We start from the raw sequence: 60,948 nt of genomic DNA, 5'->3' as shown, positions 1-60,948 counted from the left end.
TAATTGCATCCGCGTAAATTGCGATGTATATGGTAAAATTCTAGAATCGAAGAGGGAGGACTTCTTTGAGAAAGATCGTGGGATAATCTTAAACATTCTTTAGAATAATCTATAGATAATTTGTATGACGCGTAAAAGTATATAATGTGATCTATCTGTTGGTTTAAATAAAAGAACTAAATACCCTCCTATAAAATATATATTATTAATAAATATACTCTCCTATAAAAGAGAAAAGGAATTTTCGGTTTTGAAATAAAGATAAAATAGGGACGAAATATCAAGATTAAGATGAAACATTAACTTAGGGATAAGATAAAAATAAGATAAATCGTATATCTATAATAAAGAATGAGAGAATTTTATCGGGATATAATACCTCCATCTTTAAGTCGTGCGTGATCCACTTAATGTGCGCCACGCATGATTATATATAAAATAACAGTACATATGTGTATAGAGAGTATGTCAATTATAGAAAAGAAATGCTTACAATTGTGAATATATTCTAACATCTTCTTATTCAATAGAGATCTCGGTACTTTCTTCTCGATTCGTGATGTTTTTGGGCAGATTTGGATTTTCTTCTGATGTAGTTAATTTTTCCGTTGCTTCCTCTTGAAATGCTTTCTTCTTCTTGGGTTTTTGGGAGAGATGTATGATTAAATTTGTAACTGAGTCCCAAAGGGCCCCTATCAGATGTAATGACCAGCCATAGATTGTATGTATAGCGTATCCATGTATTATAGTGTCTATAATTAGTTTCACGGTTCTGATGCAGAAATAGATTCCAATTATTGCAGCACTTGCGTTGCCGAAGGAAATAAAATTTCCCCAGATTTTTTTCCATGTATTCTCTGTAATTTTCTGGATTGAATTCTCATCTAAAAGATACGAAAGAGAGATTCCTTGGAAAACTATGGGTTCGCCTTTAGCTCCTCGTGCCATAGTATATAAAATTCCGTTTTTTCGGCTGGGAATATTATGTGATCCCGCAGGTTTTCGAAATCCTTGTCACTATATATGTCGCTTGCTGCTAGCGATCCAGGATTTGTATAATGCCATGTAGGTTTTGTTATGGGTTTTATAATTGTCGGAGGTAAAGAGTGTTCGGGAGTTGGTGTCATACGATACCATCCATCATTTAAAAAGAACATTGGAGGTATGACACGATTGCAGGAAATTTGCGTGCTTGTTTTAATTAATATGTGCGTTCATGGGGATAAAAAGTATGTCTCGTTACCTTTCTGAACTAGCAGTTCTGAGTAACATTCTTTAATATGTTGAATTTTGATATCTACTGGAGTGCATTTAATGATATGCACTACTTCTCCAGAAACGATGGTCATGAATCCGGCTCCTTTCATAATCTGGTATGCGAATTCGTCTGGTGAGTTTATAGCGAGGCTAAGTGCGCCTTTTAAAATTTGTTGCTTCAGATTACAACGTTGTTTGAGGACTCTATACAGAGTATTCATCTGAGAGCGTACATGTTTTTCCACAAATTTAGAGTTGATGTAGGTAAATATGTCTAGATTTTCGGCAGATATTCGCCGGTTTCTAGTAAAAGATTCTCCCTTTTTAGTTTCGAGAATTAACAGGATGTTCTGTTTTTATTAATGTATATCCACATAGAAGTTCTTCTCCTGTCCTGGCAAGTGCAAATGTTACATCTTGCGTTGATAGTGAATATACGAGTAGTATAATAGTGGCGGTTCTAACCCAGGTCCTCTGAGGGGGGCGCGGGGATACTCATAGGCGCGGGGGAGTAGGCGCGGGGAGTACTGGTAGACGCGGGGAAGGGAGGGGAGGCTCGGGAAGTCCCGGCGCTATCGATGTTTACTGATATGATGAGTCCCAGCACTATCAGTGTTTACTGATATGATGATACGTATCGCCATGTTGTGGTGTCACGTACTATTGGGACCGCATCCGCCGCAGACCCCGCATTCATCCTAAAGTGCTGTTGTGGTGTCACGTACTATTGGGACCGCCGCCGCCGCAGACCCCGCGTCTATCCTAAAGTGCGTTTCGGGCCATCACCGCAGACCTCGCGTCTATCCCAAAAATGCGTTTCAGGCAGTCACTGCGGAGTCCACTCCCTAAATGCGTAGCAATATTATAATGCGAACAAGAAATATTAAAGAAAAAAAGAAAGAAAAAAACCTATATAATAAAAAAAAAATTCTTACTTTCTCCACACTCTCTCCCTTTCCGTCCTCCTCCTCCTCTACAGCCTTATCGAGATTGTCAATGAGATGGTTGAACGCAATTCTATCTGCGTCGGCGTCATCGCCAGCGCTCCGCCGCCGCCGCAGACTCCGCGTCCATCCTAAAGTGTGTTTCGGGCCACCACCGTAGACCTCGCGTCTATCCTTAACAAAAAAATGCGTTTCAGACAGCCATTGCGGAGTCCACTCTCTAAATGCGTGATAATATTATAAGGCGAACAAAAAATATTAAAGAAAAAAGAAAGAAAAAAACTATATAATAAAAAAATATTCTTACCTTCTCCACATCCTCTTCCTCTCCGTCCTCCTCATCCTCCGCTGAATTCTTAGTCCTCTTCCTCTTCCTCTTGTTCTTCCTCCACCGTCTTCTCCTCCTTCTCTTCTTCCTCCACCGCCTTTTCCTCCTCCTCTTCTTCCTCCTCTTATTCCTCCTCCTCCTCTTCCTCCTCCTCCTCCTCATCTTCCGCTGAATTCTTATTCCTCTTCCTCTTCGTCCAAACCCTCATCGAAATTGTAGATGAGACAATTGAACGCAGTTCTATTAATGCTTACACGCTTGAGATCGTCCGTCTCATCGGCAGCCTCGATGAGACGATAGAACAGTCCTAATTTATCTACGCGTATTCGAGTGAGATCAATTATGATATTATCATGAATCTCCTCTAAGAAATAGGAGGAGACGCTCTCTTCTTCAGTTTCTTCTTCCTCTTCCACTTCCTCTTCCACTTCCACTTCCACTTCCTCTTCCTCTTCCACTTCCTCTTCTTCCACTTCCTCTTCTTCCACTTCCTCTTCTTCTTCTTCCACAGCCTCATCGAGATTGTCGAAGAGGTGTTTGAGCGCAATTTTATTAACGCGCACATGTCTGAGATCGTCCACCTCATCGGCAATCTCAATGATGCCATGGAACAGTTCTAATTGATGTACGTGTAATTGAGTGAGATCTATGATATCACTCTGACTCTCCTCTGAGAAAGAGGAGGAGGAAACGCTCTCCTCTTTAGTTTCTTCTTCCACTTCCTCTTTAGTTTCTTCTTCTACTTTCTCTTTCATTTCCTTTTCCATTTCCTCTTCCTTCACGGCCTTATCGAGATTGCCGATGAAGTTTGAACGCAACTTTATTGATGCAAACATGCCTGAGATCATTCTTCTTGGCAATGAGGCGATTGAAACTCCTAATTGATCTATATTTAATTCAGTGAGATCAACTGTGATATTATTCTCAATATCCTCTAAGAAAGAGGAGGAGGAAGAGGAGGAGGCAGTTTCCTCAACTTTTTGTTGTTGCTTTTGCATGTTATAACTGCACAATAAAAAATTATCATTTCACTTAATCACAGAAAATGTGCAACAATATTCTATCATTAACGCTAAAATAGTAGAATATTGTTGCACATTGGGGAAAAAAGAATATCACTCACGTCTTAACACGTCTTGCGCGCGGACAAAGCAGAACAAAGACTGACATTGAGAATCGATCTTCGCCGTTGAGAAGCGAGCCTGCCTAGGATTTATAGGGAGGCAGTTGTATATAAAACACTTTAGATCATAAGTGCCGTCACGAAAAGTTATCGCTATAGCGCGTCGAGATATAGGATGAATGGATGGATGGATGGATAGACGGATGGGAAGTAAAGAAAGTATTAGGTGTTGGAATTAATTCGTAGCGTTTTACAAGTGATGGGAAGTACTTTCATTAATGTATTTTTTAATGCTCATGTGAAATAAATAACATTCTTTCATTAAAAAACGCTACGAATTAATTCCAACACCTAATACATATATATATAATGATATGAACAAAAAAATTTTTTATTCACATATTATTACATCATTTCTTTTTTTTTACGTATTAAAAACTAAAGCCAATAGCTCACAATCGATGAGCTGATGTTTGTTAAAGATATCACTATCGCGTATAGAGTTTTGGACGCGATGTTGGAGAATCGCGTATACTTGACATCAACCGTATCGACGAGTCGAGTTAATCGTTCGAACGTTACATCGATACATTCGTCAAACTCAAACATACATCGTTTCGGTCATCATCATGCGTACGGACGAAGAATTGAAACGTACGAGCGTAGCATCGTTCAGCATGCAAACGCTGACAGTTAGCGGTCCAACACTTATAAAATTGTCCTCGTATTTGTTTCGCAGCATCTTGTAAACATTCCATCGCTGCTCGTAGAGACCCTTCCACGTTTCCAGAGACAGCAGCAGTTCATATCCGCGATGATCTCCCAGGGCGATCTCCACGTAACTCGGTGGTCCAACGTTGATTCCAATTTTCAAAAATTTGTAGCTCGTAGTCGTCAGATCGTAACGTCTGTCCAATAAACGCATTTGCGATGCTCCATGCTGTGTATATACATAATGTTAAAAACTTCTTTCTTTTGTGTATAGAATGTTAAAAACTTACATGTTATTGCAGTTCTTCTTCGTTTCGTACGATGTGTTGCTGTCTTCAGCGAAGTACATTTTTTTTTCAACTGTTCGTACAAGCGAGTATCGCAAGACTAATTGCACCCGCGTAAATTGCGATATATATAAAACTTCTAGAATCGAAGAGGGGATAATTCTCCCCTCTTTTTCTAAGAATTGCGAACCTGTCGCAACACGTTTTATCGAGTCTTTCTATGTTTTTTATTTTTATTTTTGTTCGCGAGTTTATCAATGCTTATACTTTATGATTTATTTCGATGGCATGGATGACGTTGGTGATGAGTACGTTGGCGATTTTGACGCCTTTTCTCCAGGATATTCCCAATATCTCGCTTTTTCCTTCGAAGGCGATGGACTTGGCGGACTTGGCGACAATGGACAGTACCCCTTTCGCTCGATTGATTTTCGACGTATATATTCTTTTATTCGATCCATGTCTTAACGATCGTAACTGAAGCTTACGATTGAATGAAAAAAGTCTAATATACTGCCTATGTACATTATATATGTACTGTCAGATGTACTGTCAGATCGGACATGTCGCGACACGTTTAACAAAAGCGTTGACGTTTTTGGATACATACATACATACATATGTGTTCATACATATATGTTCATACATACCGGGTGTCTCAGAGCACCCGTACCACCCTTTTAAAAGGTAGGGATGTATTTGTAGAAAAAAATGGTTCAGACAAAATTTGCAGGATTTCGGGAGATCTATCTGATGGTGACCTTGAATTTGACCTTGAGGTCGACCTTGGGCATAACTCAAGGTCAAAGTACCGTTTTACAAATGTAAACCCTTATTCATGACATCACAAATGAAAATAGCGGAAAATTTTACGTCCGAATACGTTATCAAGCCTAAGTCAAAATTACCCTTAGAGGTCATGTGGAGGTCAAGTTACTTTTAGAGCACCCGTACCTTCTAAAAGATATGGATGTGTTTGTACAAAAAATAGTTCAAACAATATTAGGTATTTACATAGCTATGATGCATCCATCTGCTGGTGAATTTGAATTCTACCTTTAGATTCATTTGTAGTCGTGTACATCGATTTTTAAAGATTCCTAATTATCAAGATCTTGAACAGTCGATGCCGCCTGTGTCAGCGTTACCCAAGATGTACCACGTGGAGGTCACAAGGTCGGACTTACACCTCGTCGGTGTGCTTTTTGCCATGCTTTTTGTCCAGCCCACACGTCTGTCATTGCTCGTCAACAACTGAACCGCATATTTCGCGGCCAATGGATAGGTAAATATGGTCCACATAACTGGCCACCACGATCATCGGATCTTACAATTTTGGATTTTTATTTGTGGGGAAGAATAAAAGACCTCGTATACCGCGAACGATCTACGACTTCAGAAGACATGAAGAACAGAATTCGAGAAGCCATTCAGTCTCTAGATCCTGTCGAAATTCGTCGGGTGACGGATGATTTTCAACGAAGAATAACAGCCTGCATACATGCACGTTGAGGACACTTGGAAAATCTAGACTGAACACATGCGTACAAACAAAGGTGACGGCAAGGGGAACCACCTTAAAAAAACACCCCGACGAGGTGTAAGTCCGACCTTGTGACCTCCACGTGGTACATCTTGGGTAACGCTGACACAGGCGGCATCGACTGTTCAAGATCTTGATAATTAGGAATCTTTAAAAATCGATGTACACGACTACAAATGAATCTAAAGGTAGAATTCAAATTCACCAGCAGATGGATGCATCATAGCTATGTAAATATCTAGTATTGTTTGAACTATTTTTTGCACAAACACATCCATATCTTTTAGAAGGTTGGCATGGGTGCTCTAAAAGTAACTTGACCTTCACATGACCTCTAAGGATAATTTTGACCTAGGCTTGATAACGTATTCGGACGTAAAATTTTCCGCTATTTTCATTTGTGATGTCATGAATAAGGGTTTACATTTGTAAAACGGTACTTTGACCTTGAGTTATGCCCAAGGTCGACCTCAAGGTCAAATTCAAGGTCAGCATCAGATAGATCTCCCGAAATCCTGCAAATTTTGTCTGAACCATTTTTTTGTACAAACACATCCCTACCTTTTAAAAGGGTGGTACGGGTGCTCTGAGACACCCGGTATTGTATTACAAAGGTATCCGCCAATGTCCCCATGGTAACGTCTCCGTCGAGTCCGGTACGACGTATCGTTTGTCGTCGTATGGACTCAGAGCGATCTTCGATTCGGATATCGTGTACACCTCATGTAATTTAGATCGTATACACGATTGACGGCGAGTCATTTCAATCTCTTCGTTCAAACACCACGTATAATCGTCGAACGTTATCGTTTGCGCTATGACGTTATTCTTTACGCCTTTCGCCTTTTTAATGTCCTTCTTGCCATCCACTCTCACCGCGTACATCTTCGCTCTAAGTCCAACAAATTCGGTCATTAATACACCGTTGTTCTCATCCTTCATCAGGCCGAGTACTTTTTTGTTCGCGAGAGGCATATCGTACGCATTGTCTGCCGGATAATCTCTCGTGTCGAATCTAGCGATATCGCGTTTCATAGTCTCGTAAACATTGTCGCATTCTATATAGTAAATGAAACTATCCGTGTCAGTGTACATGATCTTGCATTTGTCGCGATACATCGGTGACATGTACTCGTGATGAAATTCGTACAAACAGACTTTCGATATGTCGAGTATGCACATACCCACGTAAATCGGCTTGTTGAATTTCATCTCGAGTTGCGTATTTGGACGGCAATCAAATTTTCCGCAAAGACGCTGCGGCTGTGAAAATTCGGTTTCGCGATCATTGCCTCCGCGTCGTATCGTTCGTCCCATTTTGTTATTAATTTTACATCAACGTGGTTGCGCACATTCTCCATGGTCTTACCGAATACTACGTTGTTCATTAGCTTATACAAATTTTTTTCGAAATCGTTTTTCGCGAATGTTCTAAATTGTGTATTGAGTTCAATGTAATCGCAGAGCCATGGAGATTGAGCGAATTGTAGCACTCTATGGATTTTTATTACGCGAAGACCGTGACGAGTACATTGCTGCAGGTTGCGGTAATGGATGACGTAACGCTGCTTATCGTACAACGTCGCTAGAAGTTTATCTTCGCTTGCCAGGCGGTTTATCGCGCGTTGGACAGAAAGGTAGGTCAGTGTGTTGGTCGTGTAGATGCTGCGGATATTTGAGATCGACCTCGAGAATATAACCGGTAGGTGAATCCGGAGCGATCGCGCTCACGTCAAAGTTCGCAGCGTCTTCGACCCACCGAAATTCGGTGTATGGTAAAGGTTGACACATCGCCCATCCGTACAGATTATTCACATCGTAGTACATCAAGTACGACGACGATTTCGATGGATCGAACTAATACATGTACTTGTTATTAGCCTGCGCGTATCTGCCGGAGCATTGACTGAGGCCGCCGCGTATACCGCGCTCGATGAACATAACCATATCAATATCGGTGAGCAACTCGAATCTTATGCGTGTATATTTCAGCATGGCGTCCCACGTGAAACCTGGCAATGTATAAAAATGCGCGGGATCGAGACAGTAACTCGCGATGCAGCTATTGCGAAAATTTTCGAAAATGTCTGCTAATAACAAGACATCAGTAGATATACTAGGCGGGTTCTAAGCCATGGGGCTAGAGGGGAATGCGGGGTGCGGGGAAGTACTTGTAGGCGCGGGGAATACCTAACGCGGGGGAAAGAGGGGGAAAGGTCTAATCTCCTACACAATAGGGCTCCTACACAATAGAGCTCCTTTTTTTGTTATCAAAATTAGACCATGTTTTTCTTGAAAAATGCATTGATAATAAAGGTTTGAATTTGACCATGACATATTTTTCTTTTCTTTAAAAATGTATCGATAATAAAGGCTTGCATGTTAGAGAAAGATAGAGCGCGCGTGCTACGAGTGAAGAAAGGATGGAAGAATCAATAGAGTACGAGTTTCTTTTGTATGATACAGTTTTTCAATTTTTATGGTTTTTCCTGGCGCGTCGAGGTAAAGGATGGGAAGTAAAAGACAATACACATGAAATAAGGCGAACAAAAATGTTTTATTTACATCTTATTACATCGGTTTTAGTACTTATTAAAAACTAAAGCTAATAGTTCGCAATCGATGAAAGGCTTGCATGTTAGAGAAAGATAGAGCGCGCGTGCTACGAGTGAAGAAAGGATGGAAGAATTAATAGAGTATGAGTTTCTTTTGTATGATACAGTTTTTTCAATTTTTATGGTTTTTCCTGGCGCGTCGAGGCAAAGGATGGGAAGTAAAAGACAATACACATGAAATAAGGCGAACAAAAATGTTTTATTTACATCTTATTACATCGGTTTTCATACTTATTAAAAACTAAAGCTAATAGTTCGCAATCGATGAAAGGCTTGCATGTTAGAGAAAGATAGAGCGCGCGTGCTACGAGTGAAGAAAGGATGGAAGAATTAATAGAGTACGAGTTTCTTTTGTATGATACAGTTTTTCAATTTTTATGGTTTTTCCTGGCGCGTCGAGGCAAAGGATGGGAAGTAAAAGACAATACACATGAAATAAGGCGAATAAAAATGTTTTATTTACATCTTATTACATCGGTTTTCGTACTTATTAAAAACTAAAGCTAATAGTTCGCAATCGATGAAAGGCTTGCATGTTAGAGAAAGATAGAGCGCGCGTGCTACGAGTGAAGAAAGGATGGAAGAATTAATAGAGTATGAGTTTCTTTTGTATGATACAGTTTTTTCAATTTTTATGGTTTTTCCTGGCGCGTCAAGGCAAAGGATGGGAAGTAAAAGACAATACACATGAAATAAGGCGAACAAAAATGTTTTATTTACATCTTATTACATCGGTTTTCATACTTATTAAAAATTAAAGCTAATAGTTCGCAATCGATGAGCTGATGTCCATTGAAGATGTCGCTATTACATATAATGTTCTCAGATGCAATGTTGGAGAATCGCTTATAATAAAGGCTTGTATGTTAGAGAAAGATAGAGCGCGCGTGCTATGAGTGAAGAAAGGATGGAAGAATTAATAGAGTACGAGTTTCTTTTGTATGATACAGTTTTTTTCAATTTTTATGGTTTTTTCTGGCGCGTCGAGGCAAAGGATGGGAAGTAAAAGACAATACACATGAAATAAGGCTAACAAAAAATGTTTTATTTAGATCTTATTACATCGGTTTTCGTACTTATTAAAAACTAAAGCTAACAATTCACAATCAATGAGCTGCTGTCCATTGAAAATGTCGCTATCACATATAATGTTCTCAGATGCGATGTTGGAGAATCGCGTATACTTGGTATCTACCGTATCGATGAGTCGAGCTAATCGTTCGAATGTTACATCGACACACCCGTTAAAGTCAAACATACGGCGTAGCGTCGTTTCGGTCATCATAATGCGTACCGATGAAGAATCGAGACGTACGACCGTAGCATAGTTCAGCATGAAAACACTGATGATTAGCGGTCCAACGCTTATAAAATTATCCTTGTATTCATTTCGAAACAGCTTATAAATATTTCCTCGCTGCTCGTAGAGACTCTTCCATGTTTCGAGAGATAGCGATAATTCGTGTCCGCGATGATCTCCAAGGACGATCTCCACGTAACTCGGTGGGCCAACGTTGATTCCAATTTCTAAAAATTTGTAGCCCGTATTCGTCAGATCGTAACGTCTGCTCAGTAAACGCACTGCACGATGCTCCGTACTGTGTACATACATAATGTTAAAAAACGTTTCTTTTATGTATAGAACGTTGGAACTTACATGTTATATTCCTTCTTCACATCACACGATGCACTGTTCTCTTTAGCGTACATTTTTTTTTTTTTTTTTTTCGACCGTTCGTATAAGCGGGTATCGTAAGACTGACTGCATCCGTGTAAATGGTAATACTTCTGGAATCGATGAGAGAAGATAGGTTCTCCCCCTCTTTTCCAAAAATTTCGAACATGTTGCGACACGTTTTATCAAGTCTTTCTATTAGGTGTTGGAATTAATTCGTAGCGTTTTTTAATGAAAGAATGTTATTTATTTCACATGAGCATTAAAAAATACATTAATGAAAGTACTTCCCATCACTTGTAAAACGCTACGAATTAATTCCAACACCTAATACATATTTTCTTTATCACGAATTTATACATACGTTTATACATACATTTATACACACGTACATACATACATACGTTTATACATATGTTTATACATACGTTTATACATACGTTTATACATACGTTTATACATACATACATACATACATACGTTTATACATACGTTTATACACACATACGTTTATACATACGTACATATGTTTATACACACATACGTACGTTTATACATACGTTTATACATTACAAAGGAAGGGAAAAGAAATACATAATAAATATGTTAATGTATTTTTATTAAAAAAATTCTTTTGCAACCACCAGTTATATATTTTCAAAACATTTTGTAACGCGCAATTCTTAACATGTTGTCCACATCGTATAATATTAGTAACATCTAGATTAGATAAAGATTCCATGTCTTCGTAAACTGCATTCAGGGTCTCAATGTAAATACGTTCTCGCTCATCGTCCAAAAGCAAGTTCCACAGCCACGTTCGTTTTTCGCGTCCCTTAACGTACACGATAGCATCATCTTCAAATACAGCTGCTGTGATCAGACGTTTCGCCTCGTTGTACGGGATCGTCCCGTCTTCCCATTGCAATCCATGGTGATAAGCAATCAACCAGGAGGCGCAAAACCTGTCGGATCTTGTCAAAAATTTCCATGGCACAGGACTCGTAAAAATGTAATGCGTGAGAACGGTCCCCTGTTTCAGCACCGCCACTTCCTTCACGATAAATTTCTTATTAACGATGAATCCTTGCAGATCCACGAACGTTGGCATGAGCATGTTGTCGAGAAGACTGCAGTCGATTGTGGTCGTATCGTAGATCTTATCGTGTTAGAGGTGCACTTAGGTGATTTTGCGCACAACGTTGGTCAATGGATTATACTGAATCACGCGATCGTGTATGATGAGACAATAGGCTGTTGTATTTGCAGGTACATCCTCTTTACATTCAAAGTCTAATCGCACGTCCACGGTGCCACTCTTGATTGATTCGTTCTGTCGAGAGCAATCAATGATCACGAATGGACCATAACGTAAAAAAGTTGTAAAGGTGAGACTCGGCTCGAGATACTCGTATCCGTAGTAGCCCTTGCAGAAACGCGCGTACAATTCGTACAGAATCGCACATCTGTTTTTGTCAAAATCCAGATTCAAGTCATCGTACGGATAACATTCCGAATTCAGGTAAAGTTTCGCATTGGTTAATTTGCAGTCATCGAATCGACTTACATCCTCGGACATGATGTTTTTTCGACCTGTTTGCATAGCGAAAATAACGTAGCGCGGCTTCTCGAGCTGAGTAGCCGTCTTGATGGCCCACGAATGCTTGGTTGTGCTCTGCAAGAGTGGAAATTCGTACAAATCCCACGAGCGAAAAGCCATGCTCAGATATCGTCCGCTCTCCAAAGCGCGCAACATCGACAGCTTATTTATCTCGCTCAATAACACATGCGGCATTCGCCACTGTACTTTGAATAATTCGAGCGTTGGCTCTACCGCCGGATCTCCCGTCAGACAATTGTTGTCGTTGCGCGCTCGTATTAAAATCAACTCATGACGAGCGTTAATCACCACGCGTTTGTAATCTTCGCAAAATCCCAGCAGTACGTAGAGCGGTACACAGAAATTAAAATATCCGGTTGCAGTAGTCTGCGCATCCCAGCCGGCATTCCGTAGAATCACGCTTCTGTCGGATGACACTGTTACATAGTTTTTGAGCGTGCTAGTTATACCCACATTTCTATTACGATCAATCTCCACACCATTGAGTTCATATCGAATCTCATCGAATATGAACGCGACACAATTATTTGCCAATGCCACATGAGCATCTTGGACAGCTTTGTTCTTCGTCAGTTTTCCCTCGACATATAGAAAGCTTTCGTACGGCAGTGTGTACAGATCCTGTTGCTGTATAGGTATTCTTATTTCGTCACTGTACCCAAATGTTGTATTAGCGAACGGATTGTACGTGTGAGTCTCAATCTTGACGATGCGATCGTCAAAGATCGGCTCATCTTTAATGTTTAAGATATCAGTCATCTTAAAAGTTGCGCACCACGAATCCCAAAGATTGTAAAAATTTAACGTTCGACGCACTGAGCTTCTTCTTGCTGACGCAGTTGGATGAGCAAGCGTTATCGAGCGGTGATGTTACCAGCTTTGTAAAGAATGCGTTATCTCTCTGCGTGCGCTCCGCTCCGTTCAATACGAGCATCTCACGCTCGCTGTCGCTGTCGCACGTGCAATCTGACGGTGATCTCCTCTCTGCGAAAATCGAGCAATCGTCCGTTCTGGTCGACGACCAGACGCGTATCGTTAAATCCGTAATGCTCCGTACCGTGATCGGCAGGTAAATGATCTGCGTAGGCCTCTCCGATATCTTATATCCTGGTGGCACGCTCGGTGAAAATTCGTGTATCGTGTGCGCGCTTTTGCCGTTGCTGTACGCGCCCGCGGTCACGTTACACTCTACGCGGATAACGTTTACATTCATTATGTTGATCGACATGTTCGATTCGTGCCATCTTCGCGGTTGCAGCATACGCTTCGACGAGAATCCCAGCAGCGATCCAATGCTGTTGGGCTTGCCAAAGTTTATTCTGTATGCACATTTAATCTCGCATCTCATCGTGTTGTAGTTTGCGCGGAGCGTAATCGGGTATTCTCCACCCTCACAATTATCATCAGTGTCATTGTTGTTGATGCTGTTGTTGTTGCTGTTATTGTTGTTGTTGTTTTTGTTGTCATCATGCACTACGTCAATGGTTTCAAGTGCGTTGCGGTGCAAATGTCTCCGTAAAATCATACGTTTCAAAAATTCATTTATGTCTCGCACTTCGTACGAACCTTCGGGAATTGTAATTTTTGCATCGTCTTTGCCAAAATAAAATTTATTGTTCGATTCGTTTACATTCGGTATCGTGTGATAAGTCTCAAAAATCACCAGACCGAGCTCGTAATCGCCGTCACTCAAATCTATGGAGGGAAAGTAGTTCGCCGCGAGGACGGTGCTCTTCCCGCTCAGCGTAAGTGTCAGCGACATGACGGAAACAGCGTTCGACTAATACTGAGATTTTACAGCACCTCGTCGAGCTTTTTAAATTCACGCGCGTCTACCGTTTGTAGAAACTGCAGACACATTTGACCGCAGAAGCTCTGATTGTACGTCTGATAGGACGTACGATTGTACTCTATCGTCGTAGCACCGTTCTCGAAATATCGCACTAGTTCCTTGGGCGGTCGAAGATTACCGAAACTGTCAAAGTATATGACGTAGTTGTTCCTCTTGGCGTATGCTACCCAGTGAGTACCCGGCCCGGTCGCATCGTCCAGATTCACAATACCGCTTTCGTTTCGGTGCACCCCGCTCGTCGGTAAAGCGTTACGCATGAAGACACCTCTAAAGTATGGTACGCGCATACGTCTCGCGAGCACGTCCAATTGCACGTTGGTAGTTGCACCCGAGGGCATTTTTATCGTCTTTTTGGCGTTTTTTTTTTTCTTCGCTGCTACACCCTGTCCGCGTTTATAGGGGCCGAGATATAGTCCGCGTCCATATTTGTACGGAGCGAGATACAGACCGCGGCCCTGTTCCATCGCGCGGTCGTGACGTTGCAGCTCCTCGAGCTGACGTCGCGCGGCTTTGCTATCGTTTACCGCTTTCGCCACGCTGGCCGCTCCACCAATCAAGGACCCGAGCGCGCCCAACATTGGTAGAAAAGGTAATGCACCACCTCGTTTTGCCGTTGGAAGTATCCGCTTTTTCGTTGTCTTCTTCCTCGTTGTCATCTTCTTTTTTGATTTCATGCCCATGCCGATCTTGGTCTTGGCTTTCATCGCTGCCCAAACGGCAGCAGCGGCAGCTCTCTCGCTCAGAGCCGAATCTCTCGCGGTGACACGTTTCCGCGCCTCCTTGGCGAGTACTTTGTCTGCCGCGTGTCTATCGGTGAGATCGTTGCTTCGAGAATATGCAATGTCGTGTTCTCGGCACGCCGCGTCCAGCGGATTTATGCCCACGTCACCTCTGGCTAATCGCTTCGTAAGCCGAGTGCCCGGGCCGCAAAACTGGTAGCCCGGAATATGTAACTCGAAAGGAAGCGCGTTTATCGTTCGATTCAACAGACTGCCGCCCGACGCTGACATTCGTTACAGTCCTTTATCTTAGGTGCGGGACCGTCGATGTGCGTCCTCTGCCACGGCTGATTGTAGTGCTCGTCGCAGCGACGATACGTTTGAACCTCCGAATCCGCCTTCACGTGTTCCGGAAGCTTGTCCCACACGTAGTCGATATAGTCACCGTACACGCGTAAGAGTACAACCTTCGGTATATACTGCAGCTGCTCAGCGTTCAAGTCCTGAATGTCGAAAGGATGACACAGCATGAGATACATTTTGCTACTGCGCGACTCGTAAATTCGCGCGCCTTTAAATAGTCGTTCGAGAGCGCGTAGCCTTAGTGTGAGCATGAAATTCGTGCCGCAACCGTTGTCGATACGCGTCACGAACTGTGACGCGAAATCGCAAATGATGGGAGGCAGCGTGGAGAAGCGCAAGCACGGCGAAATGCTGCCGAGTACTATACGCGCGATCATTTGCGGCCCATCGAATTGTGGTAAAACCAACGTTCTCATAAGCTTACTCGAGAGCCCGAATGGCGTGCGTTTCGAAAACGTGTACGTCTACTCGAAATCGTTGCAACAGCCAAAGTATCGATATCTCGAAAATTTGTTTACGTCTATTGACGAAATCGGCTATTTTACGTTCTCCAACAACAGCGACATCGTTCCACCGAGCGAGGCGCATCCAAATTCTATCTTTATCTTTGATGACGTGGCATGTGACAAGCAGGATGCGGTGAGAGAATACTTTTCGATGGGTCGCCACGCGAACGTCGACTGCTTCTATCTCTGTCAGACATACGCGAGGATACCTAAACATCTGATACGTGACAACGCGAACCTGCTGATCCTGTTCAAACAGGACGGTACCAACTTGAAACACGTTTACAACGATCATGTGAATACTGACATGTCGTACGATGAATTTTTCACGTTGTGCCGCGACTGTTGGCAGCAAAAATATGGATTTCTAGTGATAGACAAAGACAGTAAGCTCACAAACGGACGATATAGAAAAGGATTTAACGAGTTCGCGATACCGTAACGTGACCAGTCGTTACCGATACTTAGCCAGAGACGAACATGGCGAATGTGCGCGAGCGTGAAAAAATCGCGAGGGAGATCGAGAAGACGAGTGAGTCGATCCGCAAGAAACATCGCGCTCTGAAAACCGGTAGAATCGAGGAGGGCATCGCGTTGGACAGACATTTTAAACCTCTTATCGAACCGCTGCGACTTTTCGTCGAGAATTCCAGCATGCGCGCTACAAAAAGAGAGTCGCGCGACGAAGATGCAACGTCTGCCTCTAAACGTGAGAGGAAGGAGGAAGAGGAACAAGAGAAGGAGGAGGCAGAAGAAGCGAATGAGACGTTCGAGCGTTCCACGACTCTGCATAAATCCAATGATCGATCGCACGATCGCGCACAGTCGATAACCTCCACACCATGTGCCAAAATCGTACCGACGATAGAGTCGTTGGAGAATGTTTTCGAAACGACGGAAGACTCGCTAGCGACGAAGATTCAAAATCAGCTGCAAACGTCGGAAGGTCGAGAGGCGTTACGAGCCGGCTTGGGCCCACTGGGGCAAAAGTATGTCGAGGCTGCCCTGAGGGGAGTGCAAGATAAAGAGAGCGGTATAGATCACGTGTACGGCATTTACCTACACAAGGATGGACTGATGTTTGGCAATAAACGTTTCGATGTGGATGACGCGGACAACATAATTATCGATGGCGTACGATACGCCGGTACACCTGGTCTTTACGAGTTGATTTTCAAGAGAATTCCCGACGATACTCTCTACACGGAAGACGATATGCACAAGTACAAGAGCATGCTGTTGGTGACGAACGCGCACAAACACAAGTACCATTCGCAGGGTCGATTATTGAGCAACAGGGGATACAAGTACAAACATGTAATCGCACCGTTGATGTCGATCACACCCAAGAAACAGAAGAAGAAATCTGGAAAGGGATTACCTCATGCAATGATGACATTGAATGATAACGCGATCGATTACGAGCACTGGGATGATCCCAACGAGCTGGTGGATCGTCTACGATTGCTCGACGCTTCGCACCGAGCAGGCAACAACGCTCACAACAACGAGATGCTGTCGATCATCGAGGAACTTCGCGAAGCTGGTCTTATTATAAATTAAATCGCATAGCAATGAAACGATTCAGTTGAGTAACATCAGCGAGAAAAAATACATTATTTTCTCGTACTCAGTGTATTACACGTCGAATCATGAAAAAGAAATCTGAGAAAAAGAGAGAGAAAATTAGCTCCGAGAGACGTCAACTCGTTGAGGAATTGCACGCTCCTGCGAGAAGAAATTTTCCGCGAAGGCGCGTCATAGTTCGGGGATACGACGATCTGTGGCAGGCTGATGTCGTTGAGATGCGTCCGTACTCAGGTTTCAACAGAGGCCACCATTACATACTCACCGTCATCGATGTGTTGAGCAAATACGCGTGGGCCGTACCACTCAAGAGCAAGGGTGGAAGCGAGACGGCTAACGCTATCGCTGAGATCGTTCGAGAGAGTAGAAGATGTCCAAAAAATTTACAAACGGATATGGGGAAAGAGTTTTACAACGCTGATGTGCAGAAAATCTTGAAAAAGCACAATGTTAATCACTATTCCACGTATTCGACGTTGAAAGCGTCAGTAGTCGAGCGGTTCAATCGCACGCTTAAGAACGATATGTGGAAGATGTTTACGCTCAACGGTAATTATAAGTGGGTCGACGAGCTGCCGCGTCTCCTGTCAGATTACAACGCGCGCAAGCATCGCACCATCGGCATGCGACCCGCCGAAGTAACTCCCGCGATCGCCGAAAGGCTCTTGGACACGGTGTACAGCGCGATAAAGATCGCGGGTCCTGCAAAATTCAAAATAGGCGATTCGGTACGCGTGAGCAAGTACAAAACGATTTTTGAGAAGGGTTACACGTCAAATTGGACCACCGAAGTGTTTACGATCGTTAAGGTGCAGCGTACCAATCCTGTAACCTATTTACTCGAGGATTATTGTGGAAAATCCGTCGCTGGAGCGTTCTACGAGTATGAGTTGCATCGCGCTACTCATCCAGACGTGTATCTCGTGGAGAAAGTACTGCGCAGGAAGGGAGACAAGGTGTACGTCAAGTGGCTGGGATTCGATGAATCACACAATTCATGGATACACAAAAATAATGTTATTTGATAAAAATTTTGATTCATGTATTTTATTTCTACATATAAAAAATATCAATATAAGTATATAAACTAAGTATATTTTTTATTACTTCCCATTCATCTTCGTTTTTGCAGTATACAGATATAAAATACGTATATAAATGTATGATACATGAAAATGAAAATAATAGTAATACATAATAAATGATACTACATAAATCGTAATAGTAATACTTATATAAATGTAAAAAAAAAATGCATTACGTGTAAATTATAATGATAATAGTAACATGTACACTGTATGAAAACGTAGAAAAAAACATAATAGTGATATAAATGTTGATACACACACACACACACACACACACACACACACACACATATTACAAAGGTATCCGCCAATGCCCCCACGGTAACGTCTCCGTCGAGTCTGGTACGATGTATCGTTTGTCATCGTATGGACTCAGAGCGATTTTCGATTCGGATATCGTGTACACATCGTGCAGTTTAGATCGTATACACGATTGACGACGAGTCATTTCGATCTCTTCATTCAAACACCGCGTGTAATCGTCGAACGTTATCGTTCGCGCTATGATGTTACCCTTTACGCCTTTCGCTTTTTTAGTTTCTCTCTTGCCATCCACCCTCACCGCGTACATCTTCGCTCTGAGACCAACGAATTCGGTCATTATCACACCGTTATTTTCGTCTTTCATCAGACCAGGTACTTTTTTGTTCGCGAGAGGCATACCGTACGCGTTGTCCATCGGATAATCACTCGTGTCGAATCTAGCGATATCACGTTTCATAGTCTCGTAAACGTTCTCGCACTCGACGCTGTATACAAGACTGTCCGTGTCGGTGTACATAATTTTACATTTGTCGCGAAATAGTGGTAACATATACTCGTGATGAAATTCGTACAAGCAGACTTTCGATATGTCGAGTATACACATACCCACGTAAATCGGCTTGTTGAACTTCACCTCGAGTTTGCGCAGTTCGACGGCGATTAAATTTTCCGCAAAGATGCTACGGCTGTGGAAATTCGGTTTTGCGATCATTGTCTCCGCACCGTACCGTCCGTCCCATTTTGTTAATAATTTTACGTCAACGTGATTGCGCACATTCTCCATAGTTTTACCGAATACCGCGTTGTTCATTAATTTATATAAATTTTTCTCGAAATCATTTTTTGCGCGAATTCTGAAATTTGTATTGAGTTCAATATAATCGCGAAGCCATGGAGATTGCGCGAATTGTAGTACTCGATGAATCTTTGTTACGCGAAGACCGTGACGAGTACATTGCTGTAGGTTGCGGTAGTGGATGACGTAACGCTGTTTATCGTACAGCGTCGCTAAAAGTTTAGCCTCGCGCTTGCCGGGCGGCTTATCGCGCGTCGGACAAAACGGCAGGTCAGTGTGCAGATTGTGTAGATGTTGTGGATACTCGAGATCGACTTCGAGAATGTAACCGATGGATGAATCCAGAGCGATCGCACTCACGTCAAAATTCGCAGCGTCTTCGACCCATCGAAATTCGGCGTATGGCAATGGTTGACACATCGCCCATCCGTATAAATTGTTAACATCGTAGTACATCAAGTACGACGATGGTTTCGATGAGTCGTACGAACGCATGTACTTGTTATTAGCCTGTGCGTATCTACTGGAACATTGACTGAGACCACCGCGTATACCGCGCTCGATGAACATTACCATATCGATGTCGGTGAGTAACTCGAATCTTATACGCGTATGTTTTAGCATCGCATCCCACGTGAAACCAGGCAATGTATAGTAATGCGCAGGATCGAGACCGTAACTCGCGACACAACTTTCGCGGAAATTTTCGAAAATGTCGGCCAATAACAAGACATCAGTTTTCAAGTACAGATCACTGTACTCGCCGAGCGTTTGAATGGAGAATCGCTTCCAGACGTTCGCGGCGTGAGCGTAATCGCTCTCGGATACTGTATCGCCTGTCAACGAACTGAAAAATAATTCGCGCGGTGGTAAGCGCGTGTCCTGCAATTTTTCGACGCGATCAATGTACTCGTACGGAAAGACACCTTTTCGTGTGAGTAATTCAAATTCTTCATCTGATAATGTTGGAAATTCGGAACGTACAATTTTTAATTTGTCTCTGCTTAAAAACGATGTCAATTTATCGAGGCTTGCGTTTAGAAATTTTAAAGAATCGATAAATCGTAATTTTATGCAATTTTTCTGAAAATTCTTTTCATTTGTGTCTTTGGTGCTATCGACATTTTTAGTGAATGAAATATATTTTTTTTTTTAGTTATCTACATGTCCTTCGAACGCGGTAGCAATTTCTTTAATTATAAAATGCGCGTCGTAGCCTGATAAATTGTGAAAAACGATCGGAATATAAAATGAATTTTTATAATTTAAATTACAATTTGCATGCGCTGGACCACGGAATCTACCGGTGAGATGGCAATGATCGCGGACCCGCGTATCGTCCGGCGCGAACGGTTTCTCGCAAATATGGCAACGCGTCGTGCTACAGTACGCCTCCAATTGTTCTTTCGACAACGTTTCCATGGGTACGTTGGTGGATACTATATTTTTAACTTGATGCGCCAAATCATTGAGTTGTCGCGCGAACCACGTTATGCAATCTTCATCGCGACGGAACCGATACAATGATAACGCGTCGTTGTATGAACATCGCACGTAGTATCCTATACTAAATACCTCGTGCTGTTGATGCGTGTACGACGACGACGATGCATTTTCCCTTTCAAGTTCCATCTTCCGTAGAACGCACTCCAAATCAGCGTAGACGATGAATGGGGCGCTCTGCTTATTGCAGTGGTTCTCAAATTCGAGCCACTTGTCGTCCACGCTCGGCAGTTTGATAGCGAAGTCGTTCATCTTTTCGCAGTCCATTACGTGCGACTGCAATTTTTCGTTGGTATTGAAGTAGTGCATGCATCTGAAAAAAGAAAAAAAATTATAACTATTACCATTATTTTATTAATGAGACGGAAAATTATAATAATTTTTCATGTATATTTACCGATCGCAGAAAAATTTCTTGTTCTTTTTTCTACTAATCTGCGAACTCACGAGACGGGATAAGTTTTTTATCCATGCAAAATGTCCAATACCATCGTTGCGTGGATCTTGCACGTACAGCATGTTGACGTGTTTCTCCTTCTTTTCATTGGTGAGTCGCAGAGGAAGGACCTGTTTATTCTCGATGCCGTACACGTTGATCGACACCGCGTTCAACCGTTCGAATTTATAAATATCCTTTAAAGTGATTGGAAACTCAATGTTTGCGAGATTTAGTACTGTTGTATAATGTGGATATGACGATTCCCGATTTACATATGTTTCTGCAGGGTACAGAGCGGCGACCACCGACCACGCGAAACATGCATTGTCTGCCGAATGAACACTGATCACCGCCCGTTTCGTCACTATTTCTCGTGGCACTTCGATGTGACATCCCGCGTGCATTGGATTATGTTTATTTACATTCACTATTAAATTAAGGATTCGCGACAATGCCCACCCGCTGTCACGTTCCTGGAATTCTTCGAGCGATGCTAGGATAGGCTCGACGACGTGTCGCTCGTACCACTCGTGCATATCGGTGCAACGATATATTTCGCTGTTCTTTGTAATTATGCTCTTATTGGCACGTTTATCCTTCGTCGCAAACTCGCCATTGAACGCAGTATTCACTTTTGCGCTACCGTGTCTTTCTACTGCGTCTCGCACACGCTCGAACACTATTTCCTTCGCGTCTTCCAAAAACCGTCGCGGCTCAATGTGATTAGAGTTTATCACAGCACCTGTCGATACACGGTTTTCAAACGCGGCGTCGATCTCTCGCCAGATGAGAGATCTTTCGTCGCGATTCGCGTACTCGCCACTCGCGTAGTCGCCACCAATGTGCATGAAACGTTGCTCCAATTGCACTTTTGCACTCGCGAGTCGTGCGATCCTCGCCACCATGGATTGTCTGTGTCCAACGGCGAGACGTGGACGCTTGGCACGACAAAGTTCTTCAAGCTGCTCGATGCACTCGTCGCATCGTTGCAGCCACGCGAAATATTCCACCAGAGTAGCGACCCGGCCGCACTGTTCCAACAATTCGCGTACTCGCTCGTGATTTTCCATGTCTTTTTTTTTACAGTCTTTAGATCACACTCTTCTACGGAGCACTTGCATGTGATTCATTCACAATACTATTCGCAATAGTTTTTTTCAATGTGTGCACTGTGGGCACTTGTTGCATGGAAATATAAGGTATGTTGGTAGTCTGCAATTTGTGCAAGACTGACCACTTAGCGCGTAAATATGTCCAACATCGTGCTTCCTTATGAGATACAATCCTGCGATATCAGTCTCATTCAAACGTATCATGCATTCTGCACATATACGTAAAGCACCATCCGTCGTTGTATAATAACAATGGATTATACAATGTTTTGTATGGTTGTTCAGTGCACGGATTTCTGATGATGACACAAACCTTTGTATATAATCTGTATCAATCTCGCTCAAATCGCTAGTATAGCCAGCGTCGTCCGATAATGTTTCTTCGTCGGAATCGATCTCTTGATCCATTAGTTCTTCGAAGTTCACTTCTTCGAGTACTTCGAACACTTCGTCTCTGATATGTGCGAACTGTTCCGGATCTGCGTTTCGAATATACTGGACTGCGTTGGCTATGTTCGCATGATTAGCCATATTATGCTTATCAATAACTGAAGCGTCAGTAACTGAAGCGACTGATTCCTTGGTCTTCCAGGACACCACTGTGGTACATCGAGCACTTATGCACTTTTATATATTTCATTATGTCCAATGGACTCCGTCCAAAATTTCTCCGTTTCATGAAAATTTCAACAAAGAAAGGAAAAAAAACAATCGTTAGTACAAAGCATGAACATAAAACTCAAACTTTAACGATCACTGATCTGTGAGTGATAATATTCAAGAAACTTACCATTAGAAAATCTTCCCAACGATATTGGAAACATAAACAAAAAACATAGATCCTCAGAATCGTCAGATCTATGATAAAATTTATGAAAGATTACAAATCATGTAGAAAAAATCCAATTTACATAGGATCCACATTTAGATTTTGTATTTACTGAACCGATCGTGTATAAATAAAGACTCATATTTTCACTGTATCATACAAAAGAAACTCGTACTCTATTAATTCTTCCATCCTTTCTTCACTCATAGCACGCGCGCTCTATCTTTCTCTAACATGCAAGCCTTTCATCGATTGCGAACTATTAGCTTTAGTTTTTAATAAGTACGAAAACCGATGTAATAAGATGTAAATAAAACATTTTTGTTCGCCTTATTTCATGTGTATTGTCTTTTACTTCCCATCCTTTGCCTCGACGCGCCAGGAAAAACCATAAAAATTGAAAAACTGTATCATACAAAAGAAACTCGTACTCTATTAATTCTTCCATCCTTTCTTCACTCGTAGCACGCGCGCTCTATCTTTCTCTAACATGCAAGCCTTTATTATCGATACATTTTTAAAGAAAAGAAAAATATGTCATGGTCAAATTCAAACCTTTATTATCAATGCATTTTTAAAGAAAAACATGGTCTAATTTTGATAACAAAAAAGGAGCCCTATTGTGTAGGAGCCCTATTGTGTAGGAGATTAGACCTTTCCCCCTCTTTCCCCCGCGTTAGGTATTCCCCGCGCCTACAAGTACTTCCCCGCACCCCGCATTCCCCTCTAGCCTCATGGCTTAGAACCCGCCTAGTATATCTACTGACATCAGTTTTCAAGTACAGATCACTGTACTCGCCGAGCGTTCGAATGGAGAATCGCTTCCAGATGTTCGCGGCGTGAGCGTAATCGCTCTCGGATATTGTATCGCCTGTCAACGAACTGAAAAATAATTCGCGCGGTGGTAAGCGCGTGTCCTCCAATTTTTCGACGCAATCAATGTACTCGTATGGAAAGACATCTTTTCGTGTGAGTAATTCAAATTCTTCATGATAATGTTGGAAATTCGGAACGTACAATTTTTAATTTATCTTTGTCGAGATACAACGCCAATTTATCAAGACTTGCATTTAAAAATTTGAAAGAATCAATGAATCTTAATTTTATGCAATTTTTCTGAAAATTCTTTTCATTTGTGTCTTTGGTGCTATCGACATGTTTAGTGAATGAAATATATTTTTCTTTAGTTATCGGTAGTATATCTACATGTCCACCGTACGCGGTAGCAATTTCCTTAATTATAAAATGCGCGTCGTAGCCTGATAAATTGTGAAATATGACTGGAATATAAAACGAATTTTTATAATTTAAATTACAATTCGAATGTGCTGGACCACGATATCTACCGGTGAGATGACAATGATCGCGAACCCGCATGTCGTCCGGCGCGAACGGTTTCTCGCAGATGTGACAACGCGTCGCGCTACGGTATGCCTCCCATTGCTGTTTAGATAACGTTTCCATGGACACTTTGGTGGATACGATATTTTTCACGCGATGCGCCAAATCGTTGAGTTGTCGCGTGAACCACGCTATACAGTCTTCATCGCGACGGAAGTGATACGACGATAACGCGTCATCTTACGCACATCGCACGTAGTAGCTTATACTAAACGCGTCATGCTGTTGATACGTGTACGACGATGCATCTTCCTTGTCGGATTTCGTCTTGCGTAAGACGCATTCCAGATCGGCGTAGACGAACGGTACTCGTTCTCGATTGTTATAGTTGTCAAATTCGAACCACCTGTTGTCCTCGCTCGGCAGTCGGATGGCGCAGTTGTTGATCTTCTGGCAGTCCACTTCGTGCAACTGCAATTTTTCGCACGAACTGAAGTAATGAAGGCACCTACAAATAATAAAGAAATTTTTCTATTTCTTTTTTATTGTTTTTTTATTGATATATTTTTATTATACTTACTATTTTTTTATTATACTTACTACCGATCACAAAAATATTTCCTGCTCTCGTTCCTAATAATTTGTGATCTTACAAGGCGAGATAGATTTTTTATCCACGCAAAGTGTCTAATGTTGTCGTTGCGTGAATGTTGTAGGTACAGGAGATTGACATGCTTCTCCTTCTTGTCATTGGTGAGTTGCAGAGGAAAGACCTGTCTATTTTCGATGCTGTAGACGTTGATCGATACCGCGTTCAACCGTTCGAATTTCAGAATGTCTTTTAATGTCATTGGAAATTCGATATTCGCAAGATTTAATACTGCGGTGTAATGCGGGTATGATGATTCCCGATTTACATGTCTTTCTGCGGGGTACAGAGCGGCGACCACCGACCACGCGAAACATGCATTGTCCATCGAATAAACACTGACCACCGCTCGTTTCGTCGCTATTTCTCGTGGCACTTCGATGTGACATCCCGCGTGCATTGGATTATGCTTATTCAAATTCACTATCAAATTGAGGATTCGCGACAATGCCCACCCGCTGTCGCGTTCCTGAAATTCTTCGAGCGATGCTAGGATAGGATCGACGATGTCGCTCGTACCACTCGCGCATATCGGTGCAACGATATATCTCGCTGTTCTTTGTAATTATGCTCTTATTAGCACGTTTATCCTTTGTCGCAAACTCGCCATTGAACGCGGTGTTCACTTTTACACTGCCGTGTCTTTCTACAGCGTCTCGCATTCGCTCGAGCACTACATCGCCAGCGTCTTCTAAAAACTGCCGCGGCTCGATGTGATTAGAGTTTATCACCGCACCTGTCAATATACGGCTCTCAAACGCGGCATCGATCTCTCGCCAGACAAGAGATCATTCGTTGCCACTCGCGTATTCGCCACTCGCGTACTCGCCATTAATGTGCACGAAACGTCGCTCCAATTCCAACTTTGCACCCGCGAGTCGTGCGATCCTCGCCACCGCGGATTGTCTGTATCCAATGGTGAGGACACTTGGCACGACAAAGTTCTTCGAGCTGCTTGATGTATTCGTCGCACTGTTGCAGCCATGAGAAACATTCCGTCAGAGTAGCGACCTGGTTGCACTGTTCCAGCAGTTCACGTTCCACTCGCTCGTGGTTTTCCATGTTTTTTTTTTTTAATGTGTGCAATGTGTGGACATATGCTGCACGAGAATATAATGTACAAAGGTAATCTGCAATTTGTGCATGACCTGCCGTCTAACCTACCGAAAGAACCGGTCTCATGCATCCTAACGTGATACATTCCTCCATCGTTAATGTCAGCTATACGAATCATGCATAATGTGCATACGGTTAAAGAACCACTCGTTGTATAATAATTGTGGATTACACAATGCTTAGTACGAGCATTCAATGTACGAATTTCTGGAGATGACACGAATTTTTCTACGCGATCCATTTCATACTCGCTCATATCACTAGGACATCCACTATCGTCGGATAGTATTTCTTCGTCGGACGACTCTTGGTTCATTATATTCTCAAAGTCTACTTCCACTTCATCAAACACTTCGTCTCTAATATTCGCGAACTGTTCCTCATCAATATTTCTAATATATTCTGCTACGTCGTATTTTCTCCTCAATGTTACCGATATTCTCAAACTCTACATCGTCCATTATGTCCTCAAATTCTATTTCCAATGCTTCAAATAACTTGTCTGCATTTACATCATCCATGTCCTCAACGTTTGTATGATATCAACCATACTTTTCGCATTACACTTATTGCAATTCGGTAATTTTTAAAAACGTCAACTGAGATGCCGCGCGCTTATGACCCATTATATATTCTATTTGCGACTTCTTTGTCCCTTTGTCTACCCTCCCTATTGGGTTGCAGCATTGGCGACGTGTCACCGATCTCTTCTTACAAAAAATATCGTTATCAGTTTCTCTCTCTCTCTTAACGCATCGCGACGTGTCACCCGATCTCACGGTTCTTCCTAGATAAATATCATTATCAACGTTTCTGACTTTCTTGAAAGAAAAAACTGTAAGAATGCAGTATGATTTCATCATCTATCCCTCATTGAAGGCGCTTTGTGTAGCAGCCGATACATCGATGATGTGCCACCGATCTTCTAGACAAAAGTCCACGTTATAGTGGACGCATTTTTTAGGGTGAATGTTGGGGTGGGTGTTGGGGTGATGGCGCAACGCATTTTTTTTTTTCGACAGTTCGAAACGCTCTTTAGGGTGGACGCGAGGTCCACGCGGCGGCGGTGGCACTGATACCTGCGGCGATGGGGGGTGTTGGGTGACGGCGGTCCCAATAATACGTGACACCACAACATGGCGATACGTGTCATCATATCAGTAAACACTGATAGCGCTGAGACTCATCATATCAGTAAACACCGATAGCGCCGGAACTTCCCGCGCCTCCCCTCCCTTCCCCGCGCCTATCAGTATCCCTCGCGCCCCTCGCCCCTCTCAGAGGACCTGGGTTAGAACCGCCACTGTATTAACTACTTATACGATTTGCGGATTTTCGTAGAAGGTGTCAAGCATTCTATTAGCATATCCTTCGTAAAGAACGTCATAGTGATTAAATTGACAATGGTCCATTGGTAAAGTTTTCCAGAAGGTGTATCCTCCATCAATATCCATACAAGTGGTGTCAGTATATGGATAGATTGTGCCCGATCTTAGACGAACTTGATTTGTTTCCAGATTTATAGTAGTTTGGTAAGAAGTTAGTGTGATAGTCGTTGTTCCTTATACGATGACGTTATCCCAAGTGCCGTATGGATCAGAATATTGTGCACCTGAACATCGTCCGTCCGAGCTCGCAGATCCCGCGAAAGTAGTTGGTCGTGTTGTAGTCTGGTTTATTTTCAAACCATATATGAAATTATTGGTATTAATGGAAAATACTCCAGTTAAATGCATCTTTCAATATTCGTCTGCAGTTATTTCCAGGATGTACTCTGCTTGTGCATTCGTTACTGTTGAAATGTGAGAGTGCATCCCACGATAATATATAAATCGATTAATAGACACCTTGCATTGAATTACATCTATGGACTCGAATTTTGATAATTGAAGTAATTGGATATATGTTTTTTCAATTTACGGTTGAGTTAGAGGAATATTGCAGCTTTCAACATCTAGGAGAGATAAAGTTGTGACATTTAGATGTAGTGATCCGCAATCATATCCGATTCCGTTAGCTTGAGAGATGTAGAGAGTCCACATGAGCACGGCAAATAACAATAGATTCGGCATCCTTTCGCTTTTTCCTAAAAATACATTTTTAAAAAGGGAAAGAAACAACTATACACAAAATTGTTTGCAAGATACAATACATGAATACATTTTATATAAAATATAATACTTATTACTAATTGCGCGCGTACTTATATAATTATGTACTTATATAATGTTTTAGATATGTATATATATACATATACATATATATATATATATATAAAGATTTGGATTGTTACGCGGCACAATTCAAATCTTTTCCGTCTCATTCCTTTTCTAAATGAATATGAGACACTTTTAATTTGTTAGGATGAACTATTTTTTGTTTTCCTTTTACAAGGGAGTTTTATATTACCATTAGGTAATATATCCAATATCGTATGAGGCCCAGAGTATTGATTACCGAGTTTTCTTGGGTTCACATAATAAGAAAACTTCATCATTGATTTGAAAATGTTGAGGATTGATCTTTCGATCATAATACCTTTTGGACTTTATTTTGGAAGTTATAATATTTTCTCGTGCTAATTTTTGTATATTATGTATATCCGTCATGAGCTGTGTTAAGTAAGTGTCAAACGTTTTTAATTCTTCTATATTATTAACGATTTCATTAGACGGAAGCTAATTTACCAAATACTAACTCATATGGGGTGTATCCGGTAGCCTTGTGCGTGTTTGTATTGTATGAAAAGGTAGCGTATCGTACTAACTTATCCCATTCTGTGAATCTACAAATTGCTTCAAAAATTCTACTAAAACTAGTGAGATCGTTCTAAAGCTCCATTAGCTTGTGGATAGAAAGCGGTCGTTTTGAATTGTTTAATTTTAAATTTTTTTGCAAATCTTTTCATCATGTTGCTCATAAAATTACTGCCTCTGTCCGTTAGTATTGATTTAGGAGCTCCGAACGTACAGATAAAAAATTCTAGGAAGGCGTCAGCAACACTTATGGCTATAGAGGATTTTAAAGGGATGGCGAGGGAGAATTTCGTTAAATGGTCTTAGATAGTTAATATATAGGAATTTTGTTGAGAGGTTGTTGGTAATGGGCCGACTATGTCCATTGATACTTTTTCGAAATGCAGAATATGGAGTGTCTGTTATCAACATAGATTGTTTTGTTACGTCCAAACCCTTGATAATTTGGTCAAGGAGATAATGAGAGAGAATGGAGAAGGTATGGAAGGACGGTCAGACTCAATCTCACAGGTATAAGCACGGAGGCGAACACCTGTGAGTCGTACGCACCTTTTAGGTCCCGGAATGTGGGTCAACGTCCGAAGGGACGCTATGACACCTGTTCCACTGGACAGTGCGAACGTCGGTCCTATCTTTTCGGTCAAGGAACTTAATCCCTTTGATCCGGGACTGGACCTCGTGTGATCTCAAGTATTCGAGGGAAGTGAATACGAGGGGTGATTTTTAATAATAACAGGAAAATACCTTACGTTACATTTATTAACAAAATAAAAGGATGTTGTACATTAGCTTGTTTCTTACGGAGAAAAATACGTACTATACATTGTGAATGAGTATATGTGTATGTGTGAAAGGGTTAGAGGATACGGGGGGCGAGGAGCATATTACAGGAGCACATCGGGATGAGGTGTTTGAACAATACGGTGTAAGGTGCGGGATTTCCGGGGATATACACCGTTACCAGTCTATCCCCTTCGTGGGAGGGGGGCGGGTAGAACTGGAACATTCGATCCCTGTTGATCGGCTCGGAACTTAGCCGAAATGGGAGGGGCAGGAGTTGATCTGAAAGAGGGAGAGGGAGTGGGAATCGTTATTCGTAAAGGGGAGAGGGGGGGAGCGTTCCTCGAGAGGAGGAAGAGGAGGGAATTGTTCGAGAGGAGGAGGGGGAGGAAATCGTTCCTCGAAAGAAGGAGGAGGAAAGAATCGTTGTTCGTAAGGAGGAGGAGGAGGGAATCGTTGTTCGTAAGGAGGAGGAGGGAATCGTTCCTCGAGAGGAGGAGGGGAATAACCAAGGATTGCTTGGATATCGAGGTCTATTACGGGAGAAGAGGTGAGGTCCAACGGTTCCGTTGGTGAGTACGAGATTTCTGTCGATTGTGCCGGCGCGATTGTGGGTGGCCCTGGGGAGCGGTTCCGCCTGCTCCTTCGATTATAGCGGGGTCGTCCGCGTTTCTTGCTGATTCGCACTATGAACCGACGAATTAAAATTTGAATACGCATATGTATATTAATGCTCAATAATTGAGGCTTTCCATGCGGGGAAACGCGGGGTGAACTATAAATAATTATAACTTACTAGTTAGTTGCCCCAAGATATCGAGTAGAGAGTCTGTGTGCGAGCCCAACGAGATCCGACGTCCGCGAAGAGCGTTCGATGGGCAGTTGGCGTATGGTTAACTTCGGTTGCGATTAATTTACACTCAACTTCGGATGGAATCTCAACTGGCGATTCCTGGTTGGCGCGGGTTATACTGATTACTAACTGAACCGGATGCTTTACAATTTGGTACTGACGTGAACCGAGTGCTTCAAAATTTGGTACTGACTCTGTGCTTCCGCGGGACCTCTATTTATACCCCGAAAAAAGAGTGTTGAGCCTTTGTCCAAGATGTTAAAGTTAGTTGTAAATGTCATGCGAGATTTAGGATTTTTTATAACGTTTTATAGTAGTTGATCTAAAGTACATAGAGTGGTTTTGAGAAAAAGAGAAAGTAATTTATAGTTTTTTCTATTTTAAAAAGCCAAGATCGCTCCGAGACGGATGACGAATTCTGTTATTCTCGCGGAAAATATGACTAGATAAGCAGATGGTTACCATACTATCATTGTTAGTTCTGAGTCTGGTTTCAGATAACGTTCTTGTTGGAAATTATTCTATGCGTTTATGTTCTTTTTTTCTTTTTAAGTGCGATATGGCGCCTGTGTTTTTGTTCTTAGAAAGATAAAATTGTTAATCAATCTCGGATGATAAAGCCTAGATTTTTACTATTGCGTAAACTTCGGTACATTTAATGTCTTAGCAATCTTGTCTCTTTTCGAGCCTACATTAAGGTTATTATTCTTTCTAGGTTGATTGACGTTTACGAGTTTTTGCGGCGCCTGTCCGGTCCTTTTTCAGTTTTATCAGTCCGTTATCAGAAGGCCTCGCTCGGGTCTCGTAGACGTCAACCATAGTCGCGGCGAAGAGAAAAATAAATCGTGGCGTCTGTAGGACGTAACAATATATATATATATATATATATATATATATATATATATATAGTTTAGATGTGCTGAAGTGACGTAAAGAAAAGCTATTTCGATAGATTGAATAATGAAAGAAACATTTCATTAAAAGATGACAAATGTGATTTAGATATACTCAATAGTAAAGATGATTATTGTTTTATAATATTTAAATTATATATATTAATACTTAAAATGTATATTTGTATAGATCTTATATTTGCATAATAATTGATTACCTTTTAGTTTATCATAGAACTCGGAATTGAATCTGCGCAGGATGCGGTATTATCAAATAAAATTAGAGTTGCAAGAGATTTCTGAGTTTTAAGTAGACTTTTGAGTCTTTTTTAAAGAAAGGGTTGGCACAAGAGACAATGGTATAGACATCTTATCGTGGCGAATGCTTGGAGACAACTGCGCTCCGCGACGAGTTATCGCCTTTAAATCTTAGATAAGACAAAGAAAGTATTGCGACAGTCAATCGAGCGGCTGTTCTTCTATTTGAACAATGAAATAATTATTCTGCAATTTTAGATTTTGATTTTCTTTTTGTCCTTCTAATTTTCTTCTTTTACCTTGTAAAGCGGTAGATTATTTCCATTATTTAAATTCGAATACATGTGCTTTTTTATGAACGCTCAATTCACTGGTAGTTTCGTCGTTTATTACAGTGATAATATACTTAGGTGTTATATAGATTAAACTGTAGACTAAGCTAGAATTAAAGTTAAACTATTAGGTGTTGGAATTAATTCGTAGCGTTTTACAAGTGATGGGAAGTACTTTCATTAATGTATTTTTTAATGCTCATGTGAAATAAATAACATTCTTTCATTAAAAAACGCTACGAATTAATTCCAACACCTAATATATGTATAAAGTATTTGTTAAACGGAGATATATAATATATACGTATATACTAAGAATAATTATAATTGTGGTAAATTTCTAATTGTTGTTGCAACTGCAATAATAAAAGTGGAATCATTTTCATAAAGTTTGAGAGATTTTAAATTTTGAAGGGGCTTCATATAAGCCAGTGCTTGCGATTAGTTTATGTTACGAATTTCTCCCCTTAGGTATAAGAGCACGTGACACTCCTTTGTGTCGTTTACGTTAGCTCGCTGAGAGAAAATAAAAATTTGATAACTAAATATATTTCAATCATTTATTATTGCGATCTCTCAAAAATATAGAAATGAATTCTTTTAAGATAAATGCCCCAATTCAAATCACAATCGTAACTGTTTTGTTCAATAAATCAATTAATATAGATCAATGTGTTTATTTTTAAAATATGTTAATATTCGAAATTATATATGTTATCTATTACAACAATTTGAATAGAATTAAACGCTTTTGTAAACGCTAAAATATTATAATTGTATATGGTCCTTTCATCGAATAATTTTAACTATTATTAAACTAAAAGTAAATAAAAGTAAGCACCCAAAGTTAAATTGACATAAAATGAAACATTATGAATAAACTGAAAACGTCCTTAAAGTATATATTTTTAATTAATGCATGTATCACTAATCGATACTTAAATTTTGTTAGTCGAGATGTGCTAACTTAAAAATGGTACGTATGGCGCGATCTCTTAGAAAGAAATGAAAGTTCACATTTAATTTAACAGAGGACATTACACCCTCCTCCCCCCTTCATAAGAATGTAAATAACGTGTGAAATACGTTATTTATTTAAGAGTTTCTTAATAAGCTGATCTTATATAGATAATCACATTCTACCGTATTACGAAGATGATGGCTAAGTATTGGAAAAGCTGATTATTCATTAATGTTCACGAGCGTCACTTTTAGCGTTCTTTAGCACAAAGTATCTCACCAACATCGGGTTCAATGTTTCTGTTTGCACTCTGAGCACGAATTGCATTGTCCTCGCGCAAGGATTGGGGAACGACCGTGTGTTGTTTTCTTTCGTTGGAATCGTCCATGTTGAACGCCAAGATTGGATATAATAACTAAACCATTGCAAGAACCGTGGTAATTGAAGATTAAAGGTTATCTCGAGAAATATTTACTCTCTTCAGGATTCCTTCGCCGGCCGATTGGAATAGTGGTTCTCATTGGGTACATTTCCCCAGATGCAACAGCAGTAATAGAAGAGAAGATTGTTCCTAATAGATAGTAAACTCAATCCAGAATGTAATACATAACTATGAATTGGTATCTGCAAGTTTAATCAATCGTATTAATATTCAAATACCGATGAATTTAGCACTAGCAGTTCCAAATTTTAGGACGTCCGTAGTTTTTCCCCAGTTGAGATAGCTATTTTGTCGAGGGTGTTCTCATCAAGGAAGCTCAATAGTGATATGCCAGATGGAGATACGCGATATCCAGCTGCAGTCCTTGCAAAGGTATTGAGAAGTGATGTACTTTTGACTGGAAACATGATATGGTCTCTCAATCTGGAGAGATTCTCCTGTGAGTAGTCCCATTATCGGCGAGGTGCTCAGCATCGAGGTATCTTCAAATCGGTTTTGTCACAGGTTTCAGAATCTGATAGTACCATTGCAGGTTTAGGGATAAGACTTATCCAGCCTTTCCATATTTTATATATTATTGGTAAGAGAAGGTTGCAGTCAATCTGTATACCGCTGTTGATCAAAATACGAGTTTAGGAGATTTAGATATAAGAACTTATATGCAGATATAGGTAATTCAAAATAACAATTTTCAGTTGTGCGGCGTGTAACTTCCATGGGTACATATTGATAATGTGAGCTATTTCGCCTGACATAGTGGCCATATATCCTGGACTTTTCATTAGATTGTACGCAAATGCGTCGGGTTGATCGTGGGTTAAAAATATTACGTTTTTTAAAAATATTCATTATTCTAATCTGCACTTCTGATCGAGGATATTATAGTAAAGGTCTTGCATCTGTGTTTTAAGTGCTTTTCTACGTAAATGAATTTAGAATTAATGTAGATGAAGATCTAAGTTATTGATCGAAGATTTGAATAAGTTTAACAAACAAGTTATTTTTATTTGTCTCTACAATTAATAATTTAGGATCTTCTTTGTACCAAGGTATATCCACATACATTGTATTCTGATTTTTTCGATAAAATGAAGGTGATGTCTTTAGTCGTTAGAGAATATACAATGGAGTATTCCGTATTAGGATCATAAATTTTATATGGTTTATCTTGGTATAAAACGTTCTAAACATGGAAATTACACGCTGCGACCGATAACGGAACCCAAAATACATTTGCCCCGTCTTCATCGTTACATTTGTTTTTCGTACCAAGGTATATCCACATACATTGTATTCTGATTTTTTCGATAAAATGAAGGTGATGTCTTTAGTCGTTAGAGAATATACAATGGAGTATTCCGTATTAGGATCATAAATTTTATATGGTTTATCTTGGTATAAAACGTTCTAAACATGGAAATTACACGCTGCGACCGATAACGGAACCCAAAATACATTTGCCCCGTCTTCATCGTTACATTTGTTTTTCGATAACGGGCATTGAACTCTCGAACGGAGTGTGACATAATCCATTTTCGTTTTTATAGATACATAGTAATCCTGAAGTGTGATGGTGATTGATGCTTTGACGACAATGTTATTCCAGGTGTCATACGGATCCGATAAATTGCCTCCCTTGCAGGATCCGTCCAAGTTTGTGTCTCTAACTAATGACTCGATAGTTAGTCGCATTGAGAAATAATTCGATGATTAAGACAGAACTCCCCAGTACGATACAGCCCAATACGGTCTCATGTAGACAAGTTCATTTGTGCTGATCAATTTCATTAGGTACATCCTGTTATCCCTTCGCATAGTGGGAGTGCACTCCACAGTAGAACATTCGACAATCAATTTCAATCTTGCAGGATATAGTCTTTACTTCGGAGTAGTCGGCGATGTAGAGTAAATGTATATATACGGATATAGAATTTAATCGGGAATCAGTGGGATGACATTCACCGATCCCCAAAATACTGTAGTGACGAAAGAGGTTCCTCTACAATTATAGCTAAGAAGATTGGAGGCTGACTTAGCCAGAAAAAGCATCAAAAGACTGGTATACCTCTGTAATTATCTACAGACATTCTATTATTTAACTCCAGGAAAATTAAATCAAATTCTCAATCAGGCTCAGTGATGTGACTCTCCTATCATAATGACGCTTTGAACGGATTTTCGCTTGTTCAAAGTTATTTTTGGCAGCTTTTTGCGCTTTGCAAATACGGTCGAAAAGTCCGAGAGGGTAATATTGGTATGTTCCGTTTTTTTCTTCGGCATGCTTCTGGCTGGATAGAGTTCTGGCAATTCTTTTAAATATTAACTCATGTGGTGTAAATCTCGTATCTTCATAAACGCTAGTTTTATATGAAAATGTCGCTTTTTCCATAAATTTATCCCATTCTTCGTTTTTACTGATAAATGCCTTCAGATATTCGATGAAAACATGATGAGAATGCTCGACGGATCCATTAGCTTGCGTAATAAACGGAAGTGTTTAATTCTGAAGCGTCTTTAGCGATGTTTTTCATAATTCATAAATAGCTCAAAAAGTTAGTTCCTCCCTGTTCGGTTAAAATGGCTTTAGAACATCCAAAACGACAAATGAAATTATTAACGAATGCTGTGATAATGGTACTCGTATCTTCCATAGGCACGACATCGAATATTTAATAAACAGATCCTGTATTGTTAAAATTTATTTGTTGCCACGTTTTGTTTTAGACAAGGGGTCTATTACATCCATCCCGATCTTGTTGAATGCGAATCCTGGCGTATCTATGAGGATCATAAGTTGTCTGGTTTTGAATCTTATTAGTTTTTTCAGTTGACATTTGCGACAGTTCCGTATAAATTTCTGAACTCGGAATTTAATATTATTCCAATAGCAGTTTTGGCGAATCGTAAACAAAGTTTTGGTTAGGTTACGCCTTTGTGCCCATCTGCAGTTGAATGATAATATTCGCTAATGATGTTTGGTTTATCCTCTTTAAGGGGAACTACGGTAAGATTTTCGCATATGGTGATTGTGATTGAGTGATTTGATCTGAGATCAAAGACATTTTGTAACACGTCAATGACCAAATTCCAAGGTATGTCTAATAGTTGAGTTTTCGCTATACTGAAGGAAGACAATTGGAGTCGGTTATGACCTCCAACAAAGAACGGATGGACTCTTGAAATATGTCCCAATCAAACATCATCGTTCATCTCTCTTTGTAGGAAGTATTATTAGGTTTTTATTGACCATATTGCGAGGCAACACACAAGCTCGTCCGAGAGTTAAATCGATCAAGAATTTTAACTGATGGAATTCTTTAACTCTGATATCGAACGGATGCTCAACTGTTGTTAGAACGATAATATGGACCTTTTGAACAGAGAGTTGATCTCGAATCGTTTTTATCTTGGCTCGTGTGAGATGTTGATCCATTATTTTATTATCTTCTCCTGTTGAGTCGAATTCAGCGGTTTGTTCGTCAGTGTCGTTATCGTCAGCGAGGAAATAGTTGGATTGCGGGTGAATCTGTAGGAGTAAGTGCAATAGATGAGAGAGAGTTTCCTTCCATTTCCAGATTCCATAGTACGACACGGGAAAGGAACTGAGGTTCGTCGTCGCTCAATTCGCTAATAGTTTCGAACTGGGAAGTCGGCGTTAACAGTCTCGGATTTTCTGTGGAAAGTATATATTCGACAATCCCATCGAATAATGACAGAGGTGAATCTGTGATAGGCAATATTCGGGGTTTCCGCGAAAATGCGTCAATATTGTGATTTGCAGTTCCAGGTTTGTAAACAATTTTATAATTATATTCCTCTAATTTCAAATATCATCTCTTGAAGTAGAGTCCTTGACCTTACAGAGCCATGTGAGTGGTTGGTAGTTAGTGAGAAAATATATGTCCATATAGACGGTCGAAAGTAAGTGCAGTATATAGCTAATAGTTCCTTTTCTATAGTTAAATAATTTCTTTCAGCAGAATTCAGTACGCGGGATACATAGGCTATAGAAAGATCTTGTCCGATCGTTCTTTGACTTAGGACTCCCCCGATGGCCATGTTTGATGCGTAGATGGTAAGTATAAATGACTTCGAAAAGTCAGAATATTGGAGGATGGGTTGTTAACAAAGTTCTGTTTTCAGTCATTCGAAAACTTCTTATTGCTCGGATTTCCACGAAATTTTTCTTGAGAAGGCTGATTAATAGTTTCGCTAATCCTGAGATAAGTATGAAATGACGATAGTAGCCGGTGAAGTCTAAGAATTGTTTGATATTATTTGTACTTTTGGGAACAAGGAAATTCCAGACTTGATTTTTAGGATTTGATCGCACACCATTATTTTCAATTATATAGTCTAGATAAACAACTTCGCGCAGAAATTTGCACTTGTCAGATTGGAATAATAAGCTAGCGTCTCGTAAGCGATTCATCAATTTTTTTAATTTTTATATCGTGTTCGTGTAATGAACTGGCGTATACGACTATGTCGTCTACATAGACGAAGAGTTTGGCCCCTTGTAACTCAGACAGAAATTGATCCATCAGATGTTGGAACGTCGCGGGTGCGTTCTTCAAGTCAAATGGCATCCGTAAACTCATAATGTGAGACGTGAAGAATTTTATGGGTGCGAAGGATAGAAATCTGATAAAATTTACTAGCAAGATCGAGGAAATATTTGGCGGTTCTAAGCTGGTCTAGGATATTAGTGATGTTGGGAAAGGAGTAGGCATCTCCGATCGTTTTCTCATTGAGGTTCTGATAATCGATGACGATCTTCAATTTCTTTGAGAATCAGGCTTTTTAGAGACGATCCATACAGATGAATTATACGGGAATGTTGAAGGCTTGATAATGTCATTGGATAATAGTTGTGAAACTTGCTTGTCGATCCCTGATTTATGTATAGATAGGAAACGGTACTGTTTAGTACCACTTTATCGGTAAATTATCAGTAGTGAGAATTTTGTAATAAGTGAAAGTGGTTTACCCCCCCCCCCCCTCCCCCAAGAAATCTTCAGGAAGATGAAACCGATCCTGATGTCGCTTTACAAAAGAGAATGTTTTGTTTCTCTTCGGAATTGAGATAATCTAGGCGGAGGAATTTGATGATTTTATCTGCCCGCGATTCTGACTCAATGAGGGAATGAAATTTACGATTCGGTCCAAAGATTCGGTTCCAAAGATTCTGAGTCAGTCGAGTGTAAGGATATAGAAGTTTAAATAGCAAGATTATAGCAAGAAATAGCAAGATTATAGCAATTGCTTAAGGATTTTTCATGTCCTAGAATATGTTTTTATCTACTCGGGATTCTAACTCAGTGAGGCAATGATACAGAGGATGATTCAGCGATTATTGGGGCAAGATAATGAATTAGACTAGAATATCTATTTTTCGATTCTTTCAGAAACACAGCATGGTTGGATGCAGAGACCGTTGGTTTAGGATTCGGAGGATCAACAGGGGAGACTTGGTTCTCGTAAAGAAAGATCTCTCTAGAATTGGTAGCAATCCGTGAGAGATCTTGTAGTTGGACTGTGGGAATTAAAAGTTCAAGTTCGATTTCGGTGGTGTTAATGATCCAGATATAGGCCTTGTCGTTAACGCAAGTGTTACGTCTTGCCTCCACGATTCTTTTCTTTTGTGGAGAAAATCTATTTTTTTTTCAAGTGCGAATAACTTGCGATTATCTCCAAAACGGGGTCAGTACCATGGCGGATCGAATATTGATTTTTGATTATTATAAATAACTAGATATCAATTAAAGGAAAATAATTATTAGTGTTCGATTGAAAGCACGTCCAGTGGCCCTATGACTCATAGATAAGCCTAATCACATTTTCTGACTCATATATAAAACGAAAACACTCTAATCATTCCTATTCTTTCGAAATAATTGGGAAATCTTTGGAAAAAAAGAGATGAATCACCCATCCAAAGTCCAAGTATCGAATTGCATCACATTCCGACATATATATATGGCTCTTTGGAAAAGCGCAATCAGTTATAGAAAATTTTTCGATCAGTCGACGAGTCTAGTTGTTCCAACTGCGGAGTTCTCGGCTCGGAGCAATCCCAAAAATCACTTGTTCACATTCGAAGATCTTTCATCCTTGATTAAGAGGCATCACTGAGACATCACCGGGGACTCCCGCTATATTTTGCCACTATTTCCAGCAAATAGTAAGAACAAATTTTCTTCTTCCTCTTCTCATGTTAATTTAATTTTAAAGTTATGTGACCATCAATATTCTCTCGCTTTTTTATTTCTCTTCAATCTTCCTCTTTCTTTAACCGAAATTACTTTCTTTTTCTACGTTCTTCTAATTGTCCATCATGGGCACTAACGAGAGGAAATTTTAATAGATGGTCTGGCGAAATTAACACAGAGCAGGACGCAAGAAGCGAGCCAAGAAAAACATAGAAAGGCTAGCATCCCGATTATTACGCGGATACAAACCGGACAATTCATCTTCCCTCAAGCTCGTCATCAACTTAGAAGGGCTCATTTGCGCCAGAAATATCAAGATCGAGCCTCCTTCGACATCCCTGTAGATCTTACCTTTGACAATCCAACCAAACCGACAGCTCCTATCGTAATATCTTCTGAAGCCTTCCTTGGATTTCGAATTTCCTTCCTCCTCCTATTCTTCTACCCTCGATAATTTCCAAAACTCAGAACCTTCTACTCCATTACCTGATACATTAAATGAATATAATAAAATAATTCATCTCCATCTGATATAATTGGAATGTAAATATAACATAGTAATGTGTAGACGTAGTAATATTAGGTGTTGGAATTAATTCGTAGCGTTTTTTAATGAAAGAATGTTATTTATTTCACATGAGCATTAAAAAATACATTAATGAAAGTACTTCCCATCACTTGTAAAACGCTACGAATTAATTCCAACACCTAATATAATTCAAGAAAATTGAAATATCTGAATATTTTAAAAATGAAATCTATTGTCATTTAATATTCAAATATCGGATAAAAGAAAGAGTTGTAGATTAAAAATAATAAAATGCATATATGTTGATAGTGGAAACTATATGAATAAAGTCAAAAGGTAATTAAAATAATGAAAATCATTATATGAGATCTATTATAAACGGAGATAAGTATGAAAAGTATTAAATGCATAAATATCAAGGTATTAGATATCAAATGATAATTATAATTACTTGATGTATTATAATATAATATGATATGATTATAATATAATATAATATGATATAATAAAATGTAGATATCACTTAAGGTTTATACAGAAGAATATATATATATATGCCTTGGATATGCATAATAATAATAATTAATTACCTTTCAAATTTATACCTTTCTAATTTATCGTAGATAAATTAGAATTAGAATTAGAGTTGAATCAGCGCAAGAAACAGCGTATGAGATAGAATTAGATTCAATGTTGGATCTGCGTCTGAGACAATGGAATAGGATGTCTTAACGTGACGAGTGCTCGGAGACAACTGAGCTCCGCGACGACGAGTTACCGTCTTCGAATCTTGGATAAGACAAAGAAAGTACTGCGATAGTCAATCGAGTCTATTCTTCTATTTGAACAATAAAATGATTATTCTGCAACTTTAGATTTTAATTTTTTTTTGTCCTTCTAATTTCTTTCTACCTAGTAAAGTGGTAGATTAGTTCCGTTATTTAAATTCGAATACGTGTGCTTCTCTTTGAACGTTCAATTCACTGTTAGGCAATAGTTTTGTTGTTTATTACAGTAATAATATACTTAGGTATTATACAAGTTAAACTGTAAAGTAAGCTAAAACATTAGAGTTAAACTATGTGTATAAAATATTTGTTAAACGAGAGATATATAATATTAGGTGTAGTAAAAAGAAATCCATTATTTTACCAATAGATGGCTTTAGTAATCTGTATCACGCGTAGACGAGATACAGATTACTAAAGCCATCTATTGGAAAAATAATGGATTTCTTTTTACTACACCTAATATATACGTATATACTAAAAATAATTTTAATTGTGGTAAATTTCTAATTGTTGTTGCAACTGCAATAATAAAAGTGGAATTTATTATAAAATTTGACAGATTCTAAATTTAGATTTTCAAAAGGGGCTTCTATAAGCCAGTGCTTGCGATTAGTATATGTTACAAATTTCTTCGAAGTAATTATCTTCCCTTAGAGATAAAAGTGCGCGACACTCCTTTATGTTTACGTTGACTCGCTAAGAGAAAAAGATTCAATGAATACATTTGATTATTTTATTACTATTTAGCAATTATTTATTAACTTAGATTTCTCAAGATCTATATTATAGAAATGTATTTTGTTATACATATAAAATAAGGGTATTGTATAAATTTATATATATATTTCTGTGAGCAATAACATTGAGATGACGTCCAATATTTGGAAATTAATATACTTTAGCATTGTCATGCAATGCGTTAAAGGATACATTTATTAACTCATTCTCTTTTTTTTTATTTCATTTGTTGTTAATTAGCTTCGAATTGAGGAAAAGGAAATGAAAATAAATGGAAGTATAACTATTGTATTATTATAGATATTGTGTTACATTAATTAGTTATATATTTTCATAATCATGGCAATATTCCATTTATTATAGAGAATGATGTCAACGTAATGTTATGTTCACTAGAGTGCATCAATTTGGAAATTGTATGTGTGGCGCAATCTCTTAAAGCTAAGTAAAAGTACGTTCGGGTTTATTTTATCAGCGGATGTTACACAAGACGGGCAGGCTGTTTCCAAAAACTTCCCTCAACAATCCGCGGAAGACCAGAAATAAAAAGTCCACCCCAGAGCTACAGAAACACAGAAAATCCAAGACATAGAGCAGATAGAACATTCGACAGTGGTCTTGAAAAAAAAGCCCGCACAGGGCAACAACCAGAAGAAAGATAGTCTTAAATGATAGAGCGATAAATAACACGTGCACGTATATTCACGTAGGTTGAGAGAGAGAGAGAGAGAGAGAGAGAGAGAGAGAGAGAAAGTGGGAGAGGAAGCGTACTTTCGTCCGGATGTCATATAATCGACGCGTCGCGTCACAAGTGAAAGTTACCGAGGACAAGAGAAAGAGAAGCCGTCTCTCGCGCTTCATCAATAGGAGTGATTCTTATTTATCACACGCGCCAGCATAACTGCGATCTACTCCTCAATCGGACTGATATGTATAAGCCCTTCCCATCCTTTCATTATTTTAGAAACGCGAAACGTGTTTCATGCCTTTTGATTGAAATGTTCGAATCCATCTCGTTGAAGTGATCCTATGAGACAATATTCTTAGAATATGATGGGTAATAAAAGGAACAAATAATATTCGTATAACATTCTAGGAATATTGTGTACTCATATTGGACATTCATAAGATAGCGCTATTTTGGAACAAAAAGATAATTGCGTGTGGGGGTGTTTTAATGAGGTAAATTTTTCATGTACAAGCGCATACATGCATATGCATACACAGAGATACAGTTTCTAGGGTATTATGCTAGTTTGCTTGGGATAGGTCATCGGTGTTTCTGCTGTATCTCCTCCAAGTTTCACCAGCGACCGTTGTTATGTCTGTGATGGGATTAGATATTAATATGTTTTGCAGGCAATGCTATGTTGCATTTGATTAGTCGCGTTATCAACAAAAATGGAAATAAGTAGTATAACAGTGGCGGTTCTGAACCAGGGATACAGCCACCTGGCTGCCATCAGGCGGCACTGGCGATCGCGAGAGGAACTTGTTCGAGATGGGGGGGGGGTGGGGTAAGGGAGCACATAGAGAAGAGAAGTAAAAATGTAAAAATGCTGCGTAGAGAAAAGAAGTAAAAATACAAAATGCTTATCTGATACCCTCATCCGCTACCTCCTTCGTAACTACCACCATCTAATCATCCTCTTCTTCATCCACCTCCCCCATCCACGCAGTCTCTTCGGCCCAAGCGGCAATTTTTGCGGCTTCAGCCTCCTTCTCAGCCTCTGCCGCCATTACAGCAAAGTATATTACACAAAAGTGTAATAATTCCTCCTCATCAGTTAAATCGAAGAAGTCCAGCATGAACTAGATAATTCGTCACTCGTACAAGATGCGAAATTAAAAATCGGGAGGCTCTCGTCGAGTTCATGCTCGATTTCTTCCTCCTCTTCGGTGGAAGCATTCTCGCCAACAGAGACATCCTCCTCCTCAATTTCGCCGGCCTCCATGAGGGGGGACATTCTCCTCCTCCTCAACATTTTTTTCAAATTTAGGGCTCTTCGAATTTCATTTTTACACACACACCGTTTAAATATATATAACTGATGATGTTCGCGCGCGGATAAGACGTGGACAAGATTGCCGCTGAAAAGCATTCTTCGCTGTCCTGAGATTTATCTATGGCAGTCAATGTATATAAAACAAAGTAAATCAAAAGTGTCGCTGCGAGAAGATCGACAAAATAAGTTCGTAGAAAGTTGCCTTTGTTGTGCATAAAGCATCCGGCTATCAAATATTACCATTATATATTGAAATATTGAGCAGCGCTGCCACCGTCGCTGCTGCGGCCGCAGCCGTGTGCTCTATCTCATGTACTTACCATTTTTCTCTCGATATATTATGTCATCCGTTGCGATTCATGTGCATTCCTGTACTTACGATTTTTTTTCTCTCTCGCAGTTTCGGTCTTGCAGCTTCTTATGTGGCTCCTTTTACTATTATCATACGCAAAATATATACATACATACATATATATATATATATATATATATATATATATATTTTTTTTATTTCTATTGTACTTATTCGATTGTATTCTAATAATGCTTTTAAAACGAGCGTAGCAATATTATCAAACGCAATGATACTATCGATCGTGATAATGCTGCCAGCATATGTAATATGATATGAAGAATGTAGGAAGGAAAAAAACGAAGAGATATCGCGAAGATGAAAGGAATGGATAATTTTAAACGCTGAAACACATAGTTAATATTTGTTTATTTTTCATATATTACATACACATATATATATATTATTATTATTATTATTATTAATATAATATTGTTATAATTATTATTATTAACAATGTAATTAATAATTCACATTCAATATTTGAATTTTTATCATAAATCTTACGTTAGGTGTTTGCCACATCGTATTTGTTATTTGACACCTCTCACGATGACATCATCAATGTAATTTAATATAACAAAAATGTATGTATGTGTGTATGTGTGTGTATGTGTGCGATGTTTGCAATTTCGCAAGCGCCGACGACTTTATTAGATAGTGTAATCAAAGATTTTTCAAGGACATGCTGCGACAAGTCACAACATGTCACGGCATGTTTCGCGGTGACGTCATCAACGTGATTTGATATAAATGCAACGTTGCCAAATTGTGTACATGTCACGTGACCAGATTTTTCACGAACATTCGACATGGTACGACATGTCACAACATGTTTGAACGGTAACATCATCATCAATGTAATGTAATACAAATGTCACGTGATCAAGTAATTAATATAAAATGAGAAGATTTAGACGCACCGCGTCAATGCAAGCGATAATATGGAGCGCGATTTGATAGAACAAGCGACCCAGCTGAATACCATAGAAGTACGTCGCATGGGAACAACGATGCGACGAGCTCATAGAATCTCTGGAAGAGCAGAATTATGTCAAACGCCCGAGCGGCAAGAGACAATCAGTAATGACATATATCGCGAGGCTCGAGAGTTTGAAGGATTCGGTGCGTCAACGATTCGTGCATGTGAGTGCTGGATATGGACTTCGATGACGCGAGATCGAAACAACGTTCGAGAGTCATACATTGACAGGCGTGGTAATAAACTCTAATCACATCGAGCCGCGATGGTTTTTGAAAGACGCTGGCGATGTAGTGCTCGAGCGAGTGCGAGACACTGTAGAAAGACACGGCAGTGTAAAAGTGAACATCGCGTTCAACGTCGAGTTTGCGATAAAGGATGAACGTGCTAATAAGAGTATAATTACAAAAACAGCGAGATATATCGATGCACCGATATGCGCGAGTGGTACGAGCGACATGTTATCGAGGCCATCTTGACATCATTGGACGAATTTCAGGAACGCGATAGATGGGCATTGTCGCGAATTCTGAATTTGGTAGTGAATGTGAATAAGCACAATTTAATCCGCGTGGGATGTTACTTCGAGATGCCGCGAGAAATTATGCTTAAGAAAGCGGTGATCAACGTGCGTTCGATGGACAATGCATGCTTCGCGTGGTCGATAATAGACGCTCTATACCCAGTTAAAAGTAATGTGCATAGAAAATCGTCGTATCACTTCCGTCGCGATGAAGACTGTATAGCGTGGTTCGCGCGACAAATCAATGATTTGAAGCATCGCGTGAAAAATATCATATCCGCCAACGCTTATGGAAACGTTGTCTAAACAGCAATGGGAGGTGTACCGTAGCGCGACGCATTGTCACATCTGTGAGAAACTGTTCGCGCCGGACGATACGCGGGTCCGCGATCGTTGTCATCTCACCGGTAAGTACCGCGGTCCAGCGCATTCGAATTGTAATTTAAATTATAAAAATTCGTTTTATATTCCGGTCTTATTTCACAATTTATCGGACTACGACGCGCATTTTATAATTAAGGAAATTGCTACGATGGACATGTAGATGTACTACCGATAACCAAAGAAAAATATATTTCATTCACTGAACATGTCGATCGCACCAAAGACAAAAATGTAAAGAATTTCCAAAAACTGCGTAATTAAGATTCATTGATGCTTTCAAATGCAAGCCTCGATAAATTGGCGTCGTATCTCGACAAAGATAAATTAAAAATTGTACGTTCCAACATTATCAGACGAAGAATTTGAATCACACGAAAAGGTGTCTTTCCGTACGAATACATTGATTACGTCGAAAAATTGCAGGACACGCGCTTACCACCGCCCGAATTATTTTTCAATTCGTTGACAGACGATACAGTATCCTAGAGCTCAGTATGCTCACGCCGTGAACATCTGGAAGCGATTCTCCATCCGAACGCTCGGCGAGTACAGTGACCTGTACTTGAAAATGCTGTCTTGTTATAGCAAACATTTTGAAAATTTCCGCAATAGTTGCATCGCGAGTTACTATCTCGATCCCGCGCATGAACTCAATGGTGTGGAGATTGACCGTAATAGAAATGTGGGCATAACTAACACGCTCAAAAATTGTGTAACTGTGTCATCCGATAGAAGCGTGATTCTACGGAATGCCGGCTGGGATGCGCAGACTACTGCAGCCGGATATTTTAATTTTTGTGTACCGCTCTACGTACTGCTGGGATTTTGCGAAGATTACAAACGCGTGGTGATCAACGCTCGTCACGAGTTGATTTTAATACGAGCGCGCAACGACAACAATTGTCTGACGGGAGATCCGGCGGTAGAGCCAACGCTCGAATTATTCAAAGTACAGTGGCGAATGCGTGTTATTGAGCGAGATAAATAAGCTGTCGATGCTGTGCGCTTTGGAGAGCGGCCGATATCTGAGCATGGCTTTTCGTTCGTGGGATCTGTACGAATTTCCGCTCTTGCAGAGCACAACCAAGCATTCGTGGGCCATCAAGACGGCTACTCAGCTCGAGAAGCCGCGCTATGTTATTTTCGCTATGCAAACAGGTCGAAAAAACATCATGTCCGAGGATGTAAGTCGATTCGACGACTGCAAATTAACCAATGCGAAACTTTACCTGAATTCGGAATGTTATCCGTACGATGACTTGAATCTGGATTTTGACAAAAACAGATGTGCGATTCTGTACGACTTGTACGCGCGTTTCTGCAAGGGCTACTACGGATACGAGTATTTCGAGCCGAGTCTCACCTTTACAACTTTTTTACGTAATGGTCCATTCGTGATCATCGATTGCTCTCGACAGAATGAATCAGTCAAGAGTGGCACCGTGGACGTGCGATTAGACTTTGAATGTAAAGAGTACCCGCAAATACAACAGCCTATTGTCTCATCATACACGATCGCGTGGTTCAGTATAATCCATTGACCAATGTTGTGCGCAAAATCACCTAAGATGCACCTCTGACACGATATAAGATCTACGATACGTCGCAATCGACCGCAATCGACCGCAGTCTTCTCGACAACATGCTCGTGCCAACGTTCGTGGATCTGCAAGGATTCATCGTTAACAAGAAATTTATCGTGAAGGAAGTAGCGATGTTGAAATAGGAGACCGTTCTCACGCATTACATTTTTACGAGCCCCATGCCATGGAAATTTTTGACAAGATCCGATAGGTCTTGCGCCTCCTGATTGATTGCTTATCACCATGGATTGCAATGGGAGGACGGGACGATTCCGTACAACGAGGCGAAACGTCTAATTACGATGGCTGTATTTGAAGATGATGCTGTCGTGTATGTCAAGGGACGCGAGAAACGAACGTGGCTGCAGAACTTGCTTCTGGACGATGAGCGAGAACGCATGTACATCGAGGCCTTGGACACAGTTTACGAAGACATGGAATCTTTATCTAATCTAGACGTTACTAATATTATACGATGTGGACAACATGTTAAGAATTTCGCGTTACAAAATCTATTGAAAATATATAACTGGTGGTTGCAAAAGAATTTTTTAAATAAAAATACGTTAACGTATTTATTATGTATTTCTTTTCCCTTTCTTTGTAATATATAAACATATGTATAAACGTATGTACGTAGTACGTATGTCTGTACATATGTATGTATATATATGTATGTATGTATGTATGTATAAACGTATGTACGTATGTATAAACGTATGTATAAACGTATGTATAAATTCGTGACAAAGAAAAATGCATAAAAAGATAAAATTTGATAAAACGTGTCGCGACGTGTCCGATCAGACAGTACATCTGACAGTACATATATGCAATGTATATAGGCAGTATATTAGACTTTTTTTTTTCATTCAATCGTAAGCTTCAGTTACGAGCGTTAAGACATGGACCGAATAAAGGAATATATACGTCGAAAATCAATCGAGCGAAAGAGGTACTGCCCATTGTCGCCAAGTCTACCGCCTTCGAAGGAAAAAGCGAGATATTGGGAATATCCTGGAGAAAAGGTGTCAAAGTCACCAACGTGCTTATCACCAACGTCATCGATGCCATCGAAATATAAATCATAAAGTATAAGCATTGATAAACTCGCGAACAAAAAATAAAAAATAAAAAAAAGACTCGATAAAACGTGTTGCAACAGGTTCGCAATTCTTAGAAAAAGAGGGGAGAGTTATCCCCTCTTCGATTCTAGAAGTTTTATATATATATCGCAATTTACGCGGGTGCAATTAGTCTTGCAATACTCGCTTGTACGAACGGTTGAAAAATGTACTACGCTGAAGACAGCAACGCATCGTACGAAACGAAGAAGAACTGCAGTAACATGTAAGTTTTAACATTCTATATGCAAAAGAAACGTTTTTTAACATTATGTATATGTACACAGCATGGAGCATCGCAAGATGCGTTTATTGGGTAGACGTTACGATCTGACGACTACGGGCTATAAATTTTTGGAAATTGGAATCAACGTTGGTCCACCGAGTTACGTGGAGATCGCCCTGGGAGATTGCGGACATGAACTGCTGCTGTCTCTCGAAACGTGGAAAGGTTTCTACGAGCAGCGATGGAATGTTTACAAGATGCTGCGAAACGAATATAAGGACAATTTTATAAGTGTTGGACCGTTAACCGTCAGCATTTGCATGCTGAACGATGCTACGCTCGTACGTCTCAATTCTTCGTCCGTACGCATGATGATGACCGAAACGACGCTACGACGTATGTTTGAGTTTGACGAATGTATCGATGTAACATTCGAACGATTAACCCGACTACGGTTGATGTCAAGTATACGCGATTCTCCAACATCGCGTCCAAAAACGATATACGCGATAGTGATATTTTTAACAAACATCAGCTCGTCGATTGCGAGCTATTGGCTTTAGTTTTTAATACGTAAAAAAAAAGAAATGATGTAATAATATGTGAATAAAAAAATTTTTTTTGTTCATATCATTATATATATGTACTTTCTTTACTTCCCATCCGTCTATCTATCCATCCATCCATTCATCCTATATCTCGACGCTATAGCGATAACTTTTCGTGACGGCACTTATGATCTAAAGTGTTTTATATACAACTGCCTCCCACCCCCTATAGATCCTAGGCAGGCTCGCTTCTCGGCGAAGATCGATTCTCAACGTCAGTCTTTGTTCTGCTTTGTCCGCGCGCAAGACGTGTTAAGACGTGAGTGATATTTTTTTTTTCCCCCAATGTGCAACAATATTCTACTATTTTAGCGTTAATGATAGAATATTGTTGCACATTTTCTGTGATTAAGTGAAATGATAATTTTTTATTGTGCAGTTATAACATGCAAAAACAACAACAAAAAGTTGAGGAAACTGCCTCCTCCTCCTCTTCCTCCTCCTTCTCTTTCTTAGAGGATATTGAGAATAATATCACAGTTGATCTCACTAAATTAAATATAGATCAATTAGGAGTGTTCAATCGCCTCATTGCCAAGGTGGATGATCACAGGCATGTGTGCATCAATAGAGTTGCGTTCAAACACCTCATCGACAATCTCGATAAGGCTGTGAAGGAAGAGGAAATGGAAAAGGAAATGAAAGAGAAAGTAGAAGAAGAAACTAAAGAGGAAGTGGAAGAAGAAACTAAAGAGGAGAGCGTTTCCTCCTCCTCCTCCTCTTTCTCAGAGGAAAGTCAGAGTGATATCATAGATCTCACTCAACTACACGTACATCAATTAGAACTGTTCCATCGGATCATTGAAATTGCCGATGAGGTGGACGATCTCAGGCATGTGCGCGTTAATAAAATTGCGCTCAAACACCTCTTCGACAATTTTGATGAGGCTGTGGAAGAAGAAGAAGAGGAAGTGGAAGAAGAGGAAGTGGAAGAGGAAGAGGAAGTGGAAGTGGAAGAGGAAGAAGGAGAAACTGAAGAAGAGAGCGTCTCCTCCTATTTCTTAGAGGAGATTCATGATAATATTATAATTGATCTCACTCGAATACGCGTAGATGAATTAGGACTGTTCTATCGCCTCATCGAGGCTGCTGATGAGGTTGACGATCTCAAGCGAGTAAGCATTAATAGAATTGTGTTCAATTGTCTCATTTACAATTTCGATGAGGGTTTGGACGAAGAGAAAGAGGAATAAGAATTCAGTGGAAGATGAGGAAGAGGAGGAAGAGGAGGAGGAATAAGAGGAGGAAGAAGAGGAGGAGGAAAAGGCGGTGGAGGAAGAAGAGAAGGATGAGAAGACGGTGGAGGAAGAAGAAGAGGACTAAGAATTCAGCGAAGGACGAGGAGGAGGACGGAGAGGGAGAGGGTGTGGAGAAGGTAAGAATTTTTTTATTATATAGGTTTTTTTTCTTCCTTTTTTTCTTTAATATTTCTTGTTCGCGTTATAATATTGCTACGCATTTAGGGGTGGACTCCGCAGTGACTGCCTGAAACGCATTTTTTTGGGATAGACGCGGGGTCTGCGGAAGCGGCGGTCCCAATAGTACATGACACCACAACAGCAATTTAGGATGGACGCGGGGTCTGCGGTGGCGGCGGTCCCAATAGTACATGACACCACACCGAAGATCGATTTTCAGCGTCAGTCTTTTGCTGAATTTGCATGCGAGTGAAAGTTTTAACGTGATAATATATAACGTGAGTGATTTTTTTTTCCCCAAAGTGTAAAAGTATTCTATAATACTATTTACGCTAAATAGTAGAATATGTTTATTAAGTGATAATATTGTGAATTTAAAAAAAAAATTTTTTTTGTCGATTTTTTTAAGATTATTTTTCAACGATGAGCAACTTGCAAGATTTAATTCGAATTAGATATGAGTATCCCATAGAAGGAGTAAGTTGTTTTTTTTTATCAAACATTTTAGTGATTTTTGCGCTTCATTTTAGTGATTTTGCATCTTTTTACTTTTCAGTACCTTAGGGTCGACAACGAGCCGCAAGTCCGGCTACAATTACGAGACGAGGTGGGGGTGCAAATTATCCCCTCAGTAAGTATAACAAATAGATTTATTTTCTATTTTTTTTTCTTTTTCCTTTTAAATTCATTTTGTTCATTTTTCAGCCTGTATCTCGATCTTTTATCCAGATCAGAGGCTTCATTAACATAGCCACTTGGCGAATAAGAAGAAACGAAAGAGAATGCGACCGGGAGAATCAAGTCGACATGTGGGAAGAAAGGGATTTCTTTCTAGCAGAATTATTAGGTCTCCGACCGTACGAGCCTGATCCGGAGCCGGAAGACTGGAATTGTAAGTATCATAAATTTATATATGTGAATTTCTCTTCTTATATGTTACATTCTTCTTATATGTTACATGCTAATGTAACGCTTTTGTTTTACAGAAACGACGGCTATCATTTTTTTTTAATTTGGGGACGCGGCGGTGGTTGTGGCACTGGTGCCTGCGGCGGGGTGGCGGCGGTGGTGACAGCGTCTGCGATGATGGGTGGCGGCGGTCCCAATAATACGTGACACCACACATGGCGACATATCAGTAAACATCGATAGCGCCGGGACTTCCAACGCCTCCCCTCCCTTCCCCGCGTCTACCAGTACTCCCCGCGCCTACTCCCCCGCGCCTATGAGTATCCCCGCGCCCCGCGCTCCCCTCAGAGGACCTGAGTTAGAACCCGCCTATTATTCCTACTCTCCTTCTTGTCATTGATGAGCCACAGAGGAGATATGCCTATTTTCGATGCTGTACATGTTGATCGACACCACGTTCAACCGTTCGAATTTCGGAATGTCATCTTTTAATGTCATTGGAAATTCGATATCCGCGAGATTTAATACGGGTATAATGGTTCTCGATTTACATGTTTTTCTGCGAGGTACAGAGCGGCGATCACTGATCATGCGAAACATGCATTGTCCGTCGAACAAACACTGATCACCGCTCGTTTCGTCGCTATTTCTCGCGGCACTTCGATGTAACATTCCGTGTGCATTGGATTATGCTTATTCACATTCACTATCAAATTGAGGATTCGCGAAAATGTCCATCCGTTGTTGTGTTCCTGGAATTCTTCGAGCGATGTTAGGATAGGCTTGACGACGTGTCGTTCGTACCACTCGCGCATATCGGTGCAACGATATATCTCGCTGTTCTTTGTAATTATGCTCTTATTAGCACATTTATCCTTCGTCGCAAACTCGCCATTGAACACGGTGTTCACTGCCTTTTACACTGCCGTTTCGTTCTACAGCGTCTCGCACTCGCTCGAGCATTACATTGCCAGCGTCTTCTAAAAACTGTCGCGGCTGGATGTGATTAGAGTTTATCACCGCATCTGTCAATATACGACTTTCAAACGCGTCGATCTCTCGCCAGACAAGAGATCGTTCATTGCTACTCGCGTATTCGCCACTCGGGTACTCGCCATCAATGTGCACGAAAGGTCGTTCCAATTCCAATTTTGCTCCCGCGAGTCACGCGATCCTCGCCACCGCGGATTGTCTGTATCCAATGGCGAGGCGCGGACGCTTGGCACGACAAAGCTCTTCGAGCTGCTCGATGCATTCGTCGCATCGTTGCAGCCACGAGAAACACTCCAGAGTAGCGACCTGGCCGCACTGTTCCAGTAGTTCGCGTTCCACTCGCTGGTTCCACTCGCGTGGTTTTCCATGTTTTTTTTTAATGTGTGCAAAATGTACACATGCTGCACGAGAATATAATGTACAAAAGTCTGCAATTCGTGCACGTCTAGCCTACCGAAAGAACCGGTCTCATACACCCTGACGTGATACATTCCTCCATCGTTAATGTCAGCTATACGAATTATGCATGATGTGCATACGGTAAAAGAACCATCCATTGTATAATAATTATGGATCACACAGTGCTTAGTACGAGCATTCAATGTACGAATTTCTGGAGACGACACGAATTTTTCTACGCGATCCATTTCATATTCGCTCATATCACTAGCATATCTACTATCATCGAATAGCATTTCTTCGTCGGACGACTCTTGGTCCATTATATTCTCAAAATCTACTTCCACTTCATCAAAACTTCGTCTCTAATATTCACGAACTGTTCTTCATCCACATTTCTAATATATTCTGTTACGTCGACTCTGTCCTCAATGTTACATCAACTGATACTCTACATCGTCCATTAAATTGTCCTCGTAAATTATAAATTACATTGTCCTCAAATTCTATTTTGCTTCAAATAACTTGTCTGCATTTACACCATCCATGTCCTCAACGTCTGTATGATATTAGCCATACTTTTCGCATTACACTATTGCGATTCGGTAATTTTTAAAAACGCCAACTGAGATGCCGCGCGCTTATAATCCATTATATATTCTATTTGCGACTTCTTTGTCCCTTTGTCTACCCTCCCTATTGAGTTGCAGTATCGGCGACGTGTCATCGATCTCTTCTTACAAAAAATATCGGCGTTAAAAAATATCGGTGTCTCTCTCTTAACACATCGCGATGTGTCACAATTCTTCTGGTTCTTCCTAGATAAATATCATTATCGACGCTTCTGACCTTGAAAGAAAGAACTGTGAGAATGCAGTATGATTTCATCATCTATCCCTCATTGATGGCTTTGTGTAGCAGCCGATATATCGATGATATGCCACTGATCTTCTAGACAAAAGTCCACGTTATAGTACCGCAACGCATTTTTGGGGTGAGTGTGGCGGCGGCGGTAGCGCTGGCGTCTGTGGCAGGGTGTGGGATAGCGGTGGTGGCGGCAGCATCTGCGGCGGTGGGATGTTTGGTGGCGACGATGGCAATAATACGTAACATCACAACATGGCGGTATGTATCATCATATCAGTAAACACCGATAGCGCCGGGACTTCTCGCGTCTCCCCTTCCTTCCCCGCACCTATCAGTACCCCTCACACCTTCTTCCCCCGCGCCTATGAGTACTCTCCGCGCCCCGCGCCTTCGTCAGAGAATCTGGGTTAAAACCGCCACTATTATACTACGAACGCGATATTCGGTAAGACTATGGAGAACGTGCGCAATCACGTCGATGTAAAATTAATAACAAAATGGGACGGACGGTACGGCATGGAAGCAATGATCGCGAAACCGAATTTTCACAGCCACAGCATCTTTGAGGAAAATCTAATTGTTATTGAAATACGCAAACTCGAGGTGAAGCAACAAGCCAAATTACGTGGGTATGTGCATACTGGACATATCAAAAGTCTATTTGTACGAATTTCACCATGAGTACATGTTACCGATGTATCGTGACAAATGCAAGATCATGGACACCGACACGGACAATCTCATTTATCACAAAATGTGACGATGTGTACGATGCGATGAAACGTGATATCGCTAGATTCGATACAAGCGATTATCCGGCGGATAACGTATACGGTGCCTCTCACGAATAAAAAAGTACCCGGCCTTATGATGGAGAACAACGATGTATTAATGACTGAATTTGTTGAACTCAGAGCGAAGATGTACGCGGTAAGGATGGACAGCAAGAAAGACACTAAAAAGGCGAAAGAGTAACGTCGTAGCGCAAACGATAACGTTCGACGATTACGTGCGTTGTTTGAACGAAGAGATTGAAATGACCCGTTGACAATCACGTGTACGATCTAAACGACACGATATCCGAATCGAAAATCGCTCTGAATCCATACAAACGATCCATACATATCGGACTCGACGGAGACGTTACCGTGGAGACATTGGCGGATATCTTTAATATATGTATTATATATTTTATATTATGATTTTTTTTTAATTTTTTATATGTATTATTACTTTATATTATATTTTTTAAATTCTTTATATGTATTATTTTATATTATTAGGTGTTGGAATTAATTCGTAGCGTTTTACAAGTGATGGGAAGTACTTTCATTAATGTATTTTTTAATGCTCATGTGAAATAAATAACATTCTTTCATTAAAAAACGCTACGAATTAATTCCAACACCTAATGTTTTTTTTTAATTTTTTGTAAGTATTATTATTATTTTATTTTTACATTTTATGTATGTTTTTTTACATTAATATACATATTACTATTATACATATTTCATTTATATACATGTTACTATTATCTATTACTATTATTATAATTTAGGCTTCATATATATATATATAAAATTTCGTCTAGATTGATTGTTGCTGATAAGTCTACAACGATCGGCTGTATGCCCGATTTTATGGCAGTATTGGCACGTCATTGCTTCGGCATTTACCCGACGCACGGGCGCATTACCTGCGTGTTTGTTATCGCTGGACGTTTTTTCTCCAAGCACTACTTGTCTTATCGTTTTTACAGTCTCGAGTTCTCTTTCGGCGTCTATAGCGCGGCTCTCCAATTCCTCGAATGTTCCTTCTTTTGATATTACTATTTCCGGATTTAAACCACGTAGGAAACATATTCTTAAATGCTCGTCCACGGATCTTTTAAAATCATGACTAATTTCATTCGATTGCCGTTTTTGGGCGTTTATTATACGCTTTCCTATTTCGCGGACACGATTCGCATAACTTGATATCTTTTCGTCTCCCTTCTGACATATGTAAGCGAATCGAGCTTGCGCCTCGTAAACTGTTTCTCTAGGACCATATTTGCTACGTAAAAATTCGACTAAACCCTGTAAGGAATTAAATACTCTCCCGAGTATGGATCTATAAGCATCCCCCTTTAATTTGTTACGTATTGCGCGCACTAAGATAATTTCTTGTGAAGGCACAATCATGCTGAGCGCTTCTTCACATCCTTCCACGAAATGAGTAAACGCAATATTATCTCCGTCAAAATTAGGTACAGCTTCTAACGCGTCTCTGATTGAAAAGTACATGAAATTGAGGTCGGCAGATGGTGTCGTTGGAATACCTTGTGACTGTTCTGAATGTTGCTGCTGTTCTTGTAACTGACGAATGAGACGTTCTTGTTGTTGCAGTTTTCATTGTAGATCGACGATATATCGACTTCGTTTGCCATGGCGATATTGTTTGTTACGGGATTTTTTCTTGGCGGAGTATGCACTACCTTGTTCATAGATAAAACTTTTGCACAGTTTAGTCACTTGCGATTTCTTTTCCACACAACTTAACAGAGCGTATCCCACCGCTGTCACCAAATTTTTGTTACGTCTCAATGTTGTTATTGAGATTTTTTTCTCCGTTTTTGAGTCAATGTATTTAAACAATTTACTCGGGGACCGGAGATTAAGTTGTGTAGTTAAGGATGTGATTCACTGGGAAGTACTGGATAATTTAAAGGAAGGGTAACCTTGAATCCGGTGCCAAAAAGATCGCGAAGTTTATAGGCGAATCTATAGGTGGATCGTGTTTTGGAATGGTTTTGTAACTAGGAAACGTGAGGTTGACCTCCAATTTATTTAGAGTATAGACAGGTTCGCGGGGTGAGTCTACCGGTTTGTCTTGGTCTAGCAATTGCGCAAGTTTTTGGAAATAGGGGAAAGGATCTTGGTTCGAAATAAGGGCCGATTTAACTTGGAACCTCAATCTCTTTTCCCTTTGTCTTCGTCCGCCTTTGGTAGGCATGGAAGTAATGCAAAAAAAAGAATTATAATGTTCCGGAGAACTGTCGTAAACGGGGGCCACGCTATTGGCAGCGACAGTCGCAACGACTCCTCAGATATTCATATATATATGTATATTTGTATGAAGAATTAGAGATTAGAAATTTAGACGTTCCGTCGATAGATTCGATTTGATATTATCGTTTATTAAAAAAAAGATAAATGCGAAAACGGGGGTGCGAGGTTCTGATGAAGCGCGAGGATAGTTCTCACCTTGACTGTAACTAACTGACTGGCTGATTGATCGAAGCAGTGCGAGTCTGAAAGTGAGTCTAAGTCTAAGTCTAAGTCTAAGAGTCTGAGTCTGAGAGTGAGTTTAAGAGTTTGAGAGTAAGTTTAAGAGTTTGCGAATAAGTGTGTGTTTCTGTCTTCGACAGCTCCCTTTATATACTGAAAATGAGTATGGAAGTATCCTTTCAGAACCAATCGACACTTCCCAAAATTTGGTAGAACCTATACTCGCGCTTTCTTTGAGATAAGGCAGCAAGGCTCCGCGTAAGCCCTACTCCCCACTCTACAAGTTTATTCTTAATAAGTAATAGTTGAATTTTAACAATTTGTTATAAAAATTCGGTTTTCCTTAATATCCTTTATGCGAGGCGAATTCACTACATTCATATATTTAAGATTAATTTAACTTTATTAGAAAAAGAAAAAGGGAAAAAAAGAAAAAGATATTCGTTCTCGCATTCAGGAAGGTTTCTATTTTACTGCTAATTACTTAATCGTTAAACGCTAATATAATATACGTTATTATTAATGTTAATGTATAATACGCTTTTATATTTGTTATTTTATAGGAGGGCTTCTTTGAGAAAGATCGTGTGATATTCTTAGACATTCTTTCTAGAATATTCTATAGATAATTTTTATGACGCATAAAAGTACATAACGTGATCTATCTGTTAGAGTTTGAATGTTCAAATAAAGAAACTGAATATAAAAGAGAAACGGAATTTCCAGTTTCGAAATAAGGATAAAATAAGGAAATCTAGCGATAAGATAAAGTAAAGTATAAATTGTATACCTATGACGAGTATATTATTCTATAAAGAATAAGGGGATTTTATTGGTATGTAATACCTCCCTCTTTAAGTCATGCGTGATGCACTTAATGTGCGCCACGCATGATTATATATAAAATAACAGTAAATATACATGTGTATATAGAATATGCCAATTATAGAAAGAAGTTCTTACAACTGTGGATATATTCTAGCGTTTTCTTGTTCAATAGAGATCTTGGTACTTTCTTCTTGATTCATGATATTCTTGGGCAGATTCGAATTTTTTTCTGATGTAGTTAATTTTTCTGCTGCTTCCTCTTGAGGTGTTTCCCTCTTCTTGGGTTTTTGGGAGAGATGTATTAGGTGTTGGAATTAATTCGTAGCGTTTTACAAGTGATGGGAAGTACTTTCATTAATGTATTTTTTAATGCTCATGTGAAATAAATAACATTCTTTCATTAAAAAACGCTACGAATTAATTCCAACACCTAATATAATTAGATTTGTAACTGAGTCCCAAAGGGCCCCGATCAGATGTAATGACCAGCCATAGATTGTATGTATAGCGTATCCATGTATTATGGTGTCTATAATTAGTTTCACGGTTCTGATGCAGAAATAGATTCCAATTATTCCAGCACTTGCGTTGCCGAAGGAAATAAAATTTCCCCAGATTTTTTTCCATGTATTTTCTGTAATTTTCTGGATTGAAACTCTCATCTAAAAGATACGAAAGAGAGATTCCTTGGGAAACTATGGGTACGCCTTTAGCTCCTCGTGCCATAGTATTTAGAATTCCATTTTTTTTAGCTGGGAACATTATGTGATCCCGCAGGTTTTCGAGATCCTTGTATGATGACGTTATCCCAAATGCCATATGGATCAGAATATTGTGCGCCTGAACATCGTCCGTCTGAGCTCGCAGATCCCGCGAAAGTAGTTGGTCATGTTGTAGTCTGGTTTATTTTCAAACCATATATGAAATTATTGGTATTAATGGAAAATACTCCAGTTAAATGCATCTTCCTACATTCGTCTGCAGTTATTTCCAGGATGTACTCTGCTGATGTGCATTCGTTACTGTTGAAATGTGAGAGTGCATCCCACAATAATATATAAATCGATTAATAGACACCTTGCATTGAATTACATCTATGGACTCGAATTTTGATAATTGAAGTAATTGGATATATGTTTTTTCAATTTGCTGTTGAGTTAGAGGAATATTGCAGCTTTCAACATCTAAGAGAGATAAAGTTGTGACATTTAGATGTGGTGATCCGCAATCATATCCGACGATTCCGTTAGCTTGAGAGATGTAGAGAGTCCACATGAGCACGGCAAATAACAATAGATTCGGCATCCTTTCGCTTTTTCTTATAAATACATTTTTTTCTTTTTTTTTTTAAAAAAAAAGGAAAAGAAACAATTATACACAAAGTTGTTTGCAAGATACAATACATAAGTACAAAATATAATACTTATTATAATATAATACTAATCGCGTGCGTACTTATATAATTTGTTTTAGATATGTATATACATATATATATATAAAGACTTGGATTGTTACGCGGCACAATTCAAATCTTCTCCGTCTCATTCCTTTTCTAAATGAATATGAGACGTCTTTAATTTATTAGGATGAACAATTTTTTGTTTTCCTTTTACAAAGAGTTTTATATTACCATTAGATAATATATCCAATATCGTGTGAGGTCCGGAGTATTGATTACCGAGTTTGCCTATCTTGGGTTCACATAATAAAAAGACTTCATCATTGACTTGGAAATGTTGAGGATTGATCTTTTGATCATAATACCTCTTGGACTTTATTTTGGAAGTTATAATATTTTCTCGCGCTAATTTTTGTATATTATGTATATCCGTCATGAGTTGTGTTAAGTAAGCATCAGATGTTTTTAATTCTTCTATATTATTAACGATTTCGTTGGACGGAAGCCTAGCTAATTTACCAAATACTAATTCATATGGGGTGTATCCGGTAGCCTCGTGTGTGCTTGTATTGTATGAAAAGATGGCGTATCGTACTAATTTATCCCATTCTGTGAATCTATCTACAAATTGCTTCAAAAATTCTACCAAAACTATGTGAGACCGTTCTAAAGCTCTATTAGCTTGTGGGTAGAAAGCGGTCGTTTTAAATTGTTTAATTTTAAATTTTTTTGCAAATCTTTTCATCATGTTGCTCGTAAAATTACTGCCTCTGTCTGTTAGTATGGCTTTAGGAGCTCCGAACGTACGAATAAAAAATTCTAGGAAGGCGTCAGCAACACTCATGGCTGTAGCGGATTTTAAAGGAATGGCGAGGGAGAATTTCGTTAAATGGTCTTGGATAGTTAATATATAGGAATTTTGTTGAGAGGTTGTTGGTAAGGGGCCGACTATATCCATTGACACTTTTTCGAATGCAGAATATGGAGTGTCTGTTATCAGCATAGGTTGTTTTGTTTTAATGCGAACCAATTTTTTTATTTGGCATTGTAGACAACGATTAATATAATCTTGGTTGTCGGATTTCAAATTATTCCAATAGAAGTTTTGTCTAATGCGATTGTATGTTTTAGTTATGCCCTTATGGCCACCAACTACTGAGGAATGTGATTCTTCTATAATAGAGTTTCGTCTTTCTATTTCTGGTATTTGCACTAGTCCATGGCAGATGACTAGCTTAATTGGAAATCCTATTAATGACTTGCGA

At 39.9% G+C, this 60,948-nt stretch overlaps 11 protein-coding genes and 1 pseudogene across 11 annotated transcripts; 2 read left to right on the top strand and 10 right to left on the bottom strand.

Annotated features, from left to right (window-relative positions):
- Window positions 1-519: 519 nt before the first annotated feature.
- On the bottom strand, window positions 520-1,901 carry LOC147907511 (uncharacterized; annotated as a pseudogene).
- Window positions 1,902-4,652: 2,751 nt separating this feature from the next.
- Window positions 4,653-7,379, bottom strand: LOC147907510 (uncharacterized). The gene has a single exon (XM_087412418.1). It carries the CDS (start codon window positions 7,373-7,375, stop codon window positions 6,800-6,802), a length of 576 nt encoding a protein of 191 aa, XP_087268544.1. The 5' UTR covers window positions 7,376-7,379; the 3' UTR covers window positions 4,653-6,799.
- A 1,326-nt stretch (window positions 7,380-8,705) lies between these two features.
- LOC147907509 (uncharacterized) lies at window positions 8,706-10,518 on the bottom strand. The gene is made up of 2 exons (XM_087412597.1): window positions 10,466-10,518; window positions 8,706-10,406 (listed from the first exon to the last, which is right to left on the bottom strand). Exons 1-2 carry the CDS (start codon window positions 10,516-10,518, stop codon window positions 9,857-9,859), a joined length of 603 nt encoding a protein of 200 aa, XP_087268723.1. The 3' UTR covers window positions 8,706-9,856.
- Window positions 10,519-10,541: 23 nt separating this feature from the next.
- On the bottom strand, window positions 10,542-11,600 carry LOC147907508 (uncharacterized). The gene has a single exon (XM_087412598.1). The coding sequence runs from the start codon at window positions 11,598-11,600 to the stop codon at window positions 11,046-11,048; it is 555 nt and encodes a 184-aa protein (XP_087268724.1). The 3' UTR covers window positions 10,542-11,045.
- A 63-nt stretch (window positions 11,601-11,663) lies between these two features.
- LOC147907507 (uncharacterized) lies at window positions 11,664-13,087 on the bottom strand. The gene has a single exon (XM_087412596.1). The coding sequence runs from the start codon at window positions 12,861-12,863 to the stop codon at window positions 11,664-11,666; it is 1,200 nt and encodes a 399-aa protein (XP_087268722.1). The 5' UTR covers window positions 12,864-13,087.
- Window positions 13,088-13,685: 598 nt separating this feature from the next.
- LOC147907506 (uncharacterized) lies at window positions 13,686-14,967 on the bottom strand. The gene has a single exon (XM_087412417.1). The coding sequence runs from the start codon at window positions 14,964-14,966 to the stop codon at window positions 13,899-13,901; it is 1,068 nt and encodes a 355-aa protein (XP_087268543.1). The 5' UTR covers window position 14,967; the 3' UTR covers window positions 13,686-13,898.
- Window positions 14,968-16,024: 1,057 nt separating this feature from the next.
- Window positions 16,025-17,208, top strand: LOC147907505 (uncharacterized). The gene has a single exon (XM_087412416.1). The coding sequence runs from the start codon at window positions 16,025-16,027 to the stop codon at window positions 17,105-17,107; it is 1,083 nt and encodes a 360-aa protein (XP_087268542.1). The 3' UTR covers window positions 17,108-17,208.
- Window positions 17,209-18,511: 1,303 nt separating this feature from the next.
- On the bottom strand, window positions 18,512-19,905 carry LOC147907504 (uncharacterized). The gene has a single exon (XM_087412414.1). The coding sequence runs from the start codon at window positions 19,901-19,903 to the stop codon at window positions 18,512-18,514; it is 1,392 nt and encodes a 463-aa protein (XP_087268540.1). The 5' UTR covers window positions 19,904-19,905.
- Window positions 19,906-20,423: 518 nt separating this feature from the next.
- On the bottom strand, window positions 20,424-22,293 carry LOC147907503 (uncharacterized). Its single transcript, XM_087412412.1, has 2 exons — window positions 21,180-22,293; window positions 20,424-21,095 (listed from the first exon to the last, which is right to left on the bottom strand). The coding sequence occupies exons 1-2, from the start codon at window positions 22,289-22,291 to the stop codon at window positions 20,432-20,434; spliced, it is 1,776 nt and encodes a 591-aa protein (XP_087268538.1). The 5' UTR covers window positions 22,292-22,293; the 3' UTR covers window positions 20,424-20,431.
- Window positions 22,294-25,102: 2,809 nt separating this feature from the next.
- Window positions 25,103-28,508, bottom strand: LOC147907502 (uncharacterized). Its single transcript, XM_087412415.1, has one exon. It carries the CDS (start codon window positions 25,550-25,552, stop codon window positions 25,103-25,105), a length of 450 nt encoding a protein of 149 aa, XP_087268541.1. The 5' UTR covers window positions 25,553-28,508.
- A 21,265-nt stretch (window positions 28,509-49,773) lies between these two features.
- Window positions 49,774-50,900, top strand: LOC147907501 (uncharacterized). The gene is made up of 2 exons (XM_087412463.1): window positions 49,774-49,860; window positions 49,981-50,900. The coding sequence occupies exon 2, from the start codon at window positions 49,988-49,990 to the stop codon at window positions 50,792-50,794; it is 807 nt and encodes a 268-aa protein (XP_087268589.1). The 5' UTR covers window positions 49,774-49,860; window positions 49,981-49,987; the 3' UTR covers window positions 50,795-50,900.
- Window positions 50,901-55,685: 4,785 nt separating this feature from the next.
- Window positions 55,686-57,181, bottom strand: LOC147907500 (uncharacterized). The gene is made up of 2 exons (XM_087412694.1): window positions 56,907-57,181; window positions 55,686-56,578 (listed from the first exon to the last, which is right to left on the bottom strand). The coding sequence occupies exons 1-2, from the start codon at window positions 57,179-57,181 to the stop codon at window positions 55,735-55,737; spliced, it is 1,119 nt and encodes a 372-aa protein (XP_087268820.1). The 3' UTR covers window positions 55,686-55,734.
- Between the last annotated feature and the right edge of the window lie 3,767 nt (window positions 57,182-60,948).

Source organism: Acromyrmex echinatior, chromosome 13 (assembly GCF_024713525.1).
Source record: "Acromyrmex echinatior isolate Ae372 chromosome 13, ASM2471352v2, whole genome shotgun sequence".
Lineage (NCBI taxonomy): Eukaryota > Metazoa > Arthropoda > Insecta > Hymenoptera > Formicidae > Acromyrmex > Acromyrmex echinatior.
The sequence above is the reverse complement of the archived record's forward strand: the minus strand, read 5'-3'. Positions and strand labels throughout refer to the sequence as shown.

Coding starts and splice junctions, on each gene's coding strand:
- LOC147907510 (XM_087412418.1), bottom strand. CDS start 7,375: ATGTGCATACTCGACATATCGAAAGTCTGTTTGTACGAATTTCATCAC.
- LOC147907509 (XM_087412597.1), bottom strand. CDS start 10,518: ATGTACGCTAAAGAGAACAGTGCATCGTGTGATGTGAAGAAGGAATAT. Junction 10,407..10,465: donor GTGAAGAAGGAATATAACAT/GTAAGTTCCAAC, acceptor GTATGTACACAG/TACGGAGCATCGTGCAGTGC.
- LOC147907508 (XM_087412598.1), bottom strand. CDS start 11,600: ATGCTCATGCCAACGTTCGTGGATCTGCAAGGATTCATCGTTAATAAG.
- LOC147907507 (XM_087412596.1), bottom strand. CDS start 12,863: ATGACTGATATCTTAAACATTAAAGATGAGCCGATCTTTGACGATCGC.
- LOC147907506 (XM_087412417.1), bottom strand. CDS start 14,966: ATGTCAGCGTCGGGCGGCAGTCTGTTGAATCGAACGATAAACGCGCTT.
- LOC147907505 (XM_087412416.1), top strand. CDS start 16,025: ATGGCGAATGTGCGCGAGCGTGAAAAAATCGCGAGGGAGATCGAGAAG.
- LOC147907504 (XM_087412414.1), bottom strand. CDS start 19,903: ATGCTAAAACATACGCGTATAAGATTCGAGTTACTCACCGACATCGAT.
- LOC147907503 (XM_087412412.1), bottom strand. CDS start 22,291: ATGGAAAATCACGAGCGAGTACGCGAATTGTTGGAACAGTGCGGCCGG. Junction 21,096..21,179: donor AAGAAATTTTTCTGCGATCG/GTAAATATACAT, acceptor TTCTTTTTTCAG/ATGCATGCACTACTTCAATA.
- LOC147907502 (XM_087412415.1), bottom strand. CDS start 25,552: ATGCACGCGGGATGTCACATCGAAGTGCCACGAGAAATAGCGACGAAA.
- LOC147907501 (XM_087412463.1), top strand. CDS start 49,988: ATGCAAAAACAACAACAAAAAGTTGAGGAAACTGCCTCCTCCTCCTCT.
- LOC147907500 (XM_087412694.1), bottom strand. CDS start 57,181: ATGCCTACCAAAGGCGGACGAAGACAAAGGGAAAAGAGATTGAGGTTC. Junction 56,579..56,906: donor TTTTTGGCACCGGATTCAAG/GTTACCCTTCCT, acceptor CGATCTACAATG/AAAACTGCAACAACAAGAAC.